Source organism: Macaca mulatta, chromosome 6, assembly GCF_049350105.2.
Source record: "Macaca mulatta isolate MMU2019108-1 chromosome 6, T2T-MMU8v2.0, whole genome shotgun sequence".
In the NCBI taxonomy this organism is placed as follows: Eukaryota; Metazoa; Chordata; class Mammalia; order Primates; family Cercopithecidae; genus Macaca; species Macaca mulatta.
In genome coordinates this window covers 28975965-29048053 of record NC_133411.1, presented here as the reverse complement: position 1 = coordinate 29048053, position 72089 = coordinate 28975965, and positions in this window count along the sequence as shown.

The window sequence follows — 72089 nt, the reverse complement described above, 5'->3', positions numbered from 1 at the left end:
CATACAGAATTACAGGATTTCTGCTTTATAACAATACTTACAAGTAGGATTTTCCTTTCCCCTTTGGACAGGTAACCAAACTTAAAAACATAAACTATTTCGAGAAATAAACTTGATACCAAGGAACAAAGTAGATACCAGAACCCTCATGTCATATTGAAAACTTGATTCAAATTCCATTGCTCTAACATTTGTGATATATGTTTAATTAAAGGTTTACCTATTTTTATTTTTTAATTAATCTTATTTACTTGAGTAAATGAAATTATAAATGTTGTTCTATTTCACTTGGGCTGCTACAACAGAAACACCATAAACTGGGTGGTTTATACAGCAAATGTTTACATATCACAGTTCTGGAGACTAGGGAGTCCCAGATCAAGGCACCAGCAAATCTGGTGTCTTGTGAGGCTGTGCTTTCTAGTTCTTCTTCTGTGTCCTCACATGACTGAAAGGTGTAAAAGATCCCTCTGGATTCTCTTTTATAAGGGCACTAATCTCATGCATTAGGGCTCCATCCTCATGACCGAATAATCTCCAAAAGACCCCACCTCCTAATACCATCACTTTGGGGGTCAGGATTTCAACATAGGAATTTGGGGGGATACAAATCTTCAGTCATGGCAATGTATATGTGTGAGTAGCGAGTGCGAAGTATTATGGATAATGTCTAGTGTCTTTATATCAGAGAAGGGACCACCAAATTGCTGCTCTGACATTATCCAGATTGATTGGATATTTACATTGAAGACCATTTGCAAGTGATTTGTGGGAACAGACAAAATGCCAAATAACAACAGAAAACAGTGTCCAAAAGAGAGCATTCTTTCTTGATAAGCTAACAACAAGTAAAATTGGTGTATATATTGATGTATCTAGTAGACAACATTTAAAGCTCTATTTTCTCCTGTAAGGTTATTTTGCAATTTGATTACCTATCTATTTACAAATATGATGAAAATGTGTCTCACTACCCAGGACATTTTCATTTTAACCATTGTCTTTTTGGTGTATTTTTTATTAACACCTCATTTTACTCTCAAAAGAGCCCTGATTTGGACAATAATTTATGTGGTTACTTTATAAATCACAAATATAATTAAAACACTTTTCACCTTTGGTCATATTTGACACAGATCTCAAAGGAAAATGTATAATAGTGTATTTTGCATGTGAAAATGCTGGAAGCAATAAAAAAATCCCTGACATTTCACCGAAAAAGTAAATTTTTCATTAGTGGTGTATGTAATCAGAAATTGTTCTAAGACTATATTTTCTAACACATGTTATGTCTGGTAAATAAATTAAAAAAAATGAAGTCAAAAGGAGCTTAGAAGTTATCTACCTAGTATTTTCAAATGTGTCTTCTCGTTTACATAAGCAGTAATATGTATAAATGTTTGAGAAATGCTGAAGTGCTTTACAGTCCTAATATTTCAGAAATGAAACTGAGTTTGGGAAAGATCAAGCTACATCATTAAGCCAGTTGTACCAGAGTCAGGACTGAAAGTCAATTACATTGACCTGATCAATTTAGTTTTACTACAGCATTGGGAATTTAATCATTAAGGAGTAACTGGGCCACAGTTGTGTACATTATTCCAGAAATATCAAATCTATAAAATGCCTCCATAAGACACACAAAAAAAGTATTATCATGAAATTCACAGTTTAAATAAATCAGTTTTGTATAAGACATAAAAAAGAATTTATTATTACTAAATTCACAGTTTAAATAAATCAGTTTTGTATATACATACACACACACACACACACACATATATATATATATAATACACTGTCTGAATAATCATTTTATCCTTCTTCTTGTATTTTCTTTTTGTATGTAGCATGGTGACCTATAGTCCAATACTGAAATGGAATACACATTAGGTTTCTTTTCCTTCCTAAATTGTAATTATTTCCTAAATTATAATTATAATACCATTCTTCCTTAGGAAGCCATATCATTTTGTTATGTGTTTTAATTTAAATTACTTTCAGTCTGCTTCTGTTTTGATTATTTTAAAAGGCTGCATTGAGATTAATTTCAGTAGTATTACTGTATATAATTTAAATAAAAAACATGAAACCAAATTACCACAGACTTATGCAATATTTAGGGAAGGCAGCTTAAGTTGGGGAAAAGTGGAATAAAGTACTGCATACTATTGAAATGTGTAAATTAAATCTTTCCTGCTGTGTTAAGTAAAAGGATTGACATGAAATGCGTAGTTCAGAATTAAAGTGCTAGGAGTTTACATAAGGAGCTATGTGAGTGAGCAAAGAAGGATTATCCTAGGAAAGAAACAATAGCTGTTCTTTTAGGGAGATTTAAATAAGATTAAGTAAGCACACTCAAATTGTTCTTTCTCCTTTTGTAACATTATATTTTACTGCTTGTTATTTTATTTTTATAGTAATTACATTTACCTACTTTTATTTGTAAAGTAGAGAAAATAGCACACTTTTTCATCTATATATGTAATTGCAGAATGGTAAAATGGTGCTAATTTGATTGAGTGCCGTATTTTTCTGTGAATTCTACTGAAATAATCTTTCAACAATAACCAATGTTAAGAAAATAAAGTTTACGAATAATAGAAAGGCCATTTATAGAAAATGTTCAGAATAGACAAATCCATAGAGTCAGAATGAAGTTTATATTTCCAGGGCCTGGGGAGAGAAATAAAGGGGAAGTAATTGCCATCGGGTGCAGGATTTATTTGGGGAGTGAAGAAAATATTATAAAATCATACTGTTGAGATGTGGATAGACTCTGTAAATATATCAAAATCACAATGTATAAAAAGTTGTACATAATTTAATACTAAATCTTACATTAATGTTTGTCTACTTCATTGGCTAAGAGTACCACAATTCTTGACATAGTTGTATCCTTTAAACCAATAAAGGCCCTCCTCAGAATATTGTCTAAGAAAAATAAGGATGCAAAGGTTGAGTTAAACAGCATTTATATCAGTGCTGTAAGAGTATTGCATGATTGGTATTTATCATTAAAAATTTGAGAAACAAAGAATAATATCAAGGGTAATAAGTAATCTCTTTGGACTTTCACAAACATGACAAATTTAAACACAGGCTGTATATACCAATTTTGCACGTAACTTTTCATTTCATTGCTAAATCCTCACACTAATGGCAATATCAGTTTGTGTGAGGATTTATAAAATGATTTAAATGGTAATTCCACCAAGTTCTATATTGAATGATTTCCTAGTGAAGGGAAAGAGCAATATGTTTACTGATATAAATTTATCTTTAAGATATGAGCCAGTAAATATTAGATTTGATAAAAATCTAAAGGTTAATTTTTAGTTGTAAATTTATTTTAAAAGTCTCGAGCTAAGCTTTGGTCACAGTGCATATTTAAGCTCCTATAAAATGTTGGAGGATAGTTATGTTTATCACCTGTATCCTAACCTGGGATACTCTTGAGATGACAGATGTGCCTTCAATTCCATGGGATGTATATGATCCTGTCTGTATTTGGGAGTCTTAAAGTTTTTTAAGTTTGCTCAGAAATGAGTGATATATTAGTTTTCATGACTATCCTTGAGAACTTTTCTAGCCTGGGAGTCTTGAAAGAAACTTTCCGAACTTGAGAGGAACTTTTGGTCTAGAAAGTCACACATTTCAACCTGGGAAAAAACAAAAAACAAAACCCTAATTTTTCCAGAATAGACCTGTGTTAGGCATGCCATAGATAAGTTGACCCTGTAATTATTTTAGCATTTCCCTTTTTACTATCAAACATATCAGGTTTGAATGAAAAATAATAAATAAATTCACTCTATCAATTACCATTCTGTTGCCATTTTGAAAGTAATTTATCTTCTCTGAGACTTTTGTGTCCTGCTTCAAAATTCTCTAGTTATACTATTGGCAATTAATGCTAATAGCTATTTTTGATTTACTATCTCACATCAATAAGACGTCTTTTGTGAGTCACCTCTTTCCTCCCTCCTGGAAAAAACTCTCTAGCTTATTATTGACTGGGTCCCTCTGAGACATTCCTCATGTCTTTGGCACCCTTTGGTGGGTTTCGTGCATTAGAAACCATATAGGATTTGACCCTGTGCACCACTGATCTTGTTCACAGAAAGCCCGAGCAGACATACATAGGTGAAGAAGTAGCAGATAAGTTCAAATACACACACAGAGGTGTCTAAAATAAGGAAATACAAAAGTGTAGTTTCAAAAAATCTCACAAAGAATATTCAGATATAAGAGCAGTGCAATCCTGTGTCAATGCTTGTCTTCCTTTCTCTCCAGTGAGCTTGCATTTTATGAAATTTCTCATTCTTTTTCGGTAACAATAGTGAAAAAGATTCCCCTCAATAACCAAGAAGTAACCTGTACCCTATATGACTCAGTACTTGCTTACACACCCTCAACTTGTTGCATATGGCTTTCAATGGACTGTACAACTTTTACATCATCAGTAACTGTTTCTGCATATTTGAATTAAGTAAGTAACAGTGTATGTATCTGCATCAAGAAGCTGACTCCCTTAGAGTTCTGTGCAAGACTTTCTTCTCACTCTCAAGCTAAGAGTAACCCTGCCTCATGCCTCTTTTGTTGAAACCAAAGTGTATCCTGGATACGGTGAGACTCACTAAGCTACCACGGTCTGAATTTTAGGTCTGATGTGGAATTGAGTCCAGGAATTTCACAGCATGTTAAATTGTTCATTGTAGAGGAAATCAACAATTAGGAGTAAAGTCACTTTCCATCTGGTATCACATTTTACATAATTTGAATAATTCTTATTTATGCTTTCTGTTAAGTATGTGTTTGTATTTATACTGAAATCCTTAATTGAGACATTTCACTGTAGATTTATGATGAATAATTTTTTTTTGAAAATCTTGATAAACTGGGTAGGAGAATAATCTTACAACAGGAGATGGTGGGGTATCTGTACTGAGTAATTTGATATTGTGGCTTCCTAAATTCCTGGTTGCAAAGGATAAAATCCTGAGACAGATAATAGAAGATTACCATCTTTCTAAGGTCAGAATCTGCTCGTAGTTCAACAGGTTGTATGTTAGACATGTATTTTTGGTACTTTCCCCTTACATAATTTTACTTCCAAAATAGCTCATCAACTAATATGTTTTAAAAATGACATTATATTAGTTTAAAAATTATATAATCACAAGCTTCATCTAAATCTTTCCAGTGATCAAACTTCTGCCAATATTTAGGTTTTTAATAGGTACTGTTGGCAAGTAATACATCTCATTCACTGAATTTCACATTTTAATTACACAAAACTTTGGACCCTTAAAAACTAATACAAAGAAAAAGAAGAGATTTTTTTTTTAAATACTTAATACAGTGGAAAAAAATACAACAAAATGTCCTGTGTTTCACATCCTCATAAAACATATATATATTTTTTTTGTAGCCTCTCTTTCTCTTTGATGTAAATGACTATGGAACCATATTCACCTTAGTAACACAAACTCATGCCAGCCTCTAAAATTTGAATGAAAATCATAAATGTTATGTGGATTCACCAGAAAAATGATGACTATGTGAGGTGATGTATTTGTTAATTAGCTAGATTTGACCTTCCCACAATGTATTCATACTTTGAAACATCACATTTTACATTACAAAAACATAAGCGAAAACCACAAGCAAACTCAAGCAAAAGTAATAAAGCAAGAGGCATCACACTACATGACTGAAATATACTATAAATCTACAGTAACAAAAACAGCATGGTCCTGGCATAAAAACTGTTATGTAACCATCTGTGCTGCCAACGGACACATGAAAAATGCTCATGATCACTGGTTTCCACAGAAAAATGCAATTCAAAACCACAATGAGATACCATCTCACGCCAGTTAGAATGGCAATCATTAAAATGTCAGGAAACAACAGATGCTGGAGAGCATATGGAGAAATAGGAATGCTTTTACAATGTTGGTGGCAGTGTAAACTAGTTCAACCATTGTGGAAGACAGTGTGGCTTCAAGGATCTAGAACCAGAAATACCATTTGACCCAGCAATCCCATTACTGGGTGTATAACCAAAGGTTTATAAATCATGCTACTATAAAGACACATGAACATGTATGTTTATTGCAGCACTATTCACAATAGCAAAGACTTGGAACCAACCCAAATATCCGGCAATGATAGACTGGATTAAGAACATGTGGCACATATACACCATGGAATACTATGCGGTCATAAAAAAAGGATGAGTTCATGTCCTTTGCAGGGACATGGATGAAGCTGGAAACCATCATTCTCAGCAAACTATCACAAGGATAGAGAACCAAACACCACATGTTCTCACTCATAGGTGGGAATTGAACAATGACAACACTTGGACACACGGTGGCGAACATCACACCCCAGGGACTGTCGGGGGGTGAGGAGCTAGGGGAAGAATAGCATTAGGAGAAATACCTAATGTAAATGACAAGTTGATGGATGTAGCAAACCAACATGGCACATGAATACCAATGTATCAAACCTGCATGTTGTGCACATGTACCCTACAACTTAAAGTATAATTAAAAAAAAATGGTTATGTAAACCAATGGAAGAGAATAGAGAGCCAGAAATAAATCCATGCACTTGCAGCCAACTGATTCTCAACAAATGTGCCAAGAACACACACTGGAGAAAGGATCATCTTCTCAAAAAATTGTGTTGAGAAGACAGGATATACAAATGCAAAAGAATTGAAGTAGACCCTTATCTCTCACCAGACACAAAAATCAACTCAAAATGAATTAAAGACTTAAATTTAAGACCTGGAACTAGGAACTATTAGAAGATAACAGGGAAAATGCTTCATGATGTTGGTGTAAGCAAGTAGTGTTTTGTAACGACATCAGAAAAAAAAAAAAAAAGCAACAAGCAATTAGGATTACATGTGAATAAAAAGCTTTTTTTTTTTTTTTTTTTTTTTGGAGACGGAGTTTCTGATCTCAGCTCACCACAACTTTTGCCTCCCAGGTTCAAGCGATTCTCCTGCCTCAGCCTTCTGAGTAGCTGGTATTACAGGCATGCAGCACCACGCCCGACTAATTTTGTATTTTTAATAGAGACGGGATTTCTCTATGTTGGTCAGGCTGGTCTCGAACTCCTGACCTCAGGTGATCCAGCCACCTCGGCCTCCCAAAATGCTGGGATTACAGGCATGAGCCACCAAGCCCAGCCATAAAAAGCTTTTTCACAGCAAAGGAAACAATCAACAGAGGAAATAGGTAATCTACAAAATGGTAGAAAATTTTTGCAAACTATATATCTGAAAAGGGATCAATACCCAAAATATATATGAAACTCAAATAACTCAAAAGCATAATAATGATAGCCTAATTAAAAAAATGCACAAAAGACCTTAACAGACATTTCTCAAAATAAGACATATAGTTGACTAACAGGTATATGAAAAATACTCGACATCACTAAACATCAGGGAAATGCAAGTCAAAGCCACAGTGAGATATCACTTCACCTGGTTAGGATGGCTATTATCAAAAAGTTGCATGATAAAAATGGTTGGCAAGGATGTGGAGATAAGGGAATCTTTACACACTATTACTGGGAATGTAAATTAATACAGTCATAATGGAAAACAGTAAGGTGGTTCTTCACAAAATTAACAGTAGAACTAACATGTGATTAATCAATCCCATATGGGTATACATCCAAAGTAAATAAAATCATTATCTTGAATAGACATCTGCATATCGTTGTTCACTGCAGTACTATTCACAATAATCAAAATAGAAAATGAACCTAAATGTTCACCAATAGATGAATAAAGAAAGAAAATGTGGTATACTATTTGGCAGTAAAAAAAAAAAAAAGAAAACCCTGTCATTTGTGAGCAACATGGAAGAACCTGGAGGACATTGTGTTAAGTGAAATAAGCCAGGCACAGAAAGACAAATATATCATAATATGACTCCTACTGGTATGTAAAAAAATTGATCTCATAGAAGTAGAAAGTGCAATAGTTGGTATCAGAGCTAGGGGTCAAGGGGAGTTGCGGTGATGTTAATCAGAGGATACATGCTTACAGTTAGATAGAAGGAATAAATTTCAGGATATGTAGAGCAAGATGATTGTAGTTGATGATGATATATTGAATTCTTGAGAAATAAAAAGTTAATGTTATGTGTATTCACCAGAAAAATAACTATGTGAGCTGATGTATTTGTTAATTAGCTAGATTTGACTTCTTCACAATATATACATACTTTGAAACATCACATTTTACATTACAAAAACATGCGATGTCATATGTCAATTAAAAATACAAATAAATAAAGTAATTAATAAATGATCCAATGGTGTTCATTGTTCGGGTTATCTGTCCTGACAGTCAGAGACAAGTTATTGATAAACCTGGAAAAACAACACCAGAGCCTTGGAATCAGAGTTGTTGCCTTCCGTGGTATACATTTTGAGAGAATTAAAATTGATGTCAGTCCTCGCAAAATGAATCTAACTCTGCTTGCCTATCAGTGTACCCAAAAAAAAAAAAAACCAGAAACTGACACAAAACCACAGTATTTATGGAAATTAAACAATAAATATGTTATAGAGCAGATACCAGGCAGAATAGACAAATAGAATGGCTTCTGGATTCGTTATTTTCAATCTTTTTTCTCTTGAATCTATAATTTTTTTAATATTCTTGTCACATTTTCATTGATCTTTTAATTTTTTATTATTAATGTAAACAGTAATAAAGGATGCATTCCCCACCAAATTTTAAGTTTTTTAAAATTTACATTACTTTCAGATGTATTACATTTACTCTTACAGAGTGATTTTCAAGTATCCATAAAAAGAGCAAATAAACAAGCTCCTCTTAAACAGTAATATTTTTTGTATTTTTTATCATTGAACTTTGCTTTAAATTTATCTTCTTAAAAATATTTCTTCAATATTTTTATGCATGTTTATATATATTTAAAAACAGAAAACATATTGTGTGTATTATATTTAAATTATTTATAATTTACATACACTTTAAAATATTTCCTTTGCCAATAAAGTGTTTTCCTGATTTAAGACAGCATTTCATTTTTCAGTTGTTCACCATTGACCACGTTAACATGACATATTACAACTTTTGGAAATGTTTAATTATAAAATAAATTTTACTGGAAATGTATTTAATTAAGGTGTATGGCAGGGTTATGATGTTTTTGTAAGGAAGACTTTAAGTATTACACTTAGAACTATCTCTCTTCTTAATTGTTCTGAAAATTTTACAGTATAGGGGAATATACCTTATTGAGATATAAAATGTGCTTGTACTTGTAAAAATGACAGAAGCATACCAGTGAAGGAGAAGATTGAAATAGGAACACTAGTTGTTAAGCAGATCAACCAGGAAAGAGTGTATATAAAAGTTAAGTATCTAGAAAAGCATTCCCTTAAAATAATGTGTGCATGAGTTTTTAGAAAGCTTTTGCGTAATGCCATAGGTACAGGCGTCATAAAATGAAGACCCCTGTTCTATATGATTTGTGGGGTTTTCCTCATTTTGTTTGTGTGGGTTAAGCAATTCATTTTAGAGCCACAAGTGGTTACAGAATGAGAACTCCAAAACAGAAATGCTAATATATTGATTAAAATGTAGGGAGGTAAATAAAGGATTACTTTCCCCCCATCCTTACTCCACAGGCTACTGTTTTCTGTTAGGAATACCTCCCTCCACGCTCCACCCCTTCCAGGATTCAGATTAAGTATAACAGTGAACTTACCCTCTATAAATAGTCTCTAATTGTGTAAATCATTTTTAGGAATTTGCCAGGGAATGTTAGAAATTGTAACTAAGACACTTCAGGGCCATTTAGCAAAATACCATCTTTGGTCACGATGGTCAGATTTTTTTATACCAATTTATTATAAAAAGCTGTTTAAAACTCTCTGTATAATTATATACAACAAATAATTACTTGCCACCTTGACAAATTTTTTTAGCATATTTAACTCTAATAAATACAGTTAAATTGGTTTGGACCATTTATTTCTTATATTCTATGCTCCCGGATTGTGTAATTGATTAGAGAGCTTATATTAATTTTGTATACATCTTTGAAAACAGCAAGAGAATAAAAAGCTGGGTCTGTATAAATGCTGAATGTGCTTTGAATTAAGAATCCTTGGCTTGCTCAACAGCTTATTGAAAACATAGAGATAGTGTACTCTGAAATCAAACTTCTAATTCATGTAAGCATTATTCATAGGTATTGTTATGGTCTTCCAAAATGTTCTTCCTTATGCTTTATAAATAATCCATTTTAAAAACATGTTTGTCATACTTAGAGAGCCAGAGCCTAGTTGGTAATACTGAATGAAAATAACTCTGTAGAAAATCAATTTCACTTATTCACAGTACTAATGCCAAAAATTCAAACAAACAGGGCTATTCAGTTAGTCTTCTTGTAACTTAATTAACTCAAGGATATTTCATGGAGTGAACATAATCACTTTTGTATGTAGCACACAGAAAGTGGTTTTAAACAAAGTCTACTTTTTCTCCCAGAATATAGTCTATAGACTGTGCTAGAAGTACCTTACCTGAAATCTTCCAATTCTTTTGAAATTATATTCTATATTAATATTTTTAAAAGAAAACATAAAACATCTAAGGATGTAAGTTTAATGTAATTTATTTAAATTTTAAGAAAAATGATACTATTTAGAAAAATAAAAGTATTATTGTTTTTCCTAATTTTAACAGAACCATTTACTGTTTTTTTTTTTTTTTTAAATTTTATTTCTCTTATGGTATAGAGTACTATTGATTAATATTATTTATCTAGAAAAGGTCTATTTACTATTCAAAAAAAACCTCATAGATAAGGAATAATTGCAAACTATCTGTGATATAAAAAGTTGAGGAGGGTCTAGAGTAGGGTGTCACACAGTATGTGAATTCCAGATGGGGACAGGAATGATGATGGGAAGTCATGTCAGAATAGGGAGTAGGTGATGCAAGGCATTGCCATGAGAAAATAAGAAAATGTTGAGAAAGTCCAGAAAGCATGGTTTAGACATATAGTATGTGATAGGGAGTGGTTGTAGACAAATCTAGAAACAGATAAAAGCAGGTCATAAGAGATCCTAAATGCCATGGTGGAGAATTTGGACTTTTTCTGAAGGATAGTAGGAACTTAAATATCTTGATACTATTTTATATCTTGGATAATAATTTTTTTAAATGAAAAGCAGTAACATTTTGACAGTAAGTAAATTATATTGGAGGGGAAGTTCAAGTGATGGAGACTAGATAGGAGGCTGTCAAAAGACACTAGACCAGAGATAAAAGGAGTATTAAGTATGGCAGTGCCAGAGATTATGGTGAGAAGGAGATATATTTAGGAGGTAGCATTTACTGTTTTAAAAACCACAACAGTGATCTCAATTTTAAGTCAATTACTTTCTTTAATAATCATTTTATAAAGTTTTCCTTCACTCTATAATCTTACAATATTTGCTCATTAAAAATGTAGTCACTCAGAGAAATAAGAAGATATTTGGTAGAGCAAAAATACTAAAATTGCCTCACTACCTTAAATGTTTAATTCTGAGAGAATAAACAGAGCGAAAAACTCCAGAAATCAGTTTCACGGTATCTTCTGTGGTAAGTTTCATTCCTTAACTGTGACCTGTTTCTCAAATAAGTTTTAGGTTAAGGTTTGGTCATGGACATTGTCTCTGGCGCTTTCATCTTTGATTGTTTCCCAATTCCTTCTCAGGCTTCACTGATCGTTTTATATGCCTTTATTGTGCTACAACCACTGAAAATACTGTAACTCAAGTAAGGAAATTAGTGTTAAAAAGAAAAATAATGTAATCAGAAAAATTTACTGAGGTGGTGAGATATGGTCCACCACACACTGGAAAAGGAGTAAATTTATTCCATTGCAACTGGAAGGAAAAGATAGGTAATGTTTGGTTGGTAGGCCTAGGGTAGAAGCAGTTCCTGCATGATGTAAGTGTTGTGAAAATAGAGCCAGAAAGACTTGGGAGAAATATAAAGCATGAAATTTCATGAAATTTAAAGATCAAAATTGGAGTGACTAACATGGAGCAGTATAGTAACAATAAATAAGGTGAGATTTAGTTGGATTCTAGATTCTATTTTAACTTTTTTGCTTAAAATATTTTTCATCATACAACAAGAGGAGAGAATGGCAGCCAGGCCCCATCAGACTCACCCTGATGATACAATTATCTAGCTTCATCATACTTGTTTCATCTATCACCTTCTTTGTTGTCCTTTTCTTGTCAAAGTTTCTTGAGATAAATCTGATATATCATAACATCCTCAGCCCATGACAGTTGAATACTGAAAATATAAGAATATTCTCCTTATATTATATAATATTAAACATCTAACAACATTAACCATAACAATAATATCTAATATCTGGTATATATCAAACTTCCCTACTTTATCAAAAATGTCCTTTTATGAAGTTTCCAGTCGTGACCATTGCACTTCATTGTGTGCCTTGAGCCTCTACATATATATAGAATCCCCCCACTTTTTAATCCCATGTCATTTTCTTATTATAGAAGCACTGTCAATTGCCACACAGAATGTTCCACATTTTTGTTCATCTTATTGCCTTCCTATAGCATTGTCTAACTGTTCTTCTTTGCATCATATACTCTGTAACTTAACTTATAGGTAGGATTAAATTCAAGTTTTTTTTTGTTGTGAAAAAAATTCATAGGTAGTGCTCCTTCTATATTTTTATAAGAAAATCAATATTCCCTGGTAAAGTAGTGGTGTGCTAGGAGAAATAATCGAGGAAGAATCCAGATTTGTTGGTCTGAACAACAGGAAATATGAAGTTGCCATCAAAGGAGATGGGAAAGGGTATAGATTGAGCAGGCTTGTTGTGGATATCTGGAGTATGGTTTTTGAGATATTAAGTTTGAGAGGTGATGTGGTGATATTGTGTACACAGTTGAACAGAAAAAATGAGAGAGTAGGAAAGAGAATCAGTCGGGAAATATGAACAAGGAAGTGGTCAATGTATCAATGTCATCAAACACCTTTGAAGGAATGAGATCCACAAAGGAGTAACTATACAAAAATATCAGAAATCATACAATGATTGGCCTTAATATTAAATGGTCAGGAAAAAGGGTGGGATTCAGCAAAGAAGACTGAAAAGGAAAGCCCAAGAAAAATTGGTGTCTTGGATATCAAGTAGAAAGACTAAACATTTTTCCTAGGTCAAGCAAATTGAGGACTGATGATTAGCCACGGGTGACATTGAAAATATAAGTTGGCTGGGCGCGGTGGCTCAAGCCTGTAATCCCAGCACTTTGGGAGGCTGAGACGGGCGGATTACGAGGTCAGGAGATGGAAACCATCCTGGCTAACACGGTGAAACCCCGTCTCTACTAAAAAAAAATACAAAAAACTAGCCGGGCGAGGTGGCGGGCGCTTGTAGTCCCAGCTACTCAGGAGGCTGAGGCAGGAGAATGGTGTAAGCCCGGGAGGCGGAGCTTGCAGTGAGCTGAGATCCACAGCACTCCAGCCTGGGCGACAGAGCGAGACTCCGTCTCAAAAAAAAAAAAGAAAAAAAAAAAAAAAAAAGAAAATATAAGTTTATTGGCATGGTGAAGCCCAGGGGATGATTGAGGGCATTCAACAGAGACTGGAGAGAGATTGGAGATGTTAAGTATAGAAGGTATTTTCAAGTACAGACTGTTCCTGACTTGCCATGGTTTGCTTAATGATTTTTTGACTTTATCATGACGCAGAAGGTATATTCAGAGAAACCGCTCTTTAAGCAAGCATACAACCATTCTGTTTTTCATTTTTCACTACAGCATTTAATAAATCACATGAAATATTCAATGCTTCATTATAAAATACTCTTTGTGTTAGATTATTTTGTCCAATTTTAGGCTATTATATATGTTTTGAGCATGTTTAAGGTAACCTAGTGTAAGCTATGATGTTCTATAGGTTATGTATATTAAATGTAGTTTCTTTTTTATTTTTATTTTTTACTTTTTTGACATAGCTATCACCCAGGCTGGTGTGTAGTGGCATGATCATGTCTCACTGCAGCCTCCAGCTCCTGAGCTCAAGCGATCATCTCGCCTCAGTCTCCCAAGTAGCTGGGACTACAGGTACCTACCACCACACCCAGCTAATTTATGGATTTATTTATTTTTGGTTGACGTGGGATCTTTCTATATTGCCAAGATAACTTCCCAAATGCAACTGAAACTCTTTCATGTATCCTTAGCATGCTTTATCCCATATACCACTTACTTGACTCAAAGCTTCATGAGAGTGAGCATACACATGTTCTTTTTATTCACTCTTCTAACAACAAAACATAGCAGTTTTCTAGTACATGTATGTCGAATAAGTAGATACATAAAATATAAGACCAATGAAAAGTAATCTTTCCCTCTATAAAAATGTTAAATCATTCTTTGCTCTCCCAGAATCTCCTAGGTTATAAAAATCGGATGCAAGCTCTGATATTTTAAAATTATGAGTAGATGAGCATGTTGTTTTAATACAAATTCTTCCTTCTCAAAAGGTGGCTAGATGAGGTGGCAAGATGTTTTCAATGCTGTCTTCAACTCCCAGGGGTCTTTTTAGCATCCTAACACGAATCTCTCACTTCAGGTGCAGGAAGACTCCTCACTCTAAACAGTAATCCTATGGGGTGCAATGGAAGTCTCACCCCGAAATCATTCCTGTTCATAACTAATTTTTACCTACTGGATTGATTTTTTCTACAATTCAAAACTAGACTTTTGTGCCTTTGTATAAACTTGTATTATCTCCTTGCTTCTCAGTTAAGTAATGATGCTTACCTCACTAAGTTTTCCCAAAGAGAGCTCTAAACCCAGCTCCCAAGACAGGTTAGATGATTTACCAGAATTATTTTCCATTTTTTTCCCCCCGTTTCCTCTCTGTCTGTATAGATTCCATATAGAGAACTAGTTAAACTAGAAGTCATAATTTTTAAATTATATAATTTCAAAATTTCTGCTCAGAGTGGAAATGACAGTAGAGGTTACTGGCTTTTTATATTCAGGAGCTTTCTCTATTACAATTCAGTCTCCCTACAGTTCAATGGCATGAGCCTAAAACAATCAAAACCAAGGATATGCAACTAAAATTTACTGCTGAGCAGTTTCCAGTCAAATTAAACTGAAACATTTAATTATGCAGCTATAACAGTTTCTCCATTTCAAGGTAATCAGGAATAAATGGTAAGCTATTTTCAGAAATGACAATGATACTAATGAAGTCAACAAGAATGATATATTTCTCACTATGGTATATCTCTTTTATCTATAATTAACATCTATAACAGATATTCCTTGGAGAAATACACCGTTTAGTTATCATCTGAATGATTAAACATCCTCATTCATTACACAGATTAAAGACAGACACATTTTGAAAGGTTAAGTGCAGAATCTGACGACGTGAAGCTGTATCTGCCTTGTTGTAGTACAGACTTAACCTCCTAAAAGGGAAGTCGACAAAACAGCATAAATGAAGACAGTTTTTTGGTTTTTTTTAAAGGAAAACATACATTGTGTTTGACAAAAGTATGTATTTTTGTTTGACAGAAGCCTGTTGGATATAGTTGGCAGCAAAGTGAAAGTATGAACTGAGGGGAAGCCAAATTAATGAAAGCCTAGTCTAACGTGAAAGAAATGTGGGCTTTTTTTTCAAGTACAGTAGAAAAAAGTGAGAGCAATAGTAAAGAGTAGAAAAGTATGACTGACAAAATAGAGTAGAATGACAGACTTAAGAAGATTGTGAAAGCACAAGCTAAAACTTGAAGGCCATGGATGAAACCGGAGATCATTATGTTAACTGAAATAAGTCAGATATAGAAAGACAAACATCTCATGTTCTCACTTATTTGTGTGATCTAAATATCAAATCAGTTGAAACCATGGACATAGGGAGTAGAAGCATGGTTACCAGAGGATGGCAATGATAATGGGAGGTTTGTGGGGAAGGTGAGATGGTTAATGGATACAAAAAAAAAAAAAAAAAAAAAAAAAAACCCATAAGGAATGAATAAGACCTATGTTAATGGATACAAAAAAAAAAAACGGAAGGAATGAATAAGACCTATGTTTTGAAAGCACAATAGGTGACTATAGTCAGTAATAACTTAATTGCATATTTTAAAATAATTTAAAGAATGTAATTAGATTGTTTGTGTTTCAAAGAATAAATGATTGAGGGGATGGATACCTCATTCTCCATCATGTGCCTATTTCATATTGTATTAAAATATCTCATGTATCTCATAAGAATATATACCTATTATGTACCAACAAAAATTTTATAAATAATTAATTTTTTAATTGAAGGCAAATTTTCAAAGGAAATAAAGTGATGAAAGTTTAAAGAAAAATAGTTTCTAAGCAGTAGTAACTAATGTGAAACCTCTTCCCATATGCACATATATGTTAGATTTTAATGTTTTCTTTTTCATGCACGGAGAAGCACATTTTAATAAACAAATGTAAGTTTCTTTTCATGGGGATGTGACAATATTGCAGAGCAGATAAGGTGACAGCTCCTTCTTCCCTGCTACTTTGCGCGCAGGCCCTGCTGTGTGAAGGTTGAAACAAGGCCCTGAATCAATCAGTAGAACGTCACCACTCATACAAAGTGAAATGTCCTGGAAACAGAGGCAGATTCTACTCAGACTTCTTTCCCTACTGTAGCCCTTTTTTTTTTTTTTTTGGTCCTTTTTTTTTGCCGTATCTTTTTTTTTTTTTTTTTAAATACTTTAATTCTGAGATACATGTGCAGAACCTGCAGGTTTGTTACATAGGTACACATGTGCCATGGTGGTTTGCTGCACCCATCAACCCATCATCTACTTTAGGTGTTTCTCCTAATGCTATCCTTCTCCTAGCACCTCACTCACTCCTAGGCCCCAGTGTGTGATGTTCCCCTCCCTGTGCCCATGTGTTCTCATTGTTCAACGCCCACTTATGAGTGAGAACATGCGGTGTTTGGTTTTCTGTTCCTGTGTTAGTTTGGTGAGAATGATGGTTTCCAGCTTCATCCATGTCCCTGGCAAAGGTCATGAACTCATCCTTTTTTATGGCTGCATACTATTCCATGGCGTATATGTGTCACATTTTCTTTATCCAGTCTATCACTGATGGGCATTTGGGTTGGTTCCAAGTCTTTGCTATTGTGAAGAGTGCATACATGTGCATGTGTCTTTATAGTAGAATGATTTAAAATCCTTTGAGTATAAACCCAGTGATGGGATTGCTGGGTCAAATGGTATCACCTACTTTGCAAGACAAATAATTTAAGAAACAATAAAAAAGCCTGCCGGACACACCTGTATTCCCAGCACTTTGTGAGGCTAAGGCAGGTGGATCACTTGAGCCCAGAAGTTGGAGACCAGCCTGGGCAACACAGTAAAATCCCGTCTCTACAGAAAATACAAAATAATTAGTTGGGCTGAGTGGTGAGCACCTGCCTGTAGTCACAGCTCTATAGGAGGCTGAGGTGGGAAGACTGCTTGAGCCCAGGAGGTAGAGACTGCGTTAAGTGATGATTCACCACTGCACTCCAGTCTGGGCAGCAGAGCAAGAGCAAGATGCTGGCTCAATAAACAACAAAAATAACTCCCCTCCCCAAGAAAAAAATATAGAGTCAAATGTTAATACTTTTAGTTTTCCTTCCTTTCCTAAATGCAAATTTTTACTGTGAAATAATAATCCAATCTAATTGACTTAATAGTTTTAGTAGAACACTCAAAATAGAGGTAGATATTTTCATACAAAGAAAATGTATTTTCAAATACTTTAGATATTGGTTTAATAGATATTGTCACCAAATTAGAAACAAATCGCTCCCTGCATTTAGTCTAAAAGAAGCACTAGAAAAGTATCAAGGAAAAATGATTTCCAAAGATAAATATATGCTTTTAAAAAACATACATGTGTAGATTTTACTTTGGGGAATACATATTCTCAATTTTAAGATAGGGACCCAGTAGAAATAATAGAAGAGTGGACTGTTAAAAATCCCTTTCTGTTTGAGTTAAGAAGTTTAGATTAAAGATTTAGGATAAAAGTGTTTCCAAATCATATGAGTTGTTTAGTTCAAATCATTTTCTCTTGAAGGTACTTTTGATTCATGACAAGAATTTATATTGACACAAAATGCATATAAAAGTTAGCATGAATTTCTCTAAGTGGTTGAGATATCATCTAGCTTATCACAGGCAAAAACAGTAGTATAAAATAAACAAAAAGTGTTATTATTTTAAATTGGATATATGTTAGGTAAAATACAAAGCTAAATTTTGTGATTATTTTTCAAATATATGAAGTTAGCAAAATTATTAAAAATCAGGTAAGTTAGAGTGTGATTAATCTTCCACTTACAAGTTATTCGAGTAGAAAATTATGCTTAAATGCTCAACTAAGATACAAATGTCATATTGAATAATTACTCGTATACTTCTGTATTAATTTGTTTTCTTAAAAATCTTGTATCTTATAGTATTAAAAATTGTTAAAATTTATTCTAACTGTATAGCATAATTTAATGGATCAAGGCGGCAAGTTCAATATATTTCAGGCACAAATAAAAACGTTTAATGGACAGGTTTTATTTTTCATTTAAAAAAACATTATATTAATTGTTTCAAAGCAATAAATTTGCTGAGTGATTTCTTAGCTTCACATTTACTTTTGTGCTGCAGTCAAAGCCAAAAGGCTATAATTTTCTCAGACTTTGAAAAGCACCACCAGTCTTTAACAACAGGAGTAACAGGGCTTGGAAAGAAATATTTACGGATTGATCCCAGGGGAACTGTTTTTTTTGTTTGTTTTTTTTTTTTTTTTTGAGACAGTTTCACTCTGTTGCCCAGGCTGGAGCACAGTGGCGTGATCTCGGCTCACTTCAACCTCCACCTCCCGTGTTCAAGCGATTTTCCTGCCTCAGCCTCCTGAGTAGCTGGGATTACAGGAGCACACCACCACGTCCAGCTATTTTTTGTATTTTCAGTAGAGACAGGGTTTAACTATGTTGGTCAGGCTGGTCTTTATCTCCCGACCTCGTGATCCGCGCACCTCAGCCTCCCAAAGTGCTGGGATTACAGGTGTGAGCCAACGCGCCTGGCCCTGACAGCTTTTAATTCATATAAAAATATAATTTTATCTCTATTTCCTTTCAAATTGAGAAAGCAATTCTAAATGTATTAAAAACTGGTAAAAACAAAACAAAATTATCAAACATTGCATGTTGTATATTGATGATTAGTATGAAAAAGGAAATCCTAGGAGTCAAAAATCATAAAGTTTTAAATAAAAGATTGATATGTTTCACTAAGAATTCATCAGTATTTACTATATTGCAAATACAGTAAACAAAATGATAGACTACCAACTAGAAAAAATTATATGTATTTTACAGTGTTAAAGGTTTTAATAAAAATATAAAGAACTCTTAAATAATCAACCAATCAAATAGAAAAAAAGGTGGGCAAAATTTTTAAATAGTGATTTTATGGAAGAGGAAATTTGAATAGCCAACAACTGTCTGGAAACGATACTAAAAACATCAACAAGGTGGAAAATAAAAAATCAAAAATCAATAAATCACACACTTCGATCAAACAAGATGTTTCAGTCCTGGTTACTTCACAGGTTGGTAAAGATTAATGTAGTGGAAATCTCATACATTGCTGGAAAAAAATATAAGTTTTATAAACCCATTAAAAGTGATTTAATTTTCTTTAAAAATCTAGACATATGAATAAGAAGCAACCTAGTACATGAATGTAATGGTAGTTCAGTAATAAAGTTCACAACAGAAATGTTTTTTACAGCAATAAATGGAATCAAAGTGTTTCCAACAAGAAATGAAAAAATTGTGTTACCTATTAATTATATATGCATAACTCCCTTTAAATAATATTCAAAGACATATAAATCACAATAGCATTTTGTTTAAAGTTACATATTTATGTGCAATATATCTAAAAGCAATTGAAAAATTTGCATAAAATAAAAATTATTGCTTCATGAGTACATGGAGAGTGAGATAGGATCATGTACAGAGATGGTATAAAATCTTCAGTTTTTTCTCTGTGGGTGTGTGTTGGTGGGGGGAGGTATATTCATCTGTATTGATTTTATTGTTGTATTTTACCCAATATTAATTGTTAAATATCCTTTGTATGTATTTAATATTTAGTTAAGTAAAAACAAAACCATCCAAATTAAAAAACATCTTTATTAAAAAGACATTATAGTATATAGCAACAAAATATGATCATCATATCTATATTTGTACTTTTATATGTTTATTTATTTTAAGCCTTTTTTAGGCATGCCAAACATGGATGACCACTATTATTTCACTTGGATTTCTTGCAACAACGTATCATGTCAAACTAGACAAACTAAATAAATGTAAAACAAACCACTCGTTGAAACTTTGTGGAAAATTTAGAATATTCTAGTCTTTCTAATGTCTCACTTTTAAAAACTAAAGTCAATTATTTAATGTTTGAAAAGTAAATGTCCCAGGCAGAGGCAAAATGTAAATCTGTTCATCATTTAATTCATATATTGAATGTTTTAAAAGATAATTTCCTAAAGTAACATTTTATTCATGCTATAGAGCTATTTTATAGGTTTTTAAAAAAATTATTGCTGTGTAGTAGGCACTTGTAACAATGAATAACAACTGTTCATATGATCTTTAGTTGTTACACTGGTAAGGTTCACATTACTAGTGTAATGGATAGATACATTAAATTGTGATTTGCTTATTAAAAGAGGGAAGCTTAGCTTTCTTTAAGAGTAAAAAAAGAGACTTGGGAATTCAGTTAATTCTATAAAGTAGCAATAATTTATAAAGTGATACCCGAGTTGGAAACAGCATTTAACTAAATAAGAAGTCAAAGAAAAGCTATTTTAAGAAGAGTGCATAGAAAATTAGAAGGCCTGAAGGTGGGAAAGAGCAGTACGTACACTGAGAAAACTGAGTAATTCATTTGTGTGGAAAATGAAGCTGAAGGGGATAGTTGCAAGATGACTCCATTTATGATACTGAGGAAGTAATGGCTCAATTAATGTAGGGCTTCAAAAGTCACAATAGTGTGTTTAGATTTTTATCCTGAAAGCAATAAGAGGTCTTTGTAGTTAGTTCCTAACAATAGCTGCACGATCAAATTTGACTTAATATCACATTGTACATGTAGAGTGGAGGATGGTATGGTAAACAAAGAAATAACAACTAAGGCACTTTCCCTGTAATCCATGCAGTCTATTACAGAGTAAACAAAGACAATGAGAAGGGCAGGAGGAATAAAAAAAAAGATTAGTGAGGAATTTTGAATTTCAGAATTTCAGAACTTGGAGATTAAGTGGATGTGGGGATGGTGAGCAAGAGAAAACGCTCCAAAATGTCATATTTCTGGCTTTGACAAAGTGAATTGCTCTTACATTCATTTAGATAGATTTCAAAGTAAATATATTTCAAATATAGCCAATTATTTCTGTACTCTCTTCTATTTCATTTATCAATGTTTCCACTATGATACCTATATGAAGCCTAATTTGATTACTGAGGACTTCTAGAAATTTCTGATATTGAAAAGTGTAAGTCATCAATCTTTGTTTAGTTCAAGATTTTTGCTGGCAAAATTCTCAGTTTTTTGAATTTTCATATAGATTTAGCATCAACTTGTCAATGTCTACAAAAGTAACAACTGGAATTTTGAAAAAAAAAATGTGTTGAAGCTGCAGGTAAATTTAGATCTTATCAACATCACATCCTCTGCTATGGCTTATCCATGCCTGTGGAATATATGTTTATTTTTCTAAGTCATTTTTAATTTCTTTCTTTTGTAGTATGCAGTCTTGCTCCTTTTTTTGTTAAATTTATTTCTAAGTATTGCTTTTTAACTTTGATTATATGAAAATAATATTTCCAAAATTTAATTTTTGGATTGTATATTGCTAGTTTAAAAAATGCACTTGCTCTATTACATTCACATTGCATTCTACAGTCTTATTGAACTTGTAGATAACTTGTAGTCTTATATTTTTTGTAGGTTCATTAGGATTTTATACATACAAGATCATGTCATCTGTGATTAGAGAGAGTTTTACTTCTTGTATTTCAACTGGAATGTCTTAATTTATTTTTCTTGCATAGTAGGCTTGGATAAAACCTCCAATACAGTGTTAAATAGAAGTGGTGAAAAGTAGACATTCTTGTATTGTTCCTGAACTTAGCAGAAAAACATTTAGATTTTGATGATTTTTCAGGTTAAGAAAATTTCTTTCTATTTGTAATTTCAATGTTTTTTAATCACAAAAGAGTATTGGATTTTGTCATATGTTTTCCTTTTGCATATATTAAAAATATTATGTGTTATTTGCTATGATGTGATCTATATATACAACATATATACATACACATACACACACACATATATACATATATACATATATACATACACATACACACAAAATATATATATATACAATTTTTTTTTTTTTTTTTTTGAGATTGAGTCTTGCTCTGTTGCCCAGGCTAGAGTGCAGTGGCATGATTTCAGCTCACTGCAAGCTCCGCATCCTGGGTTCACACCACTCTCCTGCCTCAGTCTCCTGAGTAGCCAGGACTACAGGCACCCGCCACCACACCCAGCTAATTTTTGGATTTTTAGTAGAGACGGGGCTTCAACGTGTTAGCCAGGATGGTCTTGATCTCCTGACTTCGTGATCCAGCTGCCTCGGCCTCCCAAAGTGCTGGGATTACATGCATGAGCCACCGTGCCTGGCCATATATTTTAATTTATTTTGATGGCATAATACAATGATTGATTTTCATACAATGAACTACCCTTGCATTCCTTGACCAATTCCACTTTGCCATAGTGTATTATCCTTTCATGTGTTTCTATATTTGGTTTTCTAGTATTTTATAGGACTTTTGAATTAATACTCATAAGAATTTTTTCATCTGCAATTTTCTCTTCCTGTAATGTTATTGCAGGAAGTGCCATTTTGATATTAAGGATTGACTGGACTCATGGTATGACATTGATAATATCTAATTCTCATAATTTTGGAAGAGTTTTTGAAGGATCAGTGTTAACTTTTTTCTAAACACTCTGTAGATTTTGTTAATGAAACCATATGAGCATAGATTTTTCATCCAGGGAATGTATTTTGGTTTCTAATTCAATCTCTATTTATTATAGGCCTACTTAGGTTTTCTTTTTCTTCTTGAGTCTGTCCCAGTAGTTTTTGTCTTTCACAAAATGCATTTATTTTATGTAGATCATCTAATTTATTAGCATACACTTATTCAGAGTATGTCCTTATAGTTCATTTGATTTCTGAATGTTTTTTAATTATGTCATTAGCAAACTTCTTGCATTCCCGATTATAGTAATTTCAGATTCTGTCTTTATTTTCTTGTTTAGTCTAGGTGGGGGTTTCAAATTTTTGAATGGTTTCAAAGAATCAATTTCAGGTTTCATTGATGTTATCTCTACTTTTTTCTATTCATTAATTGATCAATTTTCTTTTACACCCTATTTATGGAAATGCAAATTATTATAGCCATTATAGAAAACATTATGCAGGTTCCTCAAAAAATGAAACAAAGAACTATCATATGATAAAGAAATCCCATTACTGAGTACATATATGTATTAGTCCGATCTCATGCTGCTATAAGGACATAGCCAAGACTGGGTAATTTATAAAGGAAAGAGGTTTATTGACTCACAGTTTTGTATGACTGGGAAAGCCTCGGGACACTTACAATTATGGTGGAAGGGGAAGAAAACGCATCCTTTTTCACATAACAGCAGGAGAGAAAAGTGCAGAGCGAAAAGGGAAAAGGCCCCTCATCAGATTTCATGAGAACTCACTCACTATCATGAGAAAAGCATGGTGGAAACCATCTCCATGATTCAATTACCTCCCACCAGACCTCTCCCATTACAGGTAGGGATTAGAAGAACTACAAGATGAGATTTGGTCGGGGGGTCACAAAGCCTGACACATTATTCTGCCCTTGGTCCCTCCCAAAACTCACATCCTCACATTTCAAAACACAATTATGTCTTTCCAAGAGTTTCCCAAAATCTCAACTCATTTCAGCATAAACTCAAAAGTCAAAGTACAAAGTCTCATGTGAGACAAGACAAGTCCCTTCTGCCTATGAGTCTGTAAAATCAAAAGCAAGTTAGTTACTTCCTAGATACAATGGAAGTACAGGAATTTGGTAAATACACCCATTCCAAATAAGATAAATTGGCCAAAACAAAGGGGTTACAGGCTCTATTCAGGTCTGAAATCCAATGAGACAGTAATTAAATCTTAAAGCTCTGAAATAATCTCCTTTGACTCCACGTCTCACATTGAGGCAACGTTGATGCAAGAGGTGGGCTCCCAAGGCCTCAGGCAGTGTCACACCTGTGGCTTTGCAGGGTACAGTCCCACCTCCTGGTTGTTGTCACAGGCTGTTGTTGAGTGTCTGCAACTTTTCCAGGTGCACTGTGCAAGCCATTGGTGGATCTACCATTCTGGGATCTGGAGGATCATGGACCTCTGATCACAGCTCCACTAGGTAGTGCCCCAATGCGGACTCTATGTGGAGACTCCGACCCCACATTTTCCTTCTGCACTACCCTGGCAAAACTTCTCCATGAGGGCTGCACCCCTGCAGCAAACTTTGGCCTGGGCATCCAGGTGTTTCTATACATCCTCTGAAATCTAGGCAGAGGTTCCTAAACCTCCATGTTTGACTTTTGTGTACCTGCAGACTCAACATCACATGGAAGCTGCCAAGGCTTGGGGCTTGCACCTACTGAAGCCATGGCCCAAGCTATCCCTTGGCCCCTTTTAGACACAGCTGGAGTGGCTAGGATGCAGGGTATTAATGCCTGAGGCTGCACACAGCCGAAAGGCCATGGGAACAACTCATGAAACCACTTTTTCCTGCTAGGCCTCTGGACCTGTGAGGGGAGGGCTGCCATGAAGGTCTCGGACATGCCCTAGAGACATTTTTCCCATTGTCTTGGTGATTAACATTTGTCTTATTTGTTACTTATGAACATTTCTGCAGCAGGTTTGAATTTCTCACCATAAAATAGAGTTTTCTTTTCTATTGAATTAACTCAATTTTAAATTACACAAAAACTTTGCTCCAATATATCTTCATCCCCCATCTTTTTAGCTATTATTACCATATAGATTACATCTTTATATATTATAAACCCATCAACAGCTTTATAATTATTGCTATATGCATTGTCTATTAAGCTGCATATCAGGAGAAAAATATTACAAATAAAAATCTAAACTGTATTTTAATGTTAAATACATAGTTACTTTTCCCAGTATCCTTTATCTTTTTATCTGGTTTCAAGTTACTATCTTGTGTCTTTTTATTTTAGCATGAAGAATAGCCTTTAATATTTCTTTTAGGGAAATTTGGCTTGGTACCAATTCTACTAGCTTTGTTTATCTAGCACTATCTTAATTTCTACTTTACTTTTGAAGAATAATTTTGACAGATATAAAACTCTTGGAAGAGTCTTTTTATTTTAGTACATCGAATATATTATCCCATTGCCTCTTATCTGTATAGTTTCTGGCGATAAGTCAGCTATTAATTTTACTGAGGAGTTCTTATACAAGGTGAATCACTTTTCTTTTGGTGTTTTCCAATTCTCTGTGTTTGGCATTAGATGTTAAAGCTGAACTTACTCATATATTTACATCTAGTAATGTGAATAACTCTGTAAGTAAAAAGCATATGCATCAAGAACATACAAAAATGTTAATAGCACCACCATTCCTAATGGCTTCAAACTAGAGCTATTTGTGATATGTTTAATGTTAAACAAAATATAATGTATATACGTATTTTGCTAGATATTTTTATGACATATTTGAAACTACATATGTGTGTGTACATATATATCTACATATAAATATATAAAGTTGGGGTAAGTAGAGTAATAAAAAAGCAGCAGCATTAGAAAAGTTGTAACAACATTTGAGCTTTGAAGAATAAGTAGACACATTTTGTCATTTCCAAACATAAGTAAAAATTTAGAAATAATAAAAGCTAGCCCGTAAGCAACTAAAATAGTTTCCTAAAAATTCAGGGGAAAATACTGGTATTTGTTTTAAGATAGATAAAAGATCAGATTTCTTTATACAAATATTTTTAAAAGTCATATAAAAATAAAGGGTGGGCCGGGCGCAGTGGCCCACACTTGTAATCCCTGCACTTTGGGAGACTGAGGTGGGCAAATCACCCGAGGTCAGGAGTTCAAGACCAGCCAGGCTAACATGGTGAAACCCAGTTTCTACTAAAAATACAAAAAATTAGTCTAGCGTGGTGGTGAAGACCTGTAATCCTAGCTATTCTGGAGGCTGAGGCAAGAGAATTGCTTGAACCCAAGAGGCAGAGGTTGCAGTGAGTCTAGATCGCCCCATTGCACCCCAGATTGGGCAACAGAAGTGAAACTGTCTAAAAAAAAAAAAAAAAAAAAGGTGGAAACCACTGTTAAAGAGACATGCTGAAATCCATCTACAACTAATAACATAATAATTTAAAAAAACATTTGACAAAACCTCAAAAATTCCCTGGTGTAATTTAATTTTGTATATACAATCTAAATCTAAAAGTATTATAGTAATTACATATAACAGTACATGATAAGAAATGATGCTTCCAAATAAAGGTTCAGTTAAACTGGATTTGCACTACACTATATACATTGACTTGCAGTTTCTGGGACTAATGAATTAAAGAGAATATTTAGATTCTAGAGAGGTGAGCATCATGAAAATTATAAATGAGTTTATTAATAATGTCTTATTCCCTAAAGATCAAGGCTGTTTATACATATATACACACATATATTTGTGTAAATAATATAATAGGGTTGTATAGTACTCTATAACCAGATAAAAAATTTTGCCATTCTCCAAAACTTTAACATTAAATGAGGGAACTCTAGAGAATATAAGTGACATAAAGAACAAGCATTTTTTTTTTTTCCTAAAGGGAGAATACATGTATACTGCATACACATGAAGATTTTCTTTGATAATATTATGCTATCAGAGCCTACTATCATGCATAGAAAATAGATGTGCATGCAATAAAAAGTTTTAATGAAGAAATAACTTAATTAATTGTGTCTTAATTTCTTTCATTGATATTTTATAGTTTTCAGTGTACAAATCTTTCACCTCCATGGTAAAATTTATTACTAGTTATTTTTACACTATCATAAGTGAGCTTGTTTTGTTGATTTCCTTTTCATCTGAGTCATTACTTGTATAGAAATGCTACTGCTTTTTGTGTGTTGATTTTGTATCTTGTAACTTTACTGAATTTATTTATTAGTTCTAAAAGATTTTATGAGGGCTTCAGGGTTCTCTACATATAGATATGCCATATACTAATAAAAGTACAATATTGTGTTGCTTAGCACTTTCTTCATGACCATATATGATAGTAGTCCCTTAAGAATATCATAGAGCTAAAGAAAAATCCGTGTTGCCTAGTGACATCGTAGCCATCATGACATTATAAGTACAAGGCATTATTACTCATTTGTTTGTGGTCATGCTGATGGAAACAAATCTACTGTGCTGCAAGTTGTACAAAGATACTTGGCAATAACCATAAATGACTATGTTACTGGTTTACGTATTTACCATACTATACCTTTTATTGTTATTTTAAACTGTATTCCTTTGACTTACTTAAAAAAATAAGTTAGCAGTATAATAGCCTCAGGTAGGTCCTTCAGGAAGTATTCCGGAAGAAGACATTATTGTAGAAGATGACAAAGCCATGTGTGTTATTATCCCTGAAGACTTTCTGGTGGGACAAGATATAAAGATGGAAGAGAGAGACATTGTTAATTATGATTTTGTGCGGGCCTAGGCTAATGTATGTGTATGCTTCTTAGTTTTTAACAAAAACATTTAAAAAGTAAAAAAAATAAAATAAAGTAATTAAAGATAGTAGAATAAGGATATAAAGAAAATATTTATGTGTAGCTGTACGATGTCTGTGTGTTTTAATCTTAGTGTTATTATAAAAGATTAAAAAGTTAAAGAATTCAAAAGTTTAGAAGTTTAAAAAGGTAGAGTAAGCTAAGGTAAATTTATTAGTAAATATAGTAAAAATATATATATTTCATGTATACTAAGTGTACAGTGTTCATGGAACAACACTGTGGTGTAGAGTATTGTTCTAGACCTTCATATTCACCTTCCACTCAACTTCCAGTCCTGTAAGCTGCTTTCATGTTGAGTGTCCTATACAGGTATACTATTTTTAAATCTTCTATACCATATTTTTACTGAACCTTTTCAATATTCAGCTATGTTTAGAAACACAAATATTTAACATTGTGTTATAATTGCCTACAGTATGTAACACAGTAACATGCTGTACAGGTTTGCAGCCTGGGAGAAATTGACTATCACATATAGCCTAGGTGTGTAGTGGGCTATAGATTTAGATTTGTATAAGTACACTCTATGATGTTCACACATGATGAAATCCCCTAATGACACATATCTCAGAACACATCCCTGTCATTAAGTGAAACATAACATAATTTTTCTTTTTTCTTTTCTATTTGATGCCTTTTGTTTTTTCTTTTCTTCTTTTCTTGTCTAATTGCTCATGCTAGTACTTCCAGTACTATGATAAACAGAAGTGGGGAGAGTGTACATCCATGCCTTGTTCTGGACCTGAATGGAAAATCTTTTGGATGAAATTACTATCTCATAAAAATATATGCACTGCCATGTTCATTGCAGTATTATTCATAATAAAGAAACAACCTAATTGCCCATGATGGGCAAATGGATATAGAAAATGTATACATATATACAGTGGAATATTATTCAGTTTTAAACAGATGTACCTGGAGGACATTATGCTAAGTGAAATTAGCAGACACAGAAAAGACTATTGCATGATCTCCCTGAGAATGAAACAGTAGTTACCAAGGTTAGGGGTACAGAAGAGATAAGGAGATGTATGTCAAAGGATGCAAAACAGCAGATACATAGGATGAACAATTCTAGAGAGCTAATGTACCACATAAGGACTAAAATTAATAACATTGTATTAAGATTTTTGTTAAATAAGTAGAGTTTATCTGCTCTAGTCACAAAAAACCTATGACACATGATAGGTGTGTTAATCTTCACAACAGTATTCTTTTAGTATCTATATGGATTCAGTAACATCATGTTGTAAACCTCAAATAAACATAACATAGTTTATTTAAAAAATAAACTAATCAGATGCAATTGCTTATTTGAGGTAAAATGTAAATTAATTACTGCCTGTTTTACATGTTTTCACAGTGAAATATGCAGTTTTTCACATCAAGGATAATATCAATTTCTTTCTCTTGGTGATGCCTGTTAAGTACAGGTACTAAACATAATAAAAGCGCTTATTTTATGGTGTACCTACTATAAGTTACATACTGTAAACTCTTTTATAAATACTACATTCTCTTTTCATATAAACCTCATTTTCCCATTTTTACAAATAAATAAGTTTTAGGGAGGTGAAGAATCTTGCCCAGGGTTTTACCTGATGGCAAGGGCCATGATGACAATCCAGGTGAAGTGAATTGACTTGAATTCAAAGCTCTTTATCTCAACCTCTATGTTATAGGTTTTTATAAACCACGTTCTACTAAAGACAAGCACTGTTTTATTTCTCTTCAGGAAACGTTATACTTTTCCACACTGTTCCTTTGGAATTACCTATGTTTTCCTACGATAAAGCTAAGTCAGGGATGGTTATTTTTAAGACTATATATTAATAGATTTCTAAATAGGTCTTGAATTTCTGACTCTTATTCAATATTAATTAACCGTAGGATGTACTAATTCATGTATTTATTTACACATAAAATATTTTTAAGTAGCTGCTATGTGTTAAAATTGAGTTAAATGCTAATATTCATTAGTGTTTTATAACCAGTTCCAACTAATATTTTTATTTATGCAATATTTGAGGTCAAAAATCCAACTATAACTTACCTTGTATTTTATAAAATTAGATACAAAGCAGCAAAATCTGTTTTAGCATGTTTGTTATGTGTTCCATGAGTGATGAACACTTACAGGGAAATGCAATACAAATTTAAATATTGATTTTTTTTATAATTTCTAGAAGATTATAGTGGCTCACTTGATGCAATAAGAAGCATTTCTATTAGGATAATTTTAGAGACAATATAAAAAGCTGGATTTTATGTGTATGTGTTTTGAGTGAGAAAACATATCATCAGTAACTATAATGGACAGTATAGACTTGCAGCATTCAAAGGAAAATCATCTCTCAGCAGTACATTTTCTGCAGCTTCATGCCAGGATAGAAATAATTTCCTACTGCTCTAGCTCTTGATAGGTGTATAGACAAGAGAGGACTAAATTTCTACTCTTCTGTTTTGCTTGTAGTGGTCATTTAATTTAAATCTTTTAAATTTTAGATATGTATTTCATCAAAATACTATATCTCAAGCATATTCAAATTGTAGTTTTAAACAATTCAGGGCAAGATAAAATTGAGAAACATTATTATAATCACGTGTGTAGAATTTAAGCTCTTAAACACTGACTTCAAAAGTCATTTGTAAGCTTTGTTAATACTGTCCATATGCAGAACCTGTTGGACTTAGTTATTGCCATTTTAATTTTATTTAATGTGATTATACTTAATTTAATTTTATGTGATGTATTAAGTGACCTGCAAGAAAAAGTTGTAGAACTGTTAATGCTATTTATGATAAGCGACCACAATGTTAAGTGCCTATTAGTGGCTTAATAGCTGCTTTAATGATATACTGACATTAAAAAAAAAGTAAAATTATCAGTTACTGTCAAAATGAGAATATTTCCAAATATAATTTAAAGAGACAGTGGGTTTAGTTTTACTTTAACGAGATAACAGTGCGTTAGCTTTTCAACAGTCTGTATTTTTCTCACACTTTCAGGATATGTTAATTCACAGTAGATCACTGCAAAAAGGTAGTCTGCGTAATTTTCAAAAATTCAAATAAATCCATATATACAAAATTTGAAATGTTAGAAATTCTGTCGAAGTAATTACTTGAAACACAGGCAGCAAATAAGTTTATGATATCTTAATCAAGAAAATTTTATATTTATATTTATTTCAGAAATTATAAATATTACTATATAGATATAATAACATAGATGACTTACTCCCAGATTAGGGTTTTTTCTTCTACTCATTTAGAAAACTTAATTTAATTGCTACCTACCTTTACTTCTATTTGACGAAGATTGTCAGGGACACCCTGATCATTTTTGGCAATTTAAAGATTTGGCCATCAAAATATAGGGACAGAAGGTGTATTCAAAACTTGATAAATATATAATAATGAGCATCATTAGAGAAAAAAGGCAGATCTCATAAAACATTAAATATAACTTTTTAATTAAGTTTGAAATCCACTTCTTTTTACTGTGTTCTATGTAAAAATGTTTATGCTTTATGTTTCATAAATGAATTATTTTTATAAATATTTATGCTTTGTGAATAAATTTATTAATTTGATACTTTTATTTATATGTTTAAAAATTTTACACAATATAGTTATATCTAATTTACATATAAATAGAATTTAAATTGTATACAGCTTTAGAAAACCCAGAATTGAGTTTCATAAACAAAGGTCAGTAATAGTTTCAATAATAACAGTAAATTTCCAGGTAAATCCAGGACTATAGGATGTTGCAACATAGAATATATATTAAATAATTAACAATGAGAACTGTCTGCGTGAGCCTGTCTATTCGGAAAAGGAGAAAAAAAAAGAAAGGAAAAAAGGAAAAAACAAAGAAACACAAGTGCTCACTCAGCTGGTTGGATGACAGTTTTAACAAACAAAATGGGTTAAGCACATTGTTAACACACTGCCCTGTGTTTTGACTATTAAAATAAAAACACTACCACCACCAAAATGTAGTCTTAATGATACAAAGAACTATAAAGGAGAAAAATGCACTCATAATGTCAGTTAATATTTGGAAATTTGAAATGGATGGAGTCATGAAACAAAAAATTAGATACTTTGATGTCTACTACAAAGAAGGATGTAAGTGAAAAGGAAGCTGTTTCACACTGTAGGACCCAGTAAATGTTCAGAAATTGTATGAGGTGGGTACCTCAAAATGCATAGGTGAGAAATGGGATGAATACTAATGAATTTATTCAAAGTCTGCTTATAAAGTATTCAGAATTGCAATTCCTCTTTTTTACCTAGGCAGGAGATGGGGGCTTTATTCCCTTAAAAAATGGAAACATACAATATCTGGGCCTGCGGCACATTGCACTCCAGGGGATGAGAAAAGATGCTTGAACTGTGAACAGTGGGGCTTCTCAGAAATCCAAATCTACTAGCTCCCAGAATGCTACCAGAAAGCTTCTTTCACTACCTCTGTGGCCACTAGCCCTACATTCTTGGCTCAATGTAAAGCATCCTCCCCAGAGGAACGCTTGGCCAAAAAGAGTAAAATGGAATATTTAGATGCTGCACTTGTTTTCTCAAAATAAAGAGACCAATCAATTCCCTATAAAAATTCCTCCACATTCAACTCCTGCTCCTCCATTGCTCCCAATAAGCTTTTGAGCTTTTTACTCAGTTTTCCATTTAAAGAATTAAGAACTAATATATAGTTGACCATTAGACAACATGGGGTCTAGGGATGACCCTTGCACTGTTCAAAATTCACATATAACCTTGACTCTCAAAAAACTTAATTACTAATAACCTGCTGTTGACTGAAAGCTTTAGCAATAACATAAACCATTGATTAACCAATTTTGTATATTGTATACTGTATTCTTAAAATAGCATAAGCTATAGAAAAGCAAATGATGGCTGGGCGCGGTGGCTCACGCCTGTAATCCCAACACTTTGGTAGGCCAAGGCGGGCAGATCACAAGGTCAGGAGATCGAGACCATCCTGGCTAACATGGTTAAACCCCGTTTCTACTAAAAATTTTTTTAAAAATTAGATTAAAAAAAATTAGACTGGCATGGTTGCGGGAGCCCGTAGTCCCAGCTACTTGGGAGGCTGAGGCAGGAGAACGGCATGAACCCAAGAGGCGCAACTTGCAGTGAGTTGAGATGGCGCCACTGCACTCCAGCCTGTGCAACAGAGTGAGACTCCATCTCAAAAAAAGAAAAAAGAAAAAGAAAAGAAAAGAAAATGTTATTTAAAACTCATAAGATGAAATATATTTAATATTCATTGAGTGGAAATGGATCATTTTAAAGGTCTTTACCCTTGTTGTCTTCTTGTTGAGGAATCTTAGGAGAAGAGGAAAGAAAAGGGGTTTGTCTTGCTATATCTGGAGTGGCAGAGTGAATGGAAATCTGTATGTAAGTGGACCCACACAGTTCTAACCTGTGTTGTCCAAGAGTCACCTGCACATGGTAGAAAACTTATCAAGAGGAGGTGGAGCAAGATGGAGAAATAGAAGGCTCCACTGATCATCCCCTCACAAAACACCAATTTAACAACTATCTGCACATAAAAGCACCTTCATAAGAACCAAAAATTACATGAGCATTCACAGTACCTGGTTTTAACTTCATGTCACTGAAGGAGACACTGAGGAGGTAGAAAAAACAGTCTTGAATTGCTGCCACCCCTCTATCCCCCCACAGTGGAGGTGTGAAGAGAGAAAATCTGAGCTACATGGGAGACGGAGAGTATAGCAATTGTGGGACAGTGCGTTGAACTCAGTGCTGCTCTGTTATAGAAGAAAGCAAAACCCGAATAACTCAGCTAATGCCAGCAGACAGAGGGAGCATTTAGCCCAGTACTAAACAGAGAAGACTCACTTATGCCAGCAGTTGGAACTTAGGTTCCCGCATGCTTCGCTACCACAGGCTAAAGTGCTCTGGGGATCTAAATAAGTTTGAAATGCAGTCTAGGCCACAAGGACTGCAACTCCAAGGTTGCAGGAGTGCTGAACAGGGCTCAGAGCCTGGGGACTTCGGGGACATGGAACCTACTGAGACACCAGGTGGGGTAGCTAAGGAAGTGCTGGTGCCACACCTCCCCTAACTCCAGGTGCCACAGCTCATGGCTCCAAAAGGGACCCTTTCCTTCCACTTGAGAAGAGGAGAGGAAATAGAGGGAAAACCTTTGACTTGAATTGCAAATACTAGATTAGTCACTTCAGGGAAGGGCATTGGTCAGAGTCATGAAAGCCCCTGTCTTCTCAGTGAGAAGAAGTGTGAGTTTGAATACAATGGGGGGCAATTTTGCCCTAAACAGTTCCCAGCTTGACTTTCCCCTTTAGCTGAGTGATTTTGGGGCCCCAAGATTTATTTTCCTTTCACAGTATGTATGATCATAGCATGAACAGATTATTCACAAAAAAACAAATCAAATATACATGCAAAAGATATTTCTTCATGATTAATCATAAAAAAACAACTTAATAATTTAACGTGTAATTATGTCAAAATACATATAATATATAAGTAGTACTACTTATATTATAAATTATAATATATATTATATGTACTATATATACATCATATAAATGCATATGACTTCTAGACTGTGGAGTTATGGTAGTTTTTTTTTTTTACTTTAATAAGTAAATGTAATTATAATAGAATGTGATCTTTTTGTTAAAACATTAACTGGGATTATATATATATTGGTACTACTTACTATTTTATATATATAATATTAAAGTAGTAGTACTTATACATTATAACATTATAATATATAAGTAGTAGAAATACTACTATATACATATATTAGTAGTAAGAAGCATTGATAAGGATAAAAAGAAATGCATGTTCTCATATGTTTTTGGCAGAAGATTTTATAAAAAAACTTCTGAAAAGTATTTTATTAATATGTATCAATATGTGATATATATATCTTTTGACAAACATTTCTGCTTCTAGAGTTGCTGTCTAATGAAATAATTTGATTAACATGAGAATAACTTGTAATTTGTAAAACTGAACTCAGAAATCTTCAAATTTATGGTAAATATGAATCTTTATGTCTGAATTGTACAAAATAAGAATAACTGAAAAATGCCAAATAATCACAAACATATGGATTTTGTTAAACTATGGTAGACATATAGTATAATATGGTACTATGAAATTCTTTATGTGATAAGGATATCGTATGTGTTGTTTTAGTCCAGTTAACAATTTACATGTATTAAGCTCAATGTAGTTAAAAAACGATCTCATTTTATAACTTTTTTCTTTTTTGGAGACAGTGTCTCCCTCTGTCACCCAGGCTGGAGTGCAGCGGCCTGATCTTGGCTCACTGCAACCTCTGTCTCAGGGGTTCAAGTGATTCTCCTGCTTCATCCTCCCGAGTAGCTGGGATTTAAAGGGCCTAGCAGCATGCCTCGCTACTTTTTTTTTTTCTTTTTTTTTTTTTTTTTGTAGTTTTAGTAGAGATGAGGTTTTGCCATGTTGGCCAGACTGGTCTTGAACGCCTGACCTCAAGTGATCCACGCCCCTTGGTCTCAAAGTGCTGAGATTACAGGCATGAGCCACTGCGCCTGGCCTAGAGCTGTTTTTAGGAACTGGGGTTCACTGCGACCTCCGAGATTGCGCCTCTGAACTCCAGCCTGAGCGACAGAGTAAGACCTTACCTTGAAAAAACAACAACAACAAAAACAACAAGGGTTGACTAATGCTTAAACACATCTGTTTTGCATGTCAGAATTGTGATATTTCACAACCAATATGCAATATAGGAATTATTTTTAAATCGACTATGTTTTTAGATTAATTTTTCTAAATTAAATAGCAGTCTGTTAACTTTAAGGTAGGGACAAACTCTAGCATAGATATATGTTTTTGGTATAACGTTTAGTGATAAATTAGTAAAAGAGTATAATAAAAATCAAATTTATTTGCAAATCAATATATTGAAAATTTATGGACAAATATATAACCTTATTAACATTAACAATGATTATCTCACTTTTTAGTATTATGTTTAGTTTAAATACCATACTTTTTCTTCCTGTGGTGCATAATACAGTTGTAATGGTTAATACTGAGTGTCAACTTGATTGGATTGAATGCTACAAAGTATTGATCCTGCATGTGTCTGTGAGGGTGTTGCCAAAACAGATTAACGTTTGAGTCAGTGGGCTGGGAAAGGCACACCTACCCTTAATCTGGGTGGGCACCATCTAATCAAGTGCCAGCACAGCTAGAATATAAACAGGCAGAAAAATGTGGAAAGAGAGACAGGCCTAGCCTCCCAGCAAACATCTTTCTCCCATGCTGGATGCTCCCTGCCCTCAAACATCAAACTCCAATTTCTTCAGCTTTGGAACTCGACTGACTCTCCATGCACCTCAGCCTGCAGACAGCTTATTGTGGGACCTTGTGGTTGTGTGAGTTAATACCTAATAAACTCCTCTCTGTCTCTCTCTCTATATATAATTATGTATATAATCTCTCTATAATATACGTATTTTATGTATATGTGTGTGTGTGTGTGTGTGTATATATATAAAATATTCTATTAGTTCTATCCCTCTAGAGAACCCTGACTAATACAAATTTTTGTACCAGGAGTGGTTCTAGAGAAACAGAATATTAAGAATGGAGTTCTTTCATTGGTTTTAGGGTTTCTAGATTTGGTTGCTTAATATGATTAGACCCCAAATGCTAAGAACTCTACTTCTAATATTATGAAGAGCACTGATAGTCCTTGGCAGAAACTGTTTAGAGAGTTATACAAAACAAATACATTTGACACTCCTGATTCACTCCTGATTCACTGTTCATGAGAGGCAAGGAGCTTAGTGACTATACATAATAACTTTGAACGTAGTTGGAGAACCAAGAAACATAATGAAGCTGGTTAGTTGCTCCTATATTCAGTGGACAAAGTGATGAAAGAAAATGAACTCAGGGATTCTGTCTCCCAGATTCAGAAGCAGATACTGAGCCTCAAATCTGATAAGATTGCCCTGAGTGAGAGTCATATCTCCTGTAAAGAAAGAGCTGAAATTGCAGAAAAACAGACACAAGCTCTTATCATGTAAGTGGCTGACCTGCAATGAAAGGTGCATGCACAGCCTCGCCAGGTGTCTACTGTTAAAGTGAGAGTATTACTGGAAAAGAATGAAACACTGCAACCCGGAATGTGGACATGTGGCGAGACCCTAGTAAAGTTGGGGACACTGAGCTTGTAAACTCTAATAGAGCTTTTTTGCCAAAAAGAAACAGCTGTCCCATCTCCAGTAGTAGCCACATCCCCTGCCCGACCCATGCTGCCATTAGCCTTTTCACCTTCATCTGAGGAGATGAATCCTTCCCTGCCTGAGGCAAGAGTGATGGCCTCCCCGAGGAAGTCGCCAGGCAAGATAACGTTGATTCTCTTCAGGAGCCACTTCCAACACCCATGTTTGCTTCTAGACCTATAACTAGACTAAAGTCCCGTCGGGCATCTAGAGGTGAAGTTGAGAGTGTGACACGTGAGGAGGTGCACTACACTTGAAAAGAACTGCTTGAGTTCTCTAATTTATATAAGCAGAAATCTGAAGAAAAGGCATGTGAGTGGACATTATGGATGTGGGATAATGGTAGAAGGAACACAGAGTTGAATCAGGCTGAATGTGTCGATTTGGGGTCACTAAGTAGGGACATGGAATTTAATATTGCAGCTCAGGGAGTTAACAAAGGTTTTAATAGTTTATTTGCTTGTTTAGTGGAAATATAGATTAAAAGATGGCCCACTGTGAGTGAGCTGAAAATACCTGATCTCCCTTGGTTTAATGTAGAGAAAGCGATCCAAAGGCTTAGGAAGATTAAGCTGGTGGAGTCGATTAGTCACTTTAGAATTATTCATCCAAGCTAGGAGAGTCCAGAAGATATACCCTTGACCAATGCCTTCTGAAATAGATTTGTGAAGGCAGTACCTGCATCTTTGAAGAGCCCTGTAATTGCTTTTTTTTTTTTTCTGTATGTCAGATCTAATGGTAAGAACTGCAGTCACTCAACTAAAAAATGTAAATACAAAGGGAATAATTTGATTCCGGGGTGGCAGGGGCCAAATGGTGGCACTCAACCATCAAAGGCAAGGTAGGCGTAGCTACTATAATGGACAAACAGCAGAGACAAAGCAGCAATCAGAATACTCTGACTTGTGTAAAGCTCTGGCACTGGCTAACTAACCACGGGGTTCCTAGAAATGAAACGGATAGGAAGTCTACTGCATTTCTACTTAATTTATACAAGCAGAAAATTTCTAGGTCAAATGGGTAGAAAACTAATTTGAATTATAAAAACAGAATCACAGCCCGTCAATCAGTCTCCAGACTTGAGCCAGTTTACAGACCCAGAATCCCTTGAGTGAAGGGGAAGCCGGGTCCCCTTGAAGTAGGACACCACTGGATACCAAGAATTTATGCAGTGAATCTTTCTCTCATTTTTCCCCAAGGAGGCTACTGTCCTTTTTCCAGGGTAATTGTGCATTGGGGAATGGGAAATAATCAGACTTTTTGGAGACTACTGGACACTGGTTCTGAGCTGATATTGATTCCAGGGGATCCAAAACCTAATACAGTCCTCCAGTTAAAGTAGAGGCTTATAGAAGTTAGGTAACTAATGGAGGTTTTGCTCAGGTCCCACTTACAGTGGTTCCAGTGGGTCCCTGGACTCATTTTGTAGACATTTTCCCAGTGCCAGAATACATAATTGGCATAGACATACTTAGCAGTTGGCAGAACCCCCACATTGGCTCCCTGACTGGTAGGGTGAGGGCTATTATGGTGGGAAAGGCCAAATGGAAGCCGTTAGAGGTGCCTCTACCTAGGAAAATTATAAATCAAAAAACAATATTGTGTCCCTGGAGGGATTTTGGAGATTAGAGTGCCACCATCAAGGACTTGAAAGATGCAGAAGTCATGAATCCCACTACATACTCATTCAACTCTCCCATTTGGCCTGTGCAGGATACAGATGGATCTTGGAGAATGACAGTCAATTCTCATAAGCTTAACCAAGTGGTGACTCCAATTGCAGCTGCTGTACCAGATGTGGTTTCATTGCTTGAGCAAATTAACACATCTCTTGGTGGCTGGTATGCAGTCATTGACTTGGCAAATGCCTTTTTCTCCATTCTTGTCCATAAGGCCCACCAGAAACAATTTGCCTTCAGCTGGCAAGGCCAGCAATATATCTTTACTGTACCACCTCAGTGGTATATACATTCTCTGGCTTTGTTTCATAGCCTTGTTTGGAAACACTTTGATAGATTTTCGCTTCCATGAGATATCACACTGATTCATTACATTGATGGTATTATGTTGATTGGGTCCAATGAGCAAGCAGTAACAAACACACTGGACTTATTGGTGAGACATTTGTGTGCCAGAGGATAGGAAATAAATCCAACTAAAATTTACGGACTTTTTACCTCAGTAAAATGTTTAGGGTTTCAGTGATGTGGGACCTGTGGAAATACTCCTTCTAAGGTGAAGGATAGGTTGCTGCATTTGGCCCCTCCTAAAACCAAGGAAGAGGTACGATGCCTAGTAGGCATGTTTGGTTGTGTTACTCTGACCTGTTTATTGAGTGACCTGAAAGGCTGCCAGTTTTGAGTGGGGTCCAGAACAGGAGAAGGCTCTGCAACAGGTCCAGGCTGCTGTGCAAACTGCTCTGCCACTTGGGCCATATGATCCAGCAGATCCAATGACGCTTAAGATGTCAGTGAAATATAGGTATGCTGTTTGGAGCCTTTGGTGCGCCCCCATAAGTGAATCACAGCAGAAGCCTCTAGGATTTAGGAGCAAGGCCCTGCCATCTTCTGCAGATCACTACTCTCCTTTTGAAAGTCAGCTTTTAACCTGTTACTGGGCTTTGGTGGAAACTGAACGTTTGACTATTGGTCATCAAGTCACCATGCAACCTGAACTATTATCATAAACTGGGTGCTTTCTGACCCATCTAGCCATAAAGTGGGTTATGCACAGCAGCATTCCATCACTGAATAAAAGTGGTATATACATGACTGGACTTGAGCAGGTCCTGAAGGCACAAGTAAGTTACATGAGGAAGTGGATCGAATGCCCATGGTCTCCACTCCTTCCACCCTGGCCTCTCTCCCCTAGCCTGCACCAATTATCTCATGGGTAGTTTCCTATGATACATGGACAGAGGAAGAGAAGACTAGAGCCTGGTTCACAGATGAGTCTGCATGATATTCAGGCAACACTAAAAAATGGACAGCTGCGGCACTACAGTCCATCTCTAGGACATCCTTGAAGGACAGCAGTGAAGGGAAATCTTCTCAGTGGGCATAACTTCAAGAAGTGCACCTGACTGTGCACTTTGCATGGAAAAATAAATGGCCAGATGTCTGATTATATACTGATTAATGGGCTGTGGCCAGTGGTTTGGATGGATGGTCAGGGACTTGGAAGAATGATGATTGGAAAATTGGTGACGAAGAAATGTGGGGAAGAGGTATGCAGCTGAGCCTCAATGAGTCATCAAAACTGTGAAGATATTTGTATCTCATGTGAGTGCTTACCAATGGATGAGTCCAGCAGAGGAGAATTTTAATAATCAAGTGGATAGGATAACCCGTCTGTGGACACCACATAGCCTCTTTTCCCAAGCACCTCTGTCATCACCCAATGGGCCCATGAACACAGTGGTCATGATGGCAGGGATGGAGGTGATGCATGGACTCAGAAACATGGACTTCCACTCACCAAGGCTCACCTGGCTATGGCCTCTGCTGAGTGCCCAATTTTCCAGCAGCAGAGATCAACACTGAGCCCTTGATATGGCACCATTCCTCGGGGTGATTAGCCAGCTACCTGGTGGCAGGTTGATGACATTGGACTTCTTCTGTCACGGAAAAGGCAGAGGTTTGTCCTCACTGGAATAGACAGTTACTCCGGATATGGGTTTGCCTATCCTCCATGCAATGCTTCTGACAAGACTATCATCCATGGACTCACTGAATGCCTCATCCACCATCATGGTATGCAATACAACATTGCCTCTGACCAAGGCACACACTTTATAGCTAAAGAAGTGCAGCAGTGGGCTCATGCTCATGGCATTCACTGGTTTTACTATGTTCCCCATCATCCTGAAGCAGCTGGATTGATAGAACAGTGGAATGGCCATTTGAAGTCACAATTACAATGCCAACAAGGTGACAACACTTTGCAGGCCTGAGACAAAGTTCTCTAGAAGGCCTTATATGCTCTGAATCAGCATCCAACATATGGCACTATTTCTCCCAGAGCCAGGATTCACGGGTCCAGAAATCGAGGGGTGGAAGTGAAAGTGGCACCACTCACCATCACCCATAGTGATCCACTAGCAAAATGTTTGTTTCCTGATCCCACGACATTACAGTCTACTGGCCTGGAGGTTTTGTTCCAGAGGGGGGAACGTTGCCACCAGGAGACACAACAATGATTCTATTAAACTGGAAGTGAAGATTGCCACCTGGACACTTCCTCCTCCTACCTTTAAATCAACAGGTTAAGAAGGTAGTTGGAGTGACTGACCCAAAGTATCAAGATGAAATCAGTCTACTACTACACAACAGAGGTAAGGAAGAGTATGCATAGAATACAGGAGATTCATTAGGGCATCTGTTAGTATTACCATGTCCTGTGATGAATGTCAATGGGAAACTACAACAGTTCAATCCAGGTAGGACTACAAACGACTCAGGCCCTTCAGGGATGAAGATTTGAGTTACTCCACCAGTAAAAAGATCGCAACCTGCTGAGGTGCTTGCTGAAGGCAAAGAGAACACAGAATGAGTAATAGAAGAAGGTTGTCATCAATAGTAGCTGCAACCACGTGACTAGCTGCAGGAACAAGTACTGTAACTGTCACAAGTATTTCCTCCTTCTTTTGTTAAAAACATGTTTGTGCATGTATACGCTTGTACTTAAAAAAAACTTCATTTCCTTTCCCCTTTATCGTATGAAATAAGATTGACTTCACATCAGCATTTAAGTTGTTAACTTTATGTAGTCGTATTTGTGTTGGAAATTGGTGCGTCCCAGTTGTATGAAGGATAGTTGTGTTATGTTAGGCATAATTATGACCTTTGTATTATCATGGGGGCATGATGGACCAGGGTCATCTTGGGAAATGCAACATTTGGGCACAAAGGCAGGAGTGCCTGTCCTCACCTAGGTCTGTGGGCACAGGCCCGGATATGGAACCCTCACCAGGGACCCACACTTCTCTTCCAGCACTTGTCTGTCCCACTTCCATATCACTAGAGAGATGTCCATGGTTCTTTTTTCCCAATTTTAAAATAAATATGTGTTCTATAACATTACATAAAGCTAGAAATATGTGAAGTTGTTTAAAAAAAAAACAACAAAAAAAAACCTAGAATTTGGGGTCTCAAATATCAGAGACCCTATTGGGTTAGAGAATACAGTAACCTAATAAGTAGAACATTAGTGTCACTGGGAGTTGTTTATTATTTATCGTATACTATCTTTATGAAACTTCATATGTCTTCCATAGAGAGCATGATTTAAAATACCCGAGTAGTTTGCCATGTTTAAAGAATCAGAATATCCAAGGTAGATCCCAGCAAATCATATTTCAACAATCTTTGAGATATTTGGTTTTCATAGTTAAGCCTGACAACCTATGGTTTAAATACCTTAGTAAGGTATTTCCTATTAGCTAATTTCAAATACTCCAGAGGAGGTAAGATCTATTTTTCTAATTTTTTCATTGATTTGTCTTCAATGAATATCAGCCCCTAATGAGTTTCTGAGAGTGCATTCTTCCTGCGGTATCCACTCCTCTTTTCTCTTATTACTGCTTTCCCTCAGTTTGGTTATTGGCGTTTAAGAGGAGAAAAGAAGCAAGCTATTACCTTAGGTCATCTTAAGATAGACTTTTATGAATGATTGAAGACTTCCAAGAATAATAGTAATATCGCTGCAATCAGATAATGCAAGATTTATATACTACTCTGTGTAATAGTCACAATGATATATTACATGGCTACTGTAATTGAGGAGCATAAATATAAAGTTCTGGGAATGAGTTTAATTTGATCACATAATTTTAAATGATGCACATTAATAATTAACATATTATACTCAAATATAATTTAAGTTATATAAATTCCCACAAAAATGTCATATTAAATGATCATGATTAGCATTAACTTAATAAACATAAAATAAATTATTGTCAAAACATTATTTTAAAATTACTCATGATGTATAAATAATGCATAAAGTATGTCAAAAATTAATACATATTTTAAAATAACAGTTCCTTCGAATGGTAGAATAGTTGCACAAAAGACCAGAATAATTCTTGCTTCATTTTGTAGTATGAATTTACAGATTCTCTTATCAAGAAATTGGGACTTATTTGCTCACTCTTTGAGTCTGGGTTGACTCTATGACTTGCGTTGTCCAATGGAATGCTGCAAAATTGATTCTGTAAATTTCTAGGCTTTGTGACTTCTTTTCTCACCCTTATTAAATGTTTCTCTGAAATCAACATTTAAAGACCATTATTCTCTGTACAGAAGGCTGAAAATACCTGTGGAGAAATTGGCAATTGCCAGAAGAGTTAGTGCAGCTATATTTGACCACCCAGTCACAGTTGAGTCACAGACGACTGCACCTGCATGGATTACCCTGGGAGAGAAAACCAAGTATTCAGCTGAGCCCAATTGAATTGCTGAAACTTTTGAGCAAATAATAGGATTATTGTTTTCAGCCACTAAATTCCAAGGTGGTTAATGTAAACAGATTGACTTGGGAAAAATTTTTAAATTATACTATTTCATATTTAGATTAATTTTTCGTAAGCACCATAAACATTTTAGATATAGTGAGGAAATATCAGGCAAAACATCAGATAATACAATGCACTCTTTAGAACAGGAAATAATATTTTGGAGCAAGTACTGTGTGCTAAGATATTACTAAAGGATGTGTTTTATATTTATGCTGAATAATACCATATAATGTGACATAGATATATAGGTATAATTATATATATGTAAGCTACACCTACTTTACACATATGAAAGGAACACAGAGTAAAGATGAATAACTTAATCACTAACATATGAGCAGAATTGAAAAGCAAGCCTGACTATATCTGAATTCAGAGGATATCTTTTTTTAATAGAGTATAGTAAAAATTCATAAAATACAATTTCAATAGAGCATAGTAAAAATCCATTAAAATCATATTTTTCCACTGTGCAGCTTTAAATACAGATAATTTTTATGAAGTTAGTCAATCAATATACATTAAACTTTACCATATATTAGACATTTGGTTAGATCTTGTGATTTAATTGTGAACAGCATAGAAATACTATCAGAGCCTAATGGGGATTCCATTTGAGTGCTGAGAAAACATTGATTAGTCATCAAATAAAAATATTGTCTTAAAAATGATTATGGTTGTTAATTACATACTTGCATTTAGAGACATAATTTCAATTGCATATCAAGAAAAGCTGCTATGAAGGTGCTATGATGTGAATGTCCCCTCTAAAACTGTTGATGAAACTTTATCCTCAATGTGGCAGTATAGAAAAATAGGTGTATTAAGAGGTGACAGGATCATGAGGAGTTTGCCTTCATGAATAGATTAATCCATTCACAGATTGTGGATTAATGGGTTATCATGGGAGGGGAACTGCTAGTTTTAAAAGAAGAGGAAAAGAGACCTGAGCCAGCACATTAGTACACACAGCCCCCTTGAGATATGAGGCCCTCCACCACCACCAGCAAGAAGATTCTTATCATATGTGGGCCCCTCAACCTTAGACTTCTTCGCATCATAGTAGTAAGAAATTAATCCCTTTTCTTTACAACTTGCCCAGCTGCAGCGCAAGCATCAGAAAGCAGACTAAGAAGTAGTAACATTTTAGGCATGAAGAATGATCAGCTATTAAGTAGAGGAATCATTAGGGGGAGAACATTTCAGGAAGAAAAAACCAGAAGTTTCATGCAACCAAGTTAAAAAAAAGATTGATACTCTCAAGAAACTGAAAGTCACTAAGAATGATGGACTATCAAAAAAAGAGAAAGAAAAGGTATAAGAAAGAGAGCTGGGAGGTATGCAGAAGCCAGACATTGTAGGAACTTGAAGGACACAGTGAAAATTATGTTTTTTCTAAGGATTACTGACAATCACCAATGAGCTTTAAACAGTGTAATAAACAATTATGTTTTCTAGGTAGTTTTTTTTTTTTTTTTTTTTTTTTTAATGTTCCTGGCTCCGCTGTCTGAATGGAGAAAAGTTTGGCTAGAAGAAACAAGAGCCAAAATAATACTCATTGGTTTCGTAAGCACTGAAATAGTTATTATCATAGATGCCCGTTTTTAATGACATGAAAAACTTTTCAGATAATATACTTAGTTGTGTTTTTCCGGGAACTTTCATTTTACACGTCTATAACATTACTACATATTGGCAATTTATCTTCAAGGTGATTGTAAAAATTTATAAGTTTTCCAACAGTACATGTGTTATCGTTATCTCAAATTCCTTTCAAGAGTACGATGAGAATGAGAATTTTGTTGTTGTTCTTGTTGTTTGTTTGTTTTTTGTTTTGAGACGGAGTCTTGCTCTGTCGCCCAGGCTGGAGTGCAGTGGAGCGATCTCAGCTCACTGCAAGCTCTGCCTCCCAGGTTCACGTCATTCTCCTGCCTCAGCCTCCCGAGTAGCTGGGACTACAGGCGCCCGCCACCACACCCGGCTAATTTTGTTTTTGTGTTTTTAGTAGAGACGGGGTTTCACCATGTTAGTCAGGATGGTCTCCATCACCTGACCTCGTGATCCACCCGCCTCAATCTACCAAAGTACTGAGATTACAGGCGTGAGCCACCGTGCGGGGCCGAGAAGTTTTTAATTTATGTTCTCACATGAATTAAATATTAATTCATTTTTAACGTTTTATTGAGAATCTCAACATTTTATTGATCATACAGGTAGTCCTTAAATTTTTTTCTCTCTCAAAACATTTTCGTCAAAAGGTTTTAATGGTTTTTTTTTTTTTTTTGACATTTAGCATTTAATTAGAATTGATATTTTTGTGCATTATGAGGCAGGATAGAATTTTCTTTACTATTTTCTACATCAGTAGCCAATTTCTCCAATATTATTTAAGTCATCTTTTCTTCCCTGTTTTAATTTTATACTGCTCTGATAATAAATTGCCAAAAATCTTAGTGGTATAAAACAGCACATATTTATCATCTCACAGGTCTATGCTATAGGTCAGAAGGTTTATACACATCTGGCCAGACTAAAAGGAAATTGGTGATCTGCCGCACTCTTTCTGGAAGCTCTAAGGCAATTGTTCTTTGCTCTCTGCTGTGGTTAGTAGAGTTCTGTTCTTTGCATCTATAGGGCCAAGGCTTCTGTTTTCCTGCTGGTTCTGAACTGAAGGTAGTTTCCGCTTATAGAGACAGCTGCATTGATTGGCTTATGACTACCTTTCTCCACATTCAAAGCCAGACACATAGGGTCAAGTCCTTCTCATGTTGTATCTTTCTCCTTGGGAAAGATTCTTTACTTTTAAGGATCCACGGGATTAGATGTAATCCATCAGGATAATGCAGGACAATTTTCCCATCTCAAGACTTGTGACTTTCAGCACATCTGCAACATCGTTTTGGCCATGTAAGATAACATATTCACAGGCCCTAGGGATGAGAGAATGAACATCTTTGGGTAGCCATAATTCAGCCTGCCATACCCTTCTGATGGCTTTAAATGAAACCTATGTGTTATGCATAACTTTTTAATATGTGAGTTGGCCTCTCAGGCATTCTATTCACTTAATTTTCCTATATGAAATAATAGCTGAGAATTTCCTCAAATTGATGAAAAAGCTTAACTCGCAAATTTAAAAAGGAACACAGGACAGGTACAGTGGTTCGCGCCTGTAATCCCAGCACTTTGGGAGGCCGAGGCGGGAGGTTTACGAGGTCAGCAGATCAAGACCATCCTGGCTAACATGGTGAAATGCCGTCTCTACTAGAAAAAAAAAAAAAAAAAAAAATAGCCGGGCAGCACATTGGCAGGCGCCTGTAGTCACAGCTAATTGAGAGGCTGAGGCAGGAGAATGGCATGAATCCGGTAGGCGGAGCTTGCAGTGAGCCGAGATCGCACCACTGCACTCCAGCCTGGGCGACAGAGGGTGACTCCGTCTCGGGGGGAAAAATAAAGAAAACAAAACAAAACAAAAGTAAAAGGAACAGAAACCCCAAGTAGGATAAATACAAATTAAATCCTGCCTTAGTAAATCATAGCAAAACTACTGAAAAGCAGAGATAAAATAATCTTAAAAGCATTCAAAATAGAAAGACACGTTAAAGACACACCAATAAAAATGATGGCTGACACAAAAAAATAGATGTCATAGGTAATGGTGGGATATTATTAAAATGCTAAAAGGCAAACCAACAGCACAGACAAAACATACCAAACTAGAATGTTATACTTGATATTTTTCCCAAAAATACAAAAAAAAAAAAAAATTATGCAAGCCAGTATTGAAAGAACTGTCACAAGAACTGCCTTACAAAAAAAAAAAAAAAAAAAAAAAAAAAAAACCAACAACAACAAAAAAAAAACAAAAAACAAAAAACAAAACTAAAGTGCTTTGTTTAAAACGTTATAATCCCACATTGAATTATGAATCTACAGGAATGAATGAAGAACTTTGGAAAAGGTGAATATGAAAAGAGTCAAGGACAATCAAAAGAGGGTTATGTGCAACAACAAATCTTGCTTTTGATCCTCTAGATGTTATTTACATTTATTATATTCTTAGTGATCATGAAGCTTGTTATCCATTTCATAAATCAGAAGGAACTGAGCATGTTTCAAATGACAGTGAGATTACTCGGCTAAACCTAATCTAATTCTAAACTTTTTCAGCTCTTCAAATTGCATTTTCTGCATCTTGGGGAAAATCAAGTGAATAAAAATTGCCATGGGTTTTGAGAATGAGGCCCCAGTGAGACCCCACTAAGGTCCCAAAGTGCAACCCCTGCTTCTCTTGCTTCTCCCTCCTCCACGTTGTATGTTTTGAGGACTCTCTTGTTTTCCTCCTTGAGCCTCCTTGCTCCTATTGCTTCTCTCACTTCCTTCTTTCTGACATGGCCGCTTTCTTACTTCCCCAGCAATTGCTTCCTAAAAGTGCCTGCTATTATCATCCACTGTCCACACTACAGAGAGATGGCTTCCTTACAGTACTCTGTGCACTGAACTCAAGGCATCATCCTGAATAGTCTGGTGTCCTAGTGAGCTGGGGCTACTATAACAAAATACCTTAGACTGGGTAATTCATATCAATGGAAATGTGTTGCTTACAGTTCTGGAGGCTGAAGAGTACAAGACCAAGACACCAGCAGATTCAACATCTAGTGAGAACCCCCTGCTTCATAGATTGTGACTTGTTGCTGTGTTCTCACATGGCAGAAGAGACAGAAAGCGCAAATAGGCTAAGCTACTTCATGAAGGTGGAGGGCTCATGACCTCATCACCTCACAAATGGCCCCAGTTCTTAATACCATCATTTTGGGAGTTAGGTTTTAATGTATGAATTTTTGAGGGACACAAATACTCAGACTATAACATATGGCTTTTTGGCCAGATGCTTTTTACTATCTGCCCCATCTTTTGTCTTGAGATGCTCATACACTAGGCTAGAAAACATGAAAGAAACATGACCACATGACCGAGGTGCACAACAAACAGCATTCTCCACTGACCCCCAGCCAGTGTTCCCAGATAGATGTTTCTGTATGCTAACTTCTACCTTTGGTGTATTTCTGCCCAGCCAGGTTCATTAGAGTGGTTGTACTGTCTGAAGAGCCCAACATTGAATCCAAAACTCCTTTTTAATTCATTTTCTTTAGTATATCTTCATGTCAAATGGACCCCCAAAAGACTTTTTGGATAGCTGTGTTCCTGGGAGGTGACCCCATCACCACTCATACCACACTTGCCCCTCTGTCAAGAATACTCTCAATATTTAATGGCATCACTCTTAATGTTTTACCAGTTAGTGACTCTGCCTTACCTCAGCTGTCATGGCTGGAGGACAGACTTGCCTGCCAATACCCCTGCATATTTTTATGATTTGCTCTCAGACCACCATCTACCTGTTTTTCTCTTTTAACTTCTTAAGAGTCACTCCATATTTGTTAATATCAGAACGCCCCAGAAAACTGTCAAGAACTTAAATGCAGGGAATCTTTGCTTCTCTGCATTGGCGTGATGCGGGATATCAAGAGGGCCACAAAGAATATTTGTCAAATAAGAAATAAGATAGGAACATTTGGAAAAAACGATGACAATGACAATGTATTAACAATAATTGTTTCTGGGTGATGGTTACATGTTTAACTATTATTAATTTGTTGTTTCTCTTTAATTACTATATATACTTATTTAAATCTATATATAGCATGCATATCATTTCAAACATAAGAAAATAAAAAGTGTTCTCATGACTATAGTATTTTACTGTAGGTTTTCTTAAATTAGTCACTTTTTTTTACAGTATACCTCGTTTTGTAAATAGCATGAACTGATATATTTTTACCTCTCCAGAATCCATCTTATATTCCTAGTTTCTTGACATGAGATTATTTGTCTCATGTTAACTCAATGGTTTATTAAATTTATAATGTATCCTTACAGTTATATAAGCAGTTGGATACTCTTTTCGAATGAATAATAAAAGAGCATGACTTGGGCTTATCCTACTTTGCCAATTTATGGGGTTTTTTTTTTTTCATACAGGTGTTAAAATGCCATAACATTTTTCAATTTTCAAGCAGTTTGAACTGACATTTTCCTTGGATGCAAAGATGTAAAAAGAGGCATTAAAATGAATCTGGTTACTAAATTGGCTTTTCTGATAATTATATGAGTTGGCATTTTTAAGCCTAATTCTCCCAAATGTGTGGGATTTTTAATTTAAATGTCACCAGAAGTGGTGTCCTATGTAACTATTAAAGCCTAGAATAGAGATATTTAAAAAGAGTTTATCATTATGGAATAGACGATATATTCAGATCATTAGTAATTATATTAAAAGCATACAAGGTTTCACATTGATAACTATAAAATTGCAAACTCAATAAACACATGTATATATTATCAACAAATTATAGGGCTCGTAGGGTTCCTCCAATAAATTAATGCGTGCTAAATACAATGTTTATTTATGCTTGTGTTATATTGATAAGGGAGTATATAGATCTCCTTTTGAGATATTGAGAGATGCATTATTGGCTCTAATTACAGGAAGTCAAAATTGCAAGTAGAGAGAAAAGAATCATAAGTTAAGATAAAGTTATGTGTTTGGAGTTAGAAAGGCAGGAAAGAAAGGCAAGAGATTTGGCTGGAACTATAGGAGACTAGAGAAATCATCAACCACAGTAACGCTGTTGGCACTTGTAATACCTGACTGAAATATGAGTTCTTCCATTCAGGTGGTTCTTGTTTCACAAGTTAAGTATCATCATGTTGGGAAATAGGGCTGCCCTGCTCTAAAGATGATAATTTAAAAATATTGGCTAAAATTATGAGTTTAAAACTGGAAGTTGTTTGTTTGAAATTAATAATAATAATTGCAACAGTTAAATGTAAGAAAATAATCTAACTTTAAAAAAATTAATTTATAATATTCGAAGTTGCTAAAAACACTTTGTACTGTATATTTTTAGACCCATGTCTTTTGTTCTTCGAATACGGACATGCCCTTGCTGGAAAGTGTCACACTTACTTTTGCTTCTGCCAGAAAACCCTGAAATGTTACAAGAATTATACACTCAATCTGGACTAGAAAAAGATGATACCTACCAATGGGTAGTCATAAGATTTTAAGTATGATAATTTTTTCGTCCACATTAACTAATATGAAGCCACGGTCTAACATAAATATATATGTACTTTTGTTTTATTTTTATTTTTAAAACACAGATTCTAAGTTAGTATGAAACATTCAATCTTACACATAGAATCTATCATTTTTCTTAAGATACTTAAAATCATTTTGAAAATAAATATGACTTTCAAAAAGCTTAAAATGTAATTACTTCCCTTTAGTAAGGAAAGGTGTTTTTAAGTTTAGTTTATTTTCTGCAGATATATTCAAAATGTGAACTAAATATGAAATCTCTGAATTTATCAGTGAAAACTCATATGTTTCCACTAAAATCTGTGTAGTTCAGATTTAGGTATAGTACAGATTTGTATTTTAAACTATGCAAGATATTTAAAATAAATATCAAGTGTAAAGGCAGTTTTAAATTGATAAATAATATGAAAATATCACTTCATATCATTTATTTATTTTGTTATGACTATATTATTTTGCATTCATCTTTATTCCAAAGAATTCCTATGAGAGTTCTAAGATGTTTTTGTTAAGAAAACAAATAACAAAGAAAAAAAAAAACGAGCAAAAGGAAACTATAAATATATAGGTTATGAAGAATCTCTAAGTTCAGATATAAATTAAAATGTTATTTTAAAAAACTCAAAGAGTGAAAAGTTAGAAGCATAAGTCCAACCAAGTGCCATTCCATATCTCTGGATCTGTTTAAGGTTTGGGGGTCATTTTCTGAGTTAGGTTGGGTTGGGCTCAGTGGTAAATCTTCTGTTGGCTGCAGGTTCTGGAGTTAGGTAGCAATCAGCTAAGAGATAGTAGGCAGGGTCAAATTGTAAAATAGCAAGCAAACAAACCAGTAAAAAAATCAAACAATGAGATAGAATAAATAGAAATGAAATAGAATGTAGGAAGCTACTTCTGGAAAGATATACTAACAAGTCACGTTGATGGTTTTTGTTAGGTCTTCTGACCTCACTTTGGGTAGGAAAAAAAGCTGTAGAGTAGTTGTGCTGCTCAGATATAGGTCCCTTAGGCTGCTACCTATGGGTGGAAAGTATCTAGAATACCTTTGTGATTTCTAAAAGGAAACATTAACCCTTTTTACCAAAGGTCCCCCACTGTTTTTGGTACCAGGGACTAATTTTGTGGAAGAATATTTTTCCATGGACCAGGGTGTGGGGAGAGGATGGTTTGGGGATGATTCAAGTGTGTTGCATTGATTGTGCATTTTACTTCTATTATTGTTACATTATAATATGTAATCAAATAATTATACAACTCACAATAATGTAGAATCAGTGGGAGCCCTGACCTTTTTTTTTCCACAAGTAGACAGTCCCATCTAGATAGAGGTAATAGGAGTCAGTGACAGATCATCAGGGATTGGATTCTCATAAGGAAAACACAACCTAGATCCCACGCATGCACAGTTCACCATAGGCTTCGTGATCCTCTGAGAATCTAATGCAGCCTCTGATCTAACAGGAGGTGACACTCAGTTGGTAATTCCTGGGATGGGGAGTGGCTGTAAATACAGATGAAGTCTTGCTCAAGTGCCTGCCACTCACCTCCTGCTGTGCCACCTGGTTCCTGTGACCTAGGGGTTGCAGACCCCTACTTTAGACCATACATTGGAGCTGGTTCTCAAATCTCTTTGGCCCATTTCTATAGTATGTTGATGTTCCCTGATATGGTTTCAAGTAACTAGTTTTTAAGATGCCAACATAAGTATGATTCATTTCTTAGAGACTGGTACATCAGGCCTAGAGACTGATAAACTGAAAATATTTCTTCTGTGAAAGATGATATTGAGCAAATAAAAAGGCAAGGTGCAGATAGGGAGAAAATATTTGCAAATAACATGTGACACAGTGTTATATATCGAGAATAGATAACAGACCCTCACAACTCAACAATAAGAAAACAAACCACTTGATTAAAAAGTAAGCAAAACATATGGACAAACATTTCACCAGAGGATATAAGTACGGTACATAAGCATATGAAAAGGCATTCAACACCATTAGTCATTATAAAAATGAAACATTAAACAAAAGAAACAAACGAAAGAACTCTAATGAGATATTATTACATGCTTAATTACATGGATGGATAAAAATAATGCTGACAATACTAAGCACTGAGGAGGGTGTAAAACAACTCACATTCTCAGACATTGCTGGTCAGGCTATAAAATTCCACACCCTGAAAAATGCTTTGGCAGTTTTTATAAAGTTAAACAGTTAAACATACTCTTAAGATATGACCAAGCAATGCTACTCTTCAGTATTTGCCCAAAAGTAAATTTATGACCACAGGAAAACAACATGACATTCTGAAGCATATTCATCCTGTCAAAGTGAATCACAACACAAATATCCCCAGAGAGGATAATGAATAAGCAAATAGAATACTAAAGACAATGGTTTGGAATGAAATACTATTTAGCAATAAAAATAAATAGACTTTTGATAGATACAACAATTTGAATGAATCTCATGCAGGTTATGCTGAGTGAAAGAAGCTGATATCAGAAGGTTCTATCTGTATGATTCCATTTATATTATATCCTTGAAAACAAAATAAAATTTTAGAGCTATAGGAATTGAGAATAGGTCAGTGGTCACCAGGGGTTATGGGTGAGAGAAGGGTGTGAATATAAAGATATAGCAAAGTTTTTTTTTAGAGGTGATGGTCCTGTTTCATAACCCAACTATGGTGCGTGCATGAATCTATCCATGAGTTAAAATTCATACAAATGTACTTGAAAGAATCTATTTCATTACACAGCAACGAAAAGATAGAAATTAATAATTAAAATAACTATCTCAGATCAGGCATCTAAGTCACCTTGTTAAAATGTTATTTTCAGAGTTAAAGTTATACTGTAATTATTCCTCTAGGTTCAAAAGCTTTTCTGAAAAAATGTTTTAATTAAACTAACAGCTTGCCATTATCTTTAAGTGAGTTTCCACAACAAATTAGGTAATCTTCAGGCCCTTCTTGATGACCAAAAAATTAGGAGACTTATAACAGCAAAGGACATGATTACGGGGATCTTCGGTTTGATTAGAGAAAGCAACTGCTTCAAATCCCTTGTTATATTTAAATTCTATTCCCTTCCATAGACAATAAGTAACTACAGTTTTATTTTTTAGATTTTTGGTTATTTTTATAATCAACAGTCACAAATAAAGAATGACCCTTTTTGCCTTGCTTTATCATCCACTTTTCTCATTTTAATTTTTAAATGAAAATGACTTCTTTTTTTTTTTTTTTTTTTTTTTTTTGAGACGGAGTCTGGCTCTGTCACCCAGGCTGGAGTGCAGTGGCGCGATCTCGGCTCACTGCAAGCTCCGCCTCCCGGGTTCACGCCATTCTCCTGCTTCAGCCTCCCGAGTAGCTGGGACTACAGGCGCCCGCCACCTCGCCCGGCTAGTTTTTTGTATTTTTTTTTTTTTAGTAGAGACGGGGTTTCACCGTGTTAGCCAGGATGGTCTTGATCTCCTGACCTCGTGATCCGCCCGTCTCGGCCTCCCAAAGTGCTGGGATTACAGGCTTGAGCCGGCGCCCGGCCGACTTCTTTTTTTAAAAACATATTCTAGTTTCCCTGAGGACCGGGAAAGCATGTTGTCTGTATTATTTGATTATATGTATATTTTTCTTTTGTTAATCTCTATCTTTAATTTTAAAAATGCTACTTTATTAACGCCAAACTTTTTTTTTTTTTCTCACCATCTCTGTGTCATAGATAACAATACCAAGTACTTATACTGTTTATCCACCAGGTTGTTCTCACAACAGCACAGAGAGATATTTTATTTTTACATTTTAACCTGTGAGAAAACTGAACAACGTACTTAGAACTCATAGACTGCTGCAGAAAATATAACAGAAAATATTCACTTAAGAAAAGAGTATATGAATTTAGGAGGAGGGGCCAAGATGGCTGAATAGAAACAGCTCCTGTCTTCAGCTCCCAGCAGGACCAATGCAGAAGATGGGTAATTTCTTCATTTCCAACTGCAATACCCAGTTCATTGCATTGGGACTGGTTAGGTAGCAGGTGCCACCCATGGAGAGCAAGCAGAAGCAGATTGAGGCATCACTACACCCAGGAAGTTCAAGGAGCTGGGGGATCTCCCTCCCCCAGGCATGGGAAGCAGTGAGGGACTATGCTATCCACTCTGGGCACTACATTTTTCCCACGGATTTTTGCAATTGTGCATCAGGAGATTTCCTCATAAGCCTACACCACCAGGGCCCTGGTTTTCAAGCACAAAACTGAGTGACTGTTTTGGCAGTCACTGAGCTAGCTGCAGGAGTTTTTTTCATACTCCAGCAGTGCCTGGAGCTCCAGCAATACAGGGGAATCATCCATTGCCCTGGAAAGGGGGCTGAAGCCAGGAAGCCAAGTGGTCTTATTCAGTAGGTCCCATTCCCATGAAGCCCAGCAAGCTGAGAACCACTGGCTTGAAATTCTCACTGCCAGAAGCAGTCTGGAGTCAACCTGAGATGATGGAGCTTGGTGTGGGGAGGGGCATGCACCATTACTGAAGTTTTAGTAGGTAATTTTCCCCTGACAGTGCTAAGGAGACTGGGAGGTTTGGATTGGGCAGAATTCACCAGAGTGTGGCAAAGTGGCTGTGGCCAGACTGCTTCTCTAGATTTCTCCTCACTGGGCAGGGCATCTCTGTAGGAAATACAACAGCCCCAATCAGGGTCTTACAGAAACTTTCATCTCTCTGGGACAGAGCACCTCGGGGGAGGGGCAGCGGCAGTTGCAGCTTCAGCTGACTTAATCTTTCCTGCCTATCAGCTCTGAGGAGAGCAGCTGATCCATCCAGGCTGGGAGGGACCTCCTAAGCAGGGGTCCACAGACACCTCATACAGGAGAGCTCCGGATGGCATCACACCATTGTCCCTCTGGGAAGAAGTTTCCAGAGGACGAAGCAGCTAGCAATCCTTGCTGTTCTGCAGCCTCCACCGGTGATATTCAGGTGAACAGCATCTGGAGTGGACCTCTAGCAAACTGCAGTGGACCTGCAGAAGAGGTGCCTGACTGTTAGAAACAACAACAACAGCAAAAATAGCAAACAGAAAGCAACAACAACAACATAAAAAAAGACCTCCCACAAAAACACTATCCGAAGGTCACTAGCCTCAAAGATAAAAGGTAGATAAATCCACGAACATGAGGAAAGAACAGCACAAGAACGCTGAAAATTCCAAAAGCCAGCATGCCTCTTCTCCTCCAAATGATTGCAATGCCTCTCCAGGAAGGGTGCAAAACTGGATGGAGAATGAGTTTGACGAATTGAAAGAAGTAGACTTCAGAAGATGGATAATAACAAACTACTCTGAGCTAAAGGGCAATCTTCTAACCTAATGCAAGGAAGCTAAGAACCTTGATAAAAGGTTACGGGAACTGCTAACTAGAATAACCAGTTTAGAGAGAAACACCCCACTGTCAATAATAGACAGATCAATGAGATATAAAATTAACAAGGATATTCAGGACTTGAACTTAGCTGTGGATCAAGAGTGGACCTGATAGACATCTACAGAACTCTCTACCCCAAATAAACAGAATATACATTCTTCTCTGTGCCATGTGACACTTATTCTAAAATTGACCACATAACTGGAAGTAAAACACTCCTCAGCCAATGCAAAAGAACTGAAATTATAGCAAAGTGTTTCTCAGACCACAGTGCAATCAAATTAGGACTCAAGATTAAGAAACTCACTCAAAAAAGCACAACTACATGGAAATTGAACAACCTGCTCCTAAATGATTCCTGGGTAAATAACAAAATTAAAGCAAAAATCAAGAAGTTCTTTGAAACCAATGAAAACAAAGAGACAACATACAAAAATCTTTGGGACACAGTTAAAGCAGTATTAAAAGGGAAATGTATAGCACTACCTGGCCACATCAGAAAGCTTAAGGGATCTCAAATCGACACCCTGACATCAAAATTAAAGGAACCAGAAAAGCAAGAGCAAACAAATTCAAAAGTTAACAGAAGACAAGAAATAACTATGATCAGAGCAGAACTGAAGGAGCTAGAGAAACAAAAAGTCATTCAAAAGTCAGTGAAAAAATTAACAAAAGAGATAGACTGCTAGATAGACTAATAAAGAATAAAAGAAGAATCAAATAGACACAATAAAATATGATAAAGGGGATATCACCACTGATCCCACAGAAATACAAACTACCATCAGAGAATACCCTAAACACCTCTACCAAATAAATTAGAAAATCTAGAGGAAATGGTCAAATTTCTGGATACATACACTCTCCCAAGTCCAGAACCAGATGGATTCTACCAAATAAATTAGAAATCTAGAGGAAATGGTCAAATTTCTGGACACATACACTCTCCCAAGTCCAGGACCAGATGGATTCACAGCCAAATTCTACCAGAGGTACAAAGAGGAGCTGGTACCATTCCTTCTGAAACTCTTACAAACAATTGAAAAGGAGGAACTCTTCCCTAATTCTATGAGGTCAGAATCATTCTGATACCAAAATCTTGCAGAGACACAACAGAAAAAGAAAACTTCAGGCCAATATCTTTGATGAACATCGGTGCAAAAATCCTCAATAAAATACTGGCAAACCAAACCCAGCAGCACATCAAAAAGTTTATCCACCAAGATCAAGTCAGTTTCATCCCTGGGATGCAAAGCTCATTCAACTTACACAAATCAATAAATAGATGCAGAGAAAGCCGTTGATAAACTTCAACATTCCTTAAAACTATTGAGAGTATTGATGGAACATATCTCAAAATAATAAGAGATATTTATGACAAACCCATAGCCAATATCATACTGAATGGGAAAAACCTGGAGGCATTCTCTTTGAAAACCAGCCCAGGACAAGGATGTCCTCTCTCACCGCTTGTATTCAACACAGTATTGCAAGTTCTGGCCAGGGCAATCACGAAGAGAAAGAAATGAAGGGTATTCAAATAGGAAGAGAGGAAGTCAAATTGTCTCTATTTGCAGATGACATGATTATATATTTAGAAAACCCATTTGTCTCAGCCCAAAAATTCCTCAAGCTGATAAGCAGATATAGCAAAGTGTCAGGATACAAAATCAATATGCAAAAATCACAGGCATTCCTTTACACCAACAGTAGACAAGCAGAGAGCCAAATCATGAATGAACTCCCATTCACAAATGCTACAAAGAGAATAAAATACCTAAGAATATAGCTTACAAGGACCTCTTCAAGGAGAACTACAAATCACTGCTTAAGGAAATAAGAGAGGACACAAACAAATGGACACTTCTCAAAAGAAGACATTTATGCAGCCAACAAACATGAAAAAAAGTTCACCTTCACTAATCATTAGAGAAATGCAAATCAACACCACAATGATATACCAGTCAGAATGGTGATTATTAAAAAGTCAGGAAACAACAGATGCTAGAGAGGCTGTGCAGAAATAAAAACACTTTTACACTGTTGGTGGGAATGTAAATTAGTTCAACCATTGTGGAAGACAGTGTGGCGATACCTCAAGGATCTAGAACCAGAAATACCATTTGACCCAGCAATCCGGTTACTGGGTATATAACCAAAGCAATATAAATTATTCTACTATAAAGACACATGCACACATATGTTTACTGTAGCACTATTTACAATAGCAAAAACATGGAACCAACCCAAATGTCCATCAATGATAGACTGGATAAAGAAAATGTGGTAGATATACAGCATGGAATACTATGCAGCCATAAAAAAGAATGAGCTCATGTCATTTGTGGGGACATGGATGAAACTGGAAGCCATCATCCCCTGCAAACTAACACAGGAACGGGCAACTAAACACTACATATTCTCACTCATAAGTGGGAGCTGAGCAATGAGAACACATGGAAGCAGGGATGGGAATATCACACACTGGGACCTGTCAGGTGATGGAGGCAAGGCGAGGGAGACAGCATTAGGACAAATACCTAATGCGTGCGGAGCTTAAAACCTAGATGATGGGTTGATAGGTGCAGCAAACCACCATGGCATATTTATACCTATGTAACAAGCCTGCATGTTCTGCACATGTATCCCAGAACTTAAAAAATTAAAAATAAGTAAAATAAAAAAGAATGTAACAAATTTTTATATAATTCTTTATAATGTCAATGTCTTCCTAATATTGACCTGGGGTCTCAAATATGCTTTATTTGTGACAACTGAACCATTCCATGGAAGTGCTTAAATGATGTAAAATTGCTGAAATCAGGACAAGTAAGTGCCTTTCTTGAGCTGTTTATATTGAGCTTTTCTAAAATCCTCTAAGCAATTTAAATCTAAAAATAGTCTAAATTATTCAGATCTTTAATAATGTGCAAATATGATTCCATCCTTTCTAAGCTCTAGGTATGTGATAATTCCTACCATTTTTCATTAAAGGTTGTTGGGTTTTGAACATTTAGAATTCTAATCTCATTTCCACAAAGAGATGAAATGGCATTAAAATTAACCTCAAAGGAGATCACACATTTCATCTGCTTAAAGGTAGGACTGCGCTCTAGGAGCCTTTGACAGAAGGAGATGGGGAAGAGAGAAACACGACATTATGTCACTAGGAAGATGTTTCTGGTCAAGATGCTGGGCATCTGCCCTACAAAATATAAAAAGAAAACAAAACAGAATGTTTATAAAAACATGCTTCTACATTAAAAATTATATTTAAAAAATTATATTGTTTTTCCAGTTCGTCTGTAGGAAGACTGAAATTTTTAAGACCATTCTAAAATGCAACCTATTGAAAAACTAAAAAATTCCGTGCATAGTATATTTAACATTGGCAAGCTAGAGAAGAGTGAGAAAAAATATTTTAATATCTGAAATCAAGGAATTTGAAAAATATGATGTTATCAGTTTAAATGGGTTGAAAAACAAATGATGCTTTTGTATTAGAAATAATTTCACTTTAAAATAACAGGTCTTTGAGAATTCTCAACTATATAACTTAGGTATGGTTTTAATGGTAAGGCTAACTTAGGAAATACTGAACTACAGAAACCATAGTAAATGTCATCATATTATCAAAACTAGCAATTATCTGCATTACTTCTTTTTATTTTGAAATGCAATCCCGTTACTCTGCCATTGTATGAATAATGTATTTATATTAGTATAACATTCTTTCTGGTGACTTTCCTAAGATTGAGATTTAGCATTTTCATGTTGGAAGTAACTTCCTCTACTCTTTGATGATATTCAAAACGATGATTCTACATTTTTTCAAGAAGTCTTCTCTCTCTAACTACATGAAAGGTAATGTGAGGCCACGACAAACTCAGTACAAGACGGGAAACAGCAAGTCAGTTCAGCTTCTCTGCAATTTTAGTGCCTTCCAATTTCAAACTATAAAAAACTGAAGTCCCCAGGAATTTTCCATTTAAGTTAACTCTGTCACCCAATACAATAATTCCTCCTTATCCTCAGGTGGTATGTCCCGAGATCTTCAGTGGAGGCCTGAAACTGAATATTGTACCGAAACCTATCCAGTATACATGGTGGTTTTTCTCCCCATACATACATAACTATGATAATGTTTAATTCATAAATTAGATAAGAATAAAATAAAACAATTATAATAATATACTGTACTAACTGTTTTCTTAATATGGTCACTCTCTTTCACTCTCTCAAAATATCTTATTGTGCTGTACTCACTCTTTTTGTGATAATGCAAGATTATTAAATGCCAACATAATGGGACTAAGTGAGGCGAATGACTTAGGTATTGTAACATAGCAGTGGGCTTCTATTAAAAGCTAATAATTTAACACATAAATTATTGATTTCTGAAATTTTCCATGTAATATTTTCTGACTACACTTGACAGTGAGCAACTAAATCTGGAAAGTGAAACTGCATATCAGGGGGACTACTGTATGATACAGCTTCGTTCACGTGACCCCTATCATAGACTTATTATTACATACACATCAGTATTGGCTATACAACCTAACAGTGGTTCCTCCAAGCTTCTTCAAATATTTCATCACAAATATTATGCCTTGTAAGTGATTCTGATGACATGAGCAAACCAAAATTCTGTCTCAGGCACTAATTAGCTGCATAACTTTTGCAAATACTTTGATACTTAAACATGGGAAGTTCTCCTAATACTGTAATTAAGAATAACAGAATGTTTGTTACAATAACGATTTCTGGACATCACAGTATAAGGTTCAGGGTTGATTCCAGGAATCATATAGAGGGTAATGAAGAATCCAAGAAACACTCTTCTAGGCATTAACTTCCTAATCTACGACCAAATAGGACCGATCAGGATCTCTAACACGAATCATCTGGATATCTTACTAAAGAGGTTACAGTTTTGAAGTCTTCTTAAATGTTTGCTAATTACAATATCCTTCCATTTCCTCCCCCACTACACTCATAGACACCTAAATTACTTTCTCTTTCTCTGCAGGAAACACTGTTTCGTTTGGTTCGGAAGCATCCAGTCATCTTTAATATTCACCTGTGGTTCCCTGTCACAATTTGTTTGACTTGGAACACAAACAATGAACATGGAAAGAACAAAGACATTTCCATTGCATATTAGTTAAGAGACAGGGAAATTTTAATGCAACGGGATCAAGCTTTAGATTTAAACCAATTGCTGACTCCATAACCTTGGACAAATCACTTAACCTCTTTGAAACTCAGTTTCCTGTCCTTGAGAGTTGACTAATGGTACCTATCATTCGGTTTTATTGCATTGATCTGCAAGATAAAACACAATGAGTTGTACTGCAGTGCCTGCTGCATAACGTGTCCTCAAAAGTAGTAGCTATTTTTATAATTGTTGTATTTCAAAAAATTATTCTGTTACTCATCAAACTGTATAATAAACAATGAATGCATAACCACAATTATAATTAATTTTCTAAAAACAATTACACTGTTAAATTCTTTAGCTTTCTTCTGACACTTATCTAAAAACCACTTTTATTTTCAGAGCTGACATAATTAACTATTACTTTAAAGTTATGCTTACATGGAATCAGTTGGAGCTGGGTCTTAACCTATCAGAATGCTTTCCTTTCTCTCTAGTCTTCTCTTTGTTCTTCAGATTAGGAATTTGACTTTCAAATTAAAATTATAGAATTTATGTATTAATTTGAAGCCAGAGGCTCAAATACTTTTAATAGTAAAGTCCTGCCTTGCCTACTATTAATCTTGGTATTGGTGGCCAAGACCCTACCTCTTGTTCTAGGTGTAACCAGTCCCCACTGGCTGTTGCCATTTTTTGCTGTGGGTACCTAAAAAGACTTTTTTTTTTTTTTTTTCCACCTGCCATGTATATCTCCTTTCATGTCTCTTTGTATCCAAGCACTAGAAGACTCCCTCATGGACACTCATGAGTTTCATTTTTGGGAGTTCTGTGTGATCAAGCCCATCAACAATTTTCAGTCTGTGTGTATGTCTCAATCAGAAGCTCAGCAGTCCTTCAGACTATAACAGCTTGAGGTTAAAGATTCTTCATTTTCAGGTTCACAGGAACACATGAAATTTTAACTACTGGCTGAATAATTCCCAGGCCAAATGGATTTAAAACTCCTTCATGTATTTTTCAATTATTCAGTTTTAAGGGGTCAAACGTGAGGACAGGGAAAGAAAGAAGGGAAAATATTATACAATTAAAAAAAAAAAACTTACTTCATTCAATTATCAGACCAAATTACAATGGATAGTGGATCAGATTCTCAGCAGAAGACCTAGCTAAGCAGCACGTTGAAATGAAGATGACTACTGTTTCTCTAACGTGTCATTTTAGTTCCTCAAAAATAGAGCCTATTGAGCATTATCTTGTCTCTCATTCTAAAACCTCATGATTATCCATGCCACTGTGACTCTTCACTTTGTTCTTGCCTAGAATGTCTTTGCTGATCTCTTTGCCTCTGCAAATTTTATCAAAAATTTTTAGTTTAAAATTTACATGTAAGATTATTCATTTCTCTTGAGGGATTAGATGCACATATCACTCAGTCCAACCACTGCCATCTCTCATCTTATTTACCGCAATGGCCTCTTCTCTGGTATGTCTGCTTCTGCCTTCATCCATCTCATTCTATTCTCAATTCAGTGACAATTATCCCATTAAAGCATCACAGATCATATCATGCTTTGCTCAGAGTCCCCTGGTGTTTTTCTTTATTATGCAGAATAAAGCCCAACTCCTGAATAAAGATGTTGCTCCTGCTCTAAGCAATGTCTCTGGCCTCATCGCCTCCTACCTTCCATTTCATTCTTCTCCATTCCCACTACACCTGTGTTGTGATGAGCACGCCAAGTACTCTTCTGCCTCAGGACCTTTGTACTTGCCTGCCCCAGCTGGCTAGAATGTTCTTCATCCAATTCTCTACATATTTTGCCCTCATATTTCTTCTACTTTTATGTTCAAATGTTAAACTCTTCTGTGAGGCTTGCCCAGCCTCAATTTTATATCACATGCTCAACATTCTCTTTCTCCTTTATCTGCTTTATTTTATTCATATATAATACACTTAACTCATTTATTTCATCTACCGTATTGTGTCTTTCCCCCCATAATGAAAAACTATGAGCTAAGGGATTTATCTGTGTTATTAGCTGCTATACTCTCAGACACTACAACAGATATGCAGTTAAAATTTAATATGGAGTGTTCACATTTTATTAACTTTCTAGGAAGTGAATTTTTTCTATTGTGAGAAGTAGACCAACTCCTAGCTCAAACACTGCAAGAAGTAAGAGTATCATGAGTAGATTAGTTAAATCAGTCATCTTGTGTGGCTGGATGCACTGGCTCCAGAACAAAAGTAAGGTTCATTTGGAAGAGAATGGGATAGCTGCTGTGTAGACAACCTACAGTGCCTGAAAAAGCTATGAAGATTGGAGTACATTGACAGGACAGTATACAACAGGAGCTGCGGGTAAATATAAATATTCATATTTATTTTAACAATTTGACCAGGATCTGCCTATTAGTAGTGCCATTAGTCCTTCAAGTAACAACTCTGGAAAGAAAGGAATTTAACAAAGATATTGGTATTACATGTGACTAAATATTAAAAAAGGAGGTCCTGAGAGCTATGAAATCAACATTGCCACTAGTTTTATAACTTATGTTCTATTTATTTAAGGGTGATGTAGGATGATGACCACCACCTTGCATTTGGATTTTGAGTTAGGAAGGCATCCATTTAACCTTACTCTGCCACATGGCATCTGTGTGACTTTTGGAAAATTACTTAACTTCTGTGATATCTTTCATAAAATGAGGTTTCAATCAATAGACACCTTTCAAATGTAATGAAAAAGTTACAGAGAATGAGTCAACATATCTTTCTAAACATGAAGGAGTCAAACACAAATAAGTAATCAGTAAAACAATTATTAAATCACTTTGATCTACAATTTAAGCAGTAATCATATTTTAACAATCCCTATTATTATGAATTTGCTCTAAGCACTGACAATATAGTATGTGTAATGATGTGAATATTTTATTCTAATGAAAATGTTATATTAGGAAAACTATAGAACCTAGAGGTCTTTATTACTAATGTAGTTGCATTTTTAAAGTGGTGATCCTGATGATTTTATTAACTGTGCATATGCCTACATATAAGATAAAATGACAGAGTGAAAATACAATTGATTTTAGAATCAGGGAGTTCTGTGTTAAAGTTACCTTTTCTTAATTCCTAGTTATATAATTCTAATAATTCAAAATTTCTCTGCTTTAGTTTAATTATTTCTAAAATGAAGAAAAGGATTATGTAAATATTTCTATTTATGTATCTAACTATAATCTATCTACAGATAATAATTAAAATATCTTAGCATATTGTAGGAGCTTAAATCATGTTTTCTATTATGGCATGTATCTGTATTCACATAAAAAGATACTTGAGGTATATACTAATAACAAGGATGATAATGGCAATTTAAAACATTTGGTAGGGCCGGGCACATTGGCTCATGCCTGTAATCCCAGCACTTTGGGAAACTGCAGCAGTGGATCACGAGGTCAAGACATCAAAACCAGCCTAGCCAATATGGTGAAACCCTGTCTCTACTAAATATACAAAAATTAGCCCCTAGTGGTGGCATGTGCCTGTAGTCCCAGCTACTCGGGAGGCTGAGGCAGGAGAATTGCTTAAACCAGGAAGGCAGAGGTTGCAGTGAGCCGAGATCGCACCACTGCACTCCAGCCTGGCAGCAGAGAGAGACTCCGTCTCAAGAAAAAAAAGAAATTGTTGGGCATATATTCAGTCTCTGAATTGGGAATGGAATACGCTTTGAAGAAATTGCTGTCTGACATTATTTTCGTAATTAATATTTAAACTCATGAAAATGCTTGTTTTGTTATGCCCTATAAATCAGAATGAGTAAAAAAAATGTACTCCTTCCTCTGTTCCTTTCTTTCTCTAGATCACAATATCTGGTCAATACTAAGTACTTAAACATATTAGCTATTTTTAATTTTTTGTTTTTTCTAGAACTTCATGGTTTTGTCCATTTTCCTCCTCCATGAGAAGGCTTTTTCTTTATTGATATATGGCCATTGCAAAGAAAAAAACCCATTATTAAGTATGAAGTCCACATTGATTTGGATGGTTGTTATTCTTACATTCTCACCATGCTGTGAGCCTTGCTTCATACTGAAACACCAATGTTGTCCCCTTAAAGTTTTATTTTGTTTCAGAATGTTGAAGAGAGTTTTGTGAAATATTTGAAAACTTGATAATTTTAACTGAATAAAATTCATTGGCAAAGTAATTTTAAATAGCAATTGAATAAACTGATCAAAAGCTTCTTACTATGTCTATTTAAATAATTTTGTTGTCTCCAGTGAGTTGTGTGCAATTAACTGCCTACTGAACTATTTTATTTTGAATTTCATACTGTATTTTAATTAATATATTACATTCTATGTGCCTTGATACCATTATATTTTTCAAGTTTTAATGTTATATTTTAAATGATGTTAAATGAAAGTTGTTAATGATTAAGCGAGTTCAGATTGATAGTGTTATTTTTTGTGTGTTTTCAATTCATGAAGGTTTAGAATTTTTTACCAGAGCTACAATCAATCCATTAGATCATTCCTTTCAAAAGTATTAACATTAAACAAATATTAATTAAGTAATCACAATTACCTAAGTACTCTTCTGGGTGATGAGTTCCAAGTAGAAAAACATAAGGTCGCCTTGAAGAGTGAAGCAGAGTGATCTAAGTTATTGGAGTCAGAGAAAGTTGTGACCTGAGAATGAATATTAGCTCTGCAGATGAGGAACTGAGAAAAGGGAATTCCATTTGGAGAAAGCCTAGGGCAAGGCATGATTTGTCAAATTTTATGACTTATAAAATACTAAGATAATAAAATAAAATAAACGTGGCTGAAGACTAGTGAGACAAAGGGAGAATGCAGGGAAGTCAGGCTGCCAACATAGGCAGAGACAAAAACACAGTTCTTCTGGACATAGTAAAGTGCATTTAAAAAGTCATTGAGTAAAGAATGCAAGAAATATGATTTTTCTTTGCATTAAATTTTAATTTTTAATCAAAGTTTTACCTGGTAATACTGTGAAATCTAAAAAATTCAGTGAAAATTAAACCTGAATTAAACATCCCCGAAAATGCTTGAGTCTACTTTTTTCATTAGTCCGTTTTTGAAAAGACAGTTTTTATGACATTTAAAAAGATTAATATATTTTATTTTACAGAGTAGTTTGAAAATTACCAAAAATTGCACAGAAACTGCAAAGAGTTTTCACATGCTCCATCTCTCCCTCTCCATTATTAAAGACATCAATACTGTCCTTTAAAGGACATTTTAATGATGATGTCTTCAGTTATTTATTTTGATATTTCTAAAGAAGTTTTTAAATTGCAGCAGAGTGTATTAAGTATTTTTAAGGCAGAGGAAGTTTCTATTTCACTTGTGTAAGGGTAAACACAAATTCAAAGAAAGAAGCATCATTCTCTCCATTATAAATAAGGGAGATTTCATCTGCCACTCTCTTAGAGCATTTACATTAGAAAATTTGTAATTATAAGGTCTTCCTTTGCTCTTTGAAATGCTGTACACCTTTTTAAAGTTTAAATAAGACTCTCACGAGCTTTACAACCCAGGGATGTCTTTCTCAAGGAACTGGTGGGAAACATTTCTTTGAAATGAAATCTTCAAGGAAAATAGTACTTCTCCCATTTCCTGAGGGATGGTGGGAGGCTAACTCTGGTGGATGCTTAGAAGTTTATTTTTCTTTTGCATAAAGCCAAATTAGCTGCCACAGTTGGTCATTACAAGTACCAAATGAATTTAGGATGAACTATGTATGACAAATGGTGTCATCAAGTGCTCTTACTAGAGGACTAGTTATTATTTTGAGGACTTGTTCATGATGGGGTATATTCGCTTGGCTTTATAAAAGGGTGAGATTCCTCTGTCTTTGCAATCTCTTAGGAGATTGCCTGTGATGTGCATCATGGCTAAAGTCTTATTCAACAATCGACGTGTTTTCTTTATTTTCCTTCTTTGTGGGGAGATTTTCTAGGTAGAGAGAAGATTTTGTTTTTCATTATATTTTCTCAACAATTGCACCTCACTGGGTCATACCACAGAAGTAATTGATTAATGTTCTTTCCTCAGAAGATAAAACTCCGTGAACACTTAATTTATCCTGCCTCAGTCTGGACTGGTTATTTTTGAGGCTTGCTGCAACAGGCATCCATTAATACAATATCTTCTGGCTGAGCCACATAAAATCAGTATCTGGAGATCTTTTCTCTTGTTGTGGTTCACTTTTTCAAATAAAGCAAAAATGAATAAATACGTAAATCAATAAATAAATCACGTTTTTCTTTCTTGCTAGATATAAGCATCACTGCTGGTTCCGTGTTCTGGGGCTGGTGGGTATTGGAGTTGGGGGGAATCACAATACTCCTTGCAGAATATTGTTTATCTCATTCCTGCCCTCCTTTTTGTTGAATCTGGTACATTTTCTCCTGAAAATCAACTGCTTTCTAATCATTCCCCACCAATAAGAAATAAATGCTGTCATTTCATTTGCCATAGCTTGCTTTTGCCCGTTCTTTAACTTCAAATAGGTAGAGTCATAAGTATGCAATATTTTAATTTTCCTAACTTTTTTTTTTTCTAAAACTAATGTTTTTGAGATTCAGCCACATTGCTGAGTGGTATTCTAATGAATAACTGAATTTGTGTATATATCCTTCACAATGTTGGATATTGTTACACCCAGACTAGTGAGTATGAAGTCATATGTTATTCCAGTTTTAATTTTCATTTCAGGATGTTATGTTTCTTTTCATATACATAATGATAATAAAAATATCTGTTTATTTTATTCTTTTTCCAATGCTTTGCCTTTACGTTATTGATTTTTATTATTTATATATTTTAAAATAATTCCCATATTATGGTTATTGAAAATATTTTCTCCTAATCTGCATTTTTCTTTGTTGTGTTCTTATTGGTGTCTTCTCAGGAGTAGAAGATTTTAATTTAATTAAATGCAATATATCGTTTATTCTTTTAAGGTTAACTAAAATGTTTAAGTTATTATATTTATGTCTATAATTCATTTTGCTTTAATTTTGGGGAGTAGTGTAAAGTAAGACTCAAGGCTCAATTTTCTATATATTTATCCATTTCTTCCAGCATCACTTGTTGAAAAGACCATCCTTTTCAATTCAACCTCCTTATGCTTTTGTTGAAAATCAATGGACTACTCATGTACAACTGTTTCGAAATTTTCTATTTTGTTTCTTTCATTTATTTATTAACGGTAGATACTTTAATACATACCTGCTAACAGTTAAACAACTTTTGTTTGCATAGTATAGATTATACATAGCTATTGAATTTTCTCAAATGATTTTTCTTCATCCATTGAGATAACATGATTTCCACCTTTATTTGATTTAGATGATGAATGTTACTAATTTGATTTCACATCTTAAAGCAACTTGTTTTCCTGGGATAAACTCCATTGGATCATGTTTCATTATTCTTTTACTATATTGCTAGGTTCAATTTGCTAATATTTTGCTAAGAACTTTTGTACCCAGTTTTATAATTTAAAAAAAATTTTCTTGTAATTTTTCTCTCAGATTCTGACATTATAGTTATTCTGGGAGTTCTCTTCTATTTTTTAAAAAAAGCTTCAATAAGATTGATATTTTTGTCTTTTTAAAATGTTTACTAGAATCTTCAGTGTGGACATATGGGCCTTTGTTTTGTTTTGTTTTTAAATTTATTTTTCATTGCAAGAATATTTATTATAGAATCATTTTGTTTTAAGATAGATTTGAACAACTCACATTTTTCAGGGTTTTGCATGTCAGATTTTGGCCTTTTACTATTCACCTATTTTCCTTTAAATGTTTATGATACATGCAGTAGTATGTCTTCTTTCATGTCTGATATTGCTCATACATTTTTATCACTAATTTTTTTTCAGTCTATGTGCTTATAAATTGCATTAATCTTTCAGAAAACAAATTTTGACTTAAAATGTTTTCTTTATAATTTGTCTTTCTCAATTTCATTTATAACTTCTTTATTTTAATTATTATTTTTTCCATATACTTTGGGCCTAATTTGTTTTGTTTTTCTCTGCTTTCTAAAGATGAAAACTTACATGTTGATATAAACTTTTAAAATGTTTTTATAAGAGCAGTTACAGCTATAGCTTTTCTCTGTACACTGCTTTAGTCATATACAGTTAATTTTTTTACATCATCATTTAGTTTGACATATTTCCTGTGATTCCCTTTTTGACCCACCTACTATTTTTTTTTCTAACATTTGTGATTATTTTTAGATTCCTTAATATTTATTATCTCTAATTCTGTTGTGGATAGAGAATATATTTTTTGAAATTTAATGAGTCTTTTCTAAAGCATGTCATATGATTTATTTGGGAGAACGTTTCACTTGTAATAGTAGAAACTGTTTCCTTTGTAGTTTTAGCTGTAGAGTTTAAAAATGTCAATTAGTTCAAATAGTTTGATAGTTTGAGTCTATATTTTAGTTTTTTGTCTACAATTACTGCCAGTTACTGAGATGATGTGGATGAAATTTGTAACTGTAAATGTGAAGGGTCCATATCTATATTCAGTTTTGCTGGGCTTGCCTTATGTGTTTGCGTGCTCTGCTACTAAGGAAATGTACATTTGGATTGGCTATATTTTCCAGATAAACCTGTTTTATCATCATTAAATGTTTCTCTTCTTCTCTAGTAATGGCCACTTTTTTGAAACCTATTTTTCTTTGTCATTAACATATTTCTGATAGATTTTGTTTCAATTTTTTACTCTCAAAGTTCTCATGTTGTGGTGATAAATGTATACCTCTTCGAATAGAAGGTTTGTTGTGCTTTTAATCCTGCCTGACAATTCGTGTCTTTTTGTCCATTATAGTCTATGTATATATAATTATTAATGTGATCAAATTAAAAGTGACCATACTGCTCTATGCTATTTGTTCTCCTAGCCCCATATTTTATTTCCCTCTTTAACTACTTGTCTGCTTTCTTTTTGGTTGCTCAAATACTGGTTAGTCATGTCTTTGAAATCACCAATTTGTACTTGCTCTGAATATGACAATATAACTCTCAATTTACTAGAGTTTTCTCAGAGTTAAAATTGTATACATACTAATACATTTTTAAAATTACAACAGTAAAATTTGATGTATGTTCTGGTCCTCTGTGCTATTGTTGATGCATATTTTACATTTCTATAGATGATATACTCCACAATGCCATGTTACTAGTTTTTTCCCCAATGTTCAGTATCCTATCAAACAAATTAAGAGACAAGGAAAGATAAATGATCTATAATCTTCTGCCTAGCAACTCATTTACCTTTTCCAGCTTTCTCCATTCCATTATGTAGGTTCCAGTTTCTACCTGTTATTTCCTTTCTTTTCTTGAAGTAAAAGTCGAAGGGCAACAATTCTTTTCAGATGTTGTATGTCTTTATTTTATTTTCTGTCTTCATAACATGTTTGCTGCACAAGGTGTCTAAACTTTGCTTTTTTTTTTTTTTTTTAACAACTTAACATCTTCCAATCCATTAACTTCTGGCCTCAATTGCTGCTGATATGATATCAACCATTGTTCACATAGTTTTCCCTTATCTTAATGTCACTTTTCTATAGCTGCTTTATGTATTTTCTCTTTATCTGTGTTTCCACCAGGCTTACTAGATTGTGTCTAGAAATGGGTCAAGTCAAATGTATGCTATTTGAAATCAATTACTTACTTGGACATATAAGTTGATCAATTTATAAAATTTAGGAAAATTTTAACTGATATATATATATTTTATATATATGTATACATATGTCTATATAGATAATCCATACTATATATAGATATATAAATATGCATATATATGTGCATGTGTTTTATAAACATATATATAGAGAGAGTATGTCGTGTGCTGCATAACAACATTTTGTTCCATGATGGACTGCATAATACAGTGGACCTCTAAGATTGTAATAGAGCTGAAAATTCCTACTGCCTAGTGATGTCATAATACAATGCATTACTCATGCGATTTTGTTGATGCTGGTTTAAACAAACCTACTACTGTGCTGTCAGTCATATAAAACCATAGCACACACAATAATCTATAGTACATAACACTTAATAATAGTAATGAATAATGACATTATTTATTACATATTTACTATATTATACCTTTAAATACTATTTTAGAGTGTACTCTTTCTACATATTAAAAAGTTATCTCTAAAGCAACCTCAGTGCGACAAGATGTGGAGGTAGAAGACAGTGATATTGACGATTCTGACCCTGTGTATGCCTAAGATAATATATATGATTGTGTCTTAGTTTTTCACACAAAATGTTTAAAAAGTAGAAATAAAAAATGGAAATGGCTTATAGAATAAGCATATAAAGAAAGGAAACATTTTTATCTAGCTGTACAATGTATT